Below are 62,929 nucleotides of genomic sequence, written 5' to 3' on the forward strand. Positions count from 1 at the left end.
TTAATTGACAAAAAACCAACAGTTAAAAAAAAAAAATATAAAATGTAATAATTAATAATGCTATAAAAATCTTGGGAAAAGGGAAATATTTTTTTCAATCAAAGTTCAGATTTACTTAAGTACAATGTTATGGTTCTCTAAAATCATAATGGAAAAATATTTATTTTTTTAAATATTGACAAAGTTTTTTTAGTTAGTTAGTTTTAATACACGATAACTTTCTAACTTGACAGCTATAGAATAATTATTATACTACTTACATAATAATGCATGGATGGTAACAACGGCTTTACCGTGTAGATATAATTGGTAATCGGAAATATAAACACCGTACCAACTAAATACATTATTCGTTATTTTATTATGGTTTACATAATTAAATAAAATCATTACATTTATCTATGTACACTTCTTTTTTCTTTTACATATTTAAAAGTATAGCTGCAATCTGCATTTGACTTTGTCGATAATTATCATTTGTCATTTGTACCTACATAATTCAAAAAATGTTTAAGATACAACTTTAAAATAATTATCCAGTGTTTGGAAGCCGCCTTAGAGTTGGTTGAGTGAAAATTGTTTCACTGGAAATTAGGTCAGAAGTAATAATTAGGTGTCCAAAGATTGGATTATTATTTATATTTGAACAAACAAGTTTTTAAACTATAACTTGTATCTTTATCATGGTAATTTTCTTGTAATATAATAAACAATTTAAATTAATAAAACTTTATAAAATAATTATACAATAAATGGTAACATATTTATATTGTATCTTAGTTAAAAAACGAACACTCAAATGCATTTAAAATTTAAAAGTATATACGATACGGCGTATTATCAATAAAGATAGAGATAGACACACCTAAAGTATTCGCTATCTCTTTCTAAAAGACCCGCTCGGTTTCATTTACATTAGTCATAACAGACACTAGTGGTCATAATGATGGGCTGTGAGCGTTCCAGTTATCATATAGTTCAATGGTTCTATGATATTATGTTATTGTGATAAGTGATAAGTATTATCAGTATAATTAAAATCACGTGGTTGAGTATAAATGAATATGTCATAAGAGTATATTTTGTGTTCGTTGCTGTGTTAATTTGTAATTATTAGTTATTTTAAACTTTGATTATTACTACTATATTAATATTTTTATTTTTATTAGCACAGAAACAAATTGCTATGACGTTTCTATGATTTTTAGTTTATATTTTATCTGACCTCACATAAAATTATTCTCTCAAAATGACAAATGTAGATTTCATTGCGACATTCCAAAAGTTAACTGTGAATCCATTAGACTATCTGGAGTAAGATTGATTAATTAACTGTTTTATATTTTTAATTCATGACACTATTTTATCAGAATTAAATGTCTGTTATATATTTTGTTTCAGTGTGCAATCCAATGTTGCCGAAGAGACGACCAATTTGTTGAAACAATTATATGATACTACTAAGAGTATCGAAACAATAATTGACAATGCCAATGATGACGCTCTGCCTGAGCTAATAGTCAAAGATTTTGACGAAGAACAAATATGGCAAGAACTGGAACTACAAAACTCGGCACGATTAAAACTATTAGCAAATACTATTCAGGGATTCACAAAAAATGATTTAATTTACCTTGATGAGTCTAATAGTAAGCATATATTTATTATATATTTTTAATTAATCTTGAGTTTTAAGTTAAACATTGATTTTTTTTTTATTAATTTGTGTATATAAAATAAATAAGATGTACAAAATATCAAATAGTACAAATTTGTTTTGCACCTGGTTAAATTAAAAAAAAATTATAATTTGTTTATTATTTAGAATAAATAAATAAATAAATAAATATATTTACAAAATATAGATCTATTATTTTTAAAACAATTGTTTATATTTTTTCACAGCATTATGTTATGTTTTGTATTTCCATTGTCACCACAATTTAACTATTTTCATACATATAATTTTATTATTTCTGTACTGAATCTAAAATTTTTATTCCAGGTACACAAACAAAAAAAAATCTAAAAGTGACAAAGTTAATTAATGATAAAACTAAAATAAACAGTAAGTATTTTGTATTTACCAGTACTTAGTATTTAAATATAAATACTATTTATTATAATCATGATTGATTGTCCAAAACTTATTTTTTAACCCTATATTCAGGGAATATTGCTAAAAAAATGGTTTTATATTTTTTACTTCTATTTCTTGTTTTAATTACCATATTCTTCAAAATAATTGTTATAATCTATAAGTGAACTTAAATTTATATTTAAAAATTTGTATGATAAAATTTGTTTATGGAATGTATTAAATTTAATAAAAAAACTAATTTTATTTTAATGAAATAAAGATTTTTTTAGTTTAATTGTACTATGTTTAATATTTTATTTTTGAATTAAGTAAAATTAGATAAATTTGAAAGTATTTAATTATAAAATAACATAGTATAGTACTTATATTATATTTCTTAGTTAAACATTATGAGGACGTTGTACCCTAAGCGGCCTAAGAAAGTTATGATCAATTTAAAAAAAGTTATAATCTACTTAAAAATAATATCAAAAGCCTATGTGGGGCCCAAGATAATAGTCTTACCTTTAAATTTTTTAACAGGTTAATTCACACTAATATCAAAACAAATAAATTAAATAATTAAATTAGTTTCTTTTGAATATATTATAATCGTAGCTCGAGATTGTGAAGGGTATTTAGGATTTTATATTAAAAATAAGTGTAGGTTGGTCTAATAATTGTCAATAGATAAAAGTTTATTACTAACAAACACAATTAACCCAAATATAGGGTTGTCTCAGAGTTCTGGTAAGCGTGATAGTAATTGCAGAGAACTGCTATTCTCTTAAATATTGGTATTTAGCCGTAGCATTACAATAATAAATGTGGGACAAAGCTGTGGGGACTTAAGATCTAGTCAGCATGTTGTACACCTTATGTTTATAAAATATAAACATTTTAACGATAGTTACAATTAAAAACCATAATTTAAAATCTATTTTTTATTGTTTTATTATAAATAATAACAATATTATTCTATGTATGGCATTATGATATACTTCACCTTTGTTTAATAATAATGTATTTTATTTAAGACTCTGAAGATTTGGAGAATGATGATGATGAAGACAATGAAGAGGATGAAGATGATGAAGATGATGAAGATGATGAAGATGATGATATAAATAGTGAAGATGAAGATGAAGATAATATTTCTGACATAGAAGAAGCAGAACCTTCAACTAATAAAAAAAGTAAGTATAAAAACAAAGACATTATTTATGTTTAATAATAATATGTTACTTACTAATATTGAAATAAGTTATTTAACTAATTATTTTAGTCAAATACTATAAATAAACTAAAAATATTGTTTTTAACTGTTTTATTACATATTTGACTATTTTTCATTATTTAAGTAGACCTTTTCATTGTTTAAACCATTATATCATTATTGCAAACTTTTATATTTTTTTAAACTTTTTTTTTTTCTTAAACTCATATTCCTATGAAAAAACTTAGCATGTTACAAATCATTGTTATAACTTTTAGGATTAATAGATATATTACCTATTAAGATATAATTATTTCAGTAATTCAACATTATATGAGTAATTTGATTGAAAATAAAAAAAAAAGGTCAATAACTTACAAAAAAAAAAAAATTAATACTAAAATTTGTTTTATTCCACTCTATGGAGATTTATTTTTAACTTTGTATTTATTCTTTAATTACTAGTATTTAAAAAGTCAGTAGTCGACGATGATTTTTTCAAATTGTCAGAAATGGAAAACTTTTTATTATCAGAGGAAAAATTAGAAACTACCAAAGATAAATCAAAACCTCTAGAAGACGATGTTGACTTGTTTCAAGACCTACAATCGGAAAATGAAGTAATGAATTAGTATTATGTTTATTTTACTTTTAAAATATTAACATATTTAATTTAAAATTATTTAGTTAAATGATGACTGTAATTTTATATTCTTATTAAATGTATTATAATCTTTAAGAAATGTTTTAGAAGTAATTCATATATTTATTGAATTAACAGGAAGAAGATAATTTTGGTCCTATGTATCAAGAATTTTTTGAGAAACAGACAAATATAACTAGGAAAACAACCAAATCGAAAAAAAGTGTAAGATTTGAAATGGATGAGGAAAAAAGTGAAGATAATGAAGAAGACACAAATGAACTTAATGAAAACAATAACGAACATTTGTCAACACTAGAAATGAGATCAGAACGAATTAATAAACGTATTGCAAAATTAGAAGAAGAAGCTATATCTGATAATAAACCTTGGGCTTTGAAGGGTGAAGTTGCAGCTAAAGACCGTCCTCAAAATTCTTTATTAGAAGAGGCTGTTGAATTTGATGTCTGTACTCGTCCAGGTAAGATATAATAAGAAATGAAATAAAATTAGTTGGTCACTTGGTAAATGTAATCTAAATAATGTATCAATTTAATATTTAGCACCAATTATTACTGAAGAAACAACAGTAAAATTGGAAGATATCATTCTACAAAGAATAAAGGACAAAGCATGGGATGATGTAGAGCGAAAAATAAAACAAACAAATACACCTCATCAATTTAAAAAACAATCGATTTTAAACCAAGAAAAGAGCAAAGAAAGCTTATCCCAAATTTACGAAAAAGTACAGTTTTTGTTGTTTATGTTATATAGTATTTGTTTATTAAACAAAGTATAAATATTTTTAGGAATTTATTAAACAAAGAGAAGCAGCCGATCCAGAAAATAAAAATAAACCTGAAGAAGAACCAAAAGAGCATAAAGAAATTGATTTATTAATTAAAGAATTATTTAGAAAATTAGACGCCCTTACCAACTATCATTATACTCCTAAACAGGTAACATTTTTCTTTAATTTATTAGATTTCATAGCAATTTGAAACCATAATGACAAAAATTGATTATTGATAGAATAGTTGAAATATCATCAAATTATTTTGATTATTCTCTTATTACTACTATATACAATGAATATATTTATAAATTTTAACAAAATGTATACAATTAAATTACTCGTGATTTTTTATTAGGCAATTCCTGATTTAAAAATTGTCAATAATTTACCAGCTATATCAATGGAAGAAGTAGCTCCAGTTGCCACAACTGATGCATCATTATTAGCACCAGAAGAAATACAAAGTTTGTATATTATATTTTAATTAATTCATAAAAGAAACAAAATATAGTTAGTTACTTGACATTTTCATATTAATTATTCTGTTCTTTATAATAAATCTTAGGAAAGTTCAAAGCACCAGTTCTTGGCAAAGAGGAACGTACTAGTACAGATAAAAAACGTGAACGTCGAAAGAAAAAACATTTACAGCACAAGAAGCGGATTACAAAAGAATCTAATCTCAAGGAAATGGAAAAAAACGGGTTTAAACCTAAGCATAACAAAGATAGTGCTCAAATAGAACTGAAACGATTAACCAGTAGTGGACATCAAATTAAAGAAGTAAGCATAAAATATTAATTCAAAGTTACTAGTATCTTGTATTAAAATACATCAATGATTGATTTCAGTTAAAATCTGTGGATGACAAAAGTATGAAATCATCTAAAGATTTCTTTTCCAGACTTCAGGATCAGGCGAGAAATGAAATTGATGGAAAGAAAAGAATTATGAAGCAAAGTAATAAAAATAATACTAAAAAATTTAAAAAATAAACACTTAATTTTTTTGTAATATTTTAATATCATATTCCAATCATTATATATTTTACTTTTTAAAACTTGTAATATTTTATTAATGATAGGAAGTTTCATGAAAAATAAATTGAATTTGACAAAAAAAATATATATACATATATATATTACATTTTTTATTATTTTAAAGAAAGTGCTGATGGTTTGAATTTTTGTCAATGTCAGGTGATATATAATTTGTATTGGAACAAGTGGGTACATAATTATATTTATAGTATATACATTTAAAAAAAAGTTACAGGTAAGTGTATCACTTTTTAATATCAATTAGTCTTAATCACGAAAATACACTTTAGAAAGTTTTGTTTTAATCTAGTGAGGTTTTCATGGGACCATGATTAAATTTTGACTAAGCTTTGCCAATTTTTTGTTTTTCTTTCTCTAAAGTTTTTGCTTTAGCTCTTTCGTACAATGGTACCAACTTTCCATCTTTAGCTAACAGTTTCAAAATTTCCACAATTAATGGCAAATAATTATGTTTACGCCGAGCATTTTCAATTTTGTATCGTTTCATTTTGTCTTCTTCATCAGCAATTTTCATACGGATGTTAGTTTCTTCAGAAATTTTGGTTGCTTCATCCTAAGTTATAATTTTTAAAACATGCATTAATACTAATTCAGTAGATTAATATATCTTTAATCATACCAATTCTTCTGTTTTTAAACTCAATAGTCGTTGTTCCAAAATTAATTTCCTATCGGATACTACTGCCATTAAATTGAAATGAACTTCTCCTTCCTTATATCTAAAATGAAAACAAACATAAAAAAGTATAAATGGATTTTTAAAGGTCTAGACCATACTTACTTATTTATTCTTTTTTCAATAAATGGTTTTGCTGCTTCAACCCAATCTGTATTGGGTTTTATTAATCCTAAATCAATTGGACCTTCTTTCAATCCATCCAACTCATAAAGTCGACCATCAATAGGCACAATAGCAACAAAATGATAAGCCTCATCATCTTTAGATTTTGGCTTAGCAGTATCATCAAATTCAAAAATAGAATTGCTTCTAATACAAGATATCAATAAATATTTTATTATTAAATAAACTATTTTTTATATTACCTTCCAAAAGAATTATGCACAGAGCGAATTTTTTGTGAATTACTTAAGGCCAAACCTTTCATATTAGCATCAAACTTTTGAGAAAACTCTTTAAATTCACTTAAAGTAGTGCCAAGCTCAATATCTGGATGACGACAGTTGAATAATACACTTAATATAGCTTGTGTAGCACAAGCATTATTAATAACCTAAATATAAAAATAATCCCATTACATTATTACACAAATATATAATTAAATATTTTATTTTGTATTAATCTTAACACTAAATTGTTTTATACTGGAAATGTTAGTTTAAAATATTTAAAACATTAAAGATATTTAAACTATCACTTCCATCCTTCAGCTATTAGATATTAACTGAATTGGAAATATAAAATAATTGTATACAAGTAAACTTAAACTTCACTAAAAGAATAAAAATTGTGGTGTTCTACTAACCTGTTTAGCAAAGAATAACCTTTCAATTCTTGAATCCCTGACAATTTGTCCATCAGGTTGGTCTTCTCCTATCCACCGGAAGAGAAATATTAAACCGTGAACAGGCCTAAATAATAACAATAATAGAAAATAATACATGGTATCAACTTTTGACATATTTTCATTGGATTTAAAAAAATAAATAAGCTCACTTGATTGCTTCAAACAAACTACTGTCCAATGTCCATAATTCTTCAACTTGAGCACCGGTCACACCTAAAAAATAATACGTACCAGAAGCGTACAAATGAATGAACATGATGAAAAAAAGATACTGATAACATAAGGTATTAAAACTAGTACCAGACATTAGATTTTCAAAGTCGTCCTGTGGATTGAAATATTTTGGTAGGATTGAAGGATTAAATTTGTAAATACGAGTACTGGGTTAAATTGATGAAGCTGAATTTGTAGATTAAAAATTAATTTAATAAAATAATTAATATCCGCCGCGAATTCCCATCACCCAATTATACTTATATAATAATCGAATAAGTATTTGGATATATTATAACTTTGATTGATAATTAAAATCTGAATTAAATACACTATTACGTTTGATTTAATATGAACAAAATCTTTCCAAAATTTATGTCCAGCACTAGTAGAGCTATCGCTTTTAAGGTTCGCTTACCAAGTTCACGAATTAGTTCCGTAAACACGCCGGGATCGCTTTCGATTAAGCACCAACCAACTGAATCTGACATTGTGGCAGTTGACAAATAAGTCGTCTGCTCGTGAATGTTATGCGGTGGAACTTAATTAAAGAGCTGAAAAAATATATCATAATAGATCTCAGTAAAGATCGACAATGTATTAGAATCAACATTTTAGCGACAGCGTCACATGAAGTACATACAAATCAACTGACGCAGTACGCATAACTATTACGCGACGATTATTCAATGAAAACAAAATAATAATAATAAAAATACAAGCGAAACGTACCGAGCAACTGATCCAGATTTAAATAATATTAATTACTACTTAAAAAATCCAATGGCGAAAAATTGAAAAAAATACTTAGACTCCCGGTTGAATCTAAGCAATAATAACAGAATTAACAATAATTGCTTTAATTGCTTAAAAAGGTGTAAATAATGCTTACCAGCTACCAGTTAGAAGTTAGTAACGAGAAACTGGTGAACTACCACGGATTACGAAATACGGATTGTATCCACTGCCACAGTAGTGCCGTACTGCCGTGTACATTATTTTTAATATTTTATTATTGAGTAAAATAAAAAAGAAATAACACCTGGAGCGCTAGGAGTAATATCCAAGATAGATAAAAATTACTTGTTTTTCATTTAAAAACATTCTTAATTCTTATTTTCTCTTTAACTATATTTCTTGGAGAAGTCGTAAACTCGTAAGCACTAAACAGTAGTCTTTTATCTATGGTCGTAAACTTACTAAACAAAAATATGTATAACAAAATTATTAACATAATTCAAGAGTCAAGATACTAGTATCTATATCCGTGATCAAGACACTAATACAATTAACAATATTGACACTTTGACTGATAAGCCCACGATGTAGAGAAGATCTTCCCAGATAAACCTAACCTAACAGAAAATTCCCATAAGCTATAACTTTAAAAGTAAGTTCGCGTCCCAAAGTCTGATATCACCTTCATTTGTTGGTAAAAATATGACTAAGTACCCTTAAAAAATGGCCAATAAAGGGGTCTTCCATAAAGTAGAAATGTTAGTTTAGGTATAAAAGGTACATAATAACATTACTTTGTTAATTATTTATTTTCTTAATGTGATTTTTTTGTTAAATACTTGATGCTAATTCGTTGATATTTAGTTTACTAAAATATTTTAATTTTTCACGTGCCACGGATTTACCATCCCTGCTATAGGTACAGGTCATAAGACATATAATAGGTTGATTGTTGAACCATAGCTGAAAGTCAAGATAATTAACAAATAAAAAAATTAATTGTTCTTAATTACTATTAATTATATTTATTAAAATACATTGACAAAAAAATGAATTTAAATATTAAACTAAATTAAACTCTACAGCCCAATGAGTCCTCCCAGTCAGGGCCGCGTTAACCTAGGTGCAAAAGGAGCATTTGCTCCAAGTGGCAAATTTTGAGGAACGGCAAAACATTTAAACTATACCTATCTGAAAAATAAAATGTTACGTTGGTTTTTATAAATAATTTATAAATTTAAATCATTTCAATATTCACTTTGCATTTTTTATTAAAACTCTACTTGTATTATTGTAAATTATCTAATTCCTACGATAAGTAGGTATTGGACAATTGTACAATACGCATAATTACACGAATCACACGATATTAGTAGTGTAGTGTTGCATGAGTAGTTAACGAGTACTCTAGTATTCTACTGTAGTACTCTAGTACGCAGTGTTGAAACTTTATAAGTTGTAATTATTGATTTTTATATATTGTAAACTATTATAATAAATTATTTACATTTGTAATAGTTAGATCGCCGTAAAAATGAAAAGAAAAAGTTATAGCGCATACAATACAATTGGACAAATTTTTTAAAAAGCTAGTTTTTTGAAATATTATATAATTATCTAATAGGTAATAAAAATATCTTTTATACACAGTAGGAAACCGTCTTCTATTATCTATACATAATTATATAAAATAATAAAGTAGGATTTTTGTGCATACTTTGACGTTATGTATAAAACATCGAAGATTTCGAGGAAGAATTAATACAATTTAAAAGCATTGAAAAAGATTTTCCATCAGAAGGAAAATTATCATTTGCTTCATTACATATATTAATTATTACATCGACTTTAAAAAAATCGTTTCCAAATATACAAATAATATTAAGAATTATTTGTACTCTACCTTCTTCAAATGCAAGTGGTGAAGGATCGTTTTCTGTAATAAAACATGTAAAAAAAATATTTGCAATCATCTTTAATCCATGAAAAAATATCAAATTTGAAATTTGTCAATATCATATATTGAATCTGAGATATGAAGTGAGAAGAATTAATATATTAATTTGTTACAACGAAGTCCAGAAAAAAAGATAGGTATTTAAATAGCTATGAAATAATTTGATTTTTTTTCAATTTTAACGATTTTGAATATATTATTGTAAATCTACATTATCATAATTATTTAACTTATTAATGTTACTTGTGTACTTATGTTATATTTTCAATTAGAGTTAAATCTTTTTAAAAATTGTTTATATATGTGTATTTTATATTTATGGATAGGTACATAAATTATACTAATAAAAATTTTTTTCTGGTTATAATGAGGGGGGAAACGGCAAAAATTGTCCCACGGCTGTATTGAACCTTAGTACAGCTCTGCTCCCAGTCCAATTTATACGACTATTATTAGCAATCCGTCTGGCGTCTATAATAGTATCTTTGGATATTATGATTTATGACGACAGGCGTCTGGCTTCTTATTGGCGAGTCAATTATTAATACATCATAATTATCATAGTTTTATATTTTAAAGAAGGAAAACATTAAAATACACATTTTCAAATAAATGTCAACTTTGTAACCCTTTCAATATGCACATGCGCGATACAACTTACTTTTTTTTTTTAAATGGAAACACAATTTTTTTTTATAGATTCGGATAATGATAAAGTATTTTTTCTAATTACAAAATTGGCAAAGTTATAGTCTATTAAATTTTTATTATTTACGAACAATCTATTTTTGAAGAAATTTCAAGTATGTTAAACTTACACTCAAAAATCAAAATAATATTTTTATAACTTTTTGTTTTTATAATTTACTGTTCTTTTTTTTCTTTTTATAGGATTTACATCTGAAATACGATAGCTAAATATGAAGCCATGAAGGTAATGAAAATTGGTAATTATAAAAATGTACATACTACACGAATGTAAAATTAGTATTTATTTACTTGCAATTTGTTACTTACACAGTGGCGTATCCAGATTTTTTTTTTAGGGGAGTGGGAGTACACACTGTCTAAAATTTTACCATATACACTACCTACTACCAAAAAGAAAAAGAAAATAAACCAAATATTTAATGTTTTTAATGAAAATACTTTATTTATATTTTGAGACAACCATTAAGTTAATATAATATATAATATACATAACAATAAATAGTAATTAAATAATAAAAATGGATGTTTTAGTTCAAACAAAATTATTAATTTATAAGTGTATAAAAACAACAGTAACAATTGAGTACAATTATTTTAACTAATCTGTGAGTTGGATTTTTCTTGGTGACCCTTTTGCAAAATCCTTAATGATTTCAGTTTCTGGTAAAAGACATATTAATGTAGTATGCGTTTATGTATACGAATAAATATAAATCTTTAGAACAAAAAATAGTAAATACTGTCAACGAGGAGGCCCCTGTGCCCCCCCTTGGATACGCCACTGACTTTACATAGTTGTATCTAATTATATAGTTGTTCAAAATGTTTAGCTTGTGGATAATCTGAACATGGTTCTAAACGGTTTTAAAATTATATTGATGTGTCATGTATGGCAGCTTGTAATCGGTTTTTAAATCTTTGACGTTTAAAATTGTAGTGTGTAGATTTTTGAGTGTATAAATACTTAAAATTTCTTCAAAAATAGATTGTTCGTAAATAATAAAAATTCAACAGACTATAACTTTGCCTATTTTGTAATTAGAAAAAAAATTTTGTGTAAAAACTGTTTAGAAAAAAATACGCTATCCGAATCTGTAAAAAGAATTTGTGTTGCCATTTAAAAAAAAAGTAATGGGAACGAAAGGGTTAAAAATTTGACATTTATCTGAGAAAAATGTGTATTTAAGTGTTCTTTTTCATTCAACGTAAACCCCGATTCTATACAAGATCATCCAACAACATTTAGTGGTACCTTTTAGCGTGAACACACTGTTTACAAAAATAACAAATAATAATGATATTTGTTTTTAATAACAACACATATGTAAAAATTTATTCCGGTACCGGGAATCGAACCCGAGCCTCCTGGGTGAGAGCCAGGTATCCTAGCCACTAGACCATACCGGATAGCTGATAACACAGGGAAATTCTTATTTATTTAACTAATTTTGTAGCATTTATTTTGCTTTGAATATTAATTTTGTATTTTATATTTTTATGTATTAAAAAAAAAAAAGTCATTCATTGATATTATAACCTATAAGTCATCAAGTTTTAAAAGATTGTCAAAATGGTTCGTACAATAAAATGTTTGGAAACTTCTGATTTATGGTACTCAGGTTTGGTTAGGGTTTATTGATTATAATAAGGCCAATAAGGGGCGATTGCATAGGCGTGCGCACGGTGGGTTCCGGGTGTGCCTGGGCACCCCCCGACATGTAATTGGGGTCCTAAAATTTTAGTCCTATAGCATAAATATGGATCCGTATTTTAACTAATGTTACTAGAATAAAAATTATATTTTTTCTAAAATATGTTGTAAAAAATTATGTTTTGGGATAAAAAAAATAATACAACTTAAAATATTTTAAATTTGGGTGGTAAATTATGATTATAACAGTTAGATGTTATTGATTATAAAAGTAAAAATAATAAATAAAATTTATTGCAATTATCTTGAAAATAGATTTTAGATCCAACTATCTAATGAAATATTGTATAAATTGGTACTAGTAATACTACTGATTAATATGTGATATAATTTAAATAATGTTCATTCAGGCATTATAATTTATAAAAATATGTACATGACTTGTTAAGAGAGGGCCGAAATTAAGAAAAGGGCCCGAAAAAATTGTAAGCACCCCCCGAAATTCAGGTCTGCGCACGCCTATGGACGATTGTAAACTCCGTCAGTTTTTTTTTCATGTAAACTCCGCTGAATCAAAAAAATTTGAAATAAAAAAAAAAATGACAGGGTTTCAGGATACTATAAATAGGTACACTAATGGAGTAATACAACACTTAGAATATTTACAAATTGTATGGTTATATCACATCATTTTAGTTTACAATGCTTGCATAAATAACATAAGTACATAACTACATATTTTTGAATTGTTAGGTATAACGATTATTTATTATGATTTTTTTGAAATGACTATAAAAAAATTAGCTTTCTAAAAATCTTTAAAATTTAATACAAGGTTTATTATAAGTTGTACTTATTGTAGTAAAATAAAAATCAAAACTCGATAGGCATAATTTTTGTTTATAAGCATTTAAAGTTCAAATGTTTACAAAATATGTATATCAAAATCGCATAAATTTGCATGGAATTTTGAAGTTGAAAATTCATAAAATTTTTGTGATTTATACCTAAGGTTAAAAAACCTAATAAAAGGTTATCCATAAGTTTTCCTTAAGTAACTGTAAAAAAAAATTAATTAATAAAAAGACAATTAATTAAACAAAATCATACAAAATATAAATAATTAATAATAAGTACTATTTAAAAAAAAATATATTGGTAATAATACCAGAATCCAATTTTAGGAGACTTTAATTTTAATATTTGTTAAATATAATTGCGGGCCGCATTAAAATTCTTAGTATACATATAATAACACATACAATCAGCGGTGAATTTAGCATCAGGCAAAGTAGGCAGTTGCCTTGGGCAGCAAATTTATTCAAAAAAATGGTGATAGATTATACATAATATTATAATAAATATTGTATATGGTATAAAATTTTCTTGTTAATTTATAGACATATTCAATAATTATTGTTTAGTATCAGTCTTTATAATTTATTTTTTAGTAGTTATGTTAAATAAGTACTTAAAAATACGTTTTCTCGTTGATAAGTTTAATGGGGTGGCAATTATATAAATCCGTCTCTGCCAGTGGCGTGTCCGAAATTTTTTTTGTGAATGGGTCACAAAAGTTCAGAATGGTTTTACCCCTTCCTCATATTATAACTTAATCTATTTCAGTTTTTATATTTTTATAATAAATGGTAACTTACCTTTTATTACAACATAAAATCTTTAAATATTCAAATCTTACATTTTTATTAAAATATCTAACCTACTCAAAACAATTTTTTTTCTAACTATAAATTATATTTTCATCGAACATCGGACTTATACTGTCTAATCTAGTACTTATATAAAAATATAAGTGGGCACTTGCCTACTAGGTCCACCCCCTAAACGGCCTAAACACACCACTGATCTCTGCATACAATGTTGTAGTATATGTTATTTATTCTTTGTCTGTACCCATAGGCATGCGTAGACTTTACTTTCCGGTCGAGCCTGGAAGAATTAGTGCTCCAATACTTGAACACTGCGCCTAATTTTTTTTGACACATTAACATACTAGGTATATACATTCTAATTGTAATAATTGTAAATTAAAAATTGTATAATATGTATACAAATAGAATCAAACTGTATGTGCAATATGTATACAACATTAATGTGCTAGACATAGGTACTTGTATATTTTTGAAGTTAAAAATAAAATTACATATTAATTAATATATACCTAATGCATGTTTTTACATGTAACTATATATAATATAAACTTATTTGGTAATATAAAAATGTGTAATTATGTAATAATTGATAAATGCATTTTCCTATTTCCCATAGGCTATAGCCACGTCATTGTCTATATTATAAAGTATAGACTCTTTAGTACTTCTTTAGTCATACTATAGGTACATATTTTGACATTTTGTGCACAATGTTTTAGTCAGATAAATAAATCAATTAAAAATATGTGGTAGTACACTAATATTTTTATTTTATTTCACTATTACCACAAATACAATTTTTATGATCTACACGAATATAATGATAAAGTTAAATATAATATACACAAATTTGAAATTTTACTATGCCCCTAAAAAGATTCAAGCCGAGCCGGGCGCATGCCCATAGGCGCAATTCGGGCTAAATTTATGTTGACCAAAGTGACCTGTGGCCCGTGGGGGGCTTTGCCCCCAAACCCACTTTACAACGCCATTCATGCATTCATCTTATTAACTTATTATCTATAATTATTAGTAGTTTATAATAAAATAACACAAAAAAAAAAAAAAAACGATTGCCAAATCAGAGCATGTAAACTTTCTTGATTTTCAATTTTTAGAAATTTATTAATTGTATGTTTAATGTATTTCAATTTCATTTTCATTTAGTGAGACAAATCACTGAAACCGGATAGCGAATTCTGTTGTTTGGGGTCTTTTTAGATTCACATTGGCTAAGAAAAATGCAGTGAAGATTTTCAGAATTATTTAAGTATTATATTAAGGATATACGTCTTTGAGACATAACAAAATGATTTACTATTTTATCTTTATCAATTTTATTGCTTAGATCTCTCTCAATATTAATATCTGATAAATCTGTCAAAAATTCGATTATTCTATTGAAAATTTGGGGATGCTAAGCACCCCAAGCACCCTCCAAAATTGCGCCTATGCGCATGCCTATGTGCTCTGTAGACCGATTAGGTTAGGTTATAGCAGTGATGCCCCAAGGTTTATAATCTATAAACCTTGGTAATGCCCTACCTTTTTTGTTCGACGTGCCACTTTGGTAAACAATCATCTCTGAACGGGCCAACAAATATAAAAGTACAATGATCAGTATATCAACATATGAAAAAAAACTGATTTATAAATTTGTGACGGGCCGCGGGTTGGGCACCACTAGGTTATAGGCTTATAGCCTTATAATCTTATAAGGTCTATGATACTAATATAAGTTATTCGAGATCCTATGTACTATAGAGTAACGACCACGGACTAAGATATAATGGACTGGCATCGAATAGGCTGGGGGAGTAGGAGGGACCGAGCATCAAATGTTATAAAAAATAAAATCCCAATGATTCCAACACCATCTACAATTTTTTTTTTTATATATATTATTTTAGTGTATAAAAGTATATAAATTATATAGAGAGCGCTAAAATCATTCGGTTTTTTTAACCCCCTGCACTCCTCGCTCACGTAACATTTTCGGCTCACAGATATTACACTCGATGCCAGTCCATTATATCTTAGTCCGTGATATAGACCTATTATTATAAATTAAAGGTTAATAATTATTAGTAAGTTATTATAATATTATAATATGTACGTAAATGCGAGTGGTAATGGTTACAGGGTTAGCTCTATCTAGTGGCGTTTTAACTGCGTTTGATAGTTTAATCGTTATATTCCGAATAAATGATATTAACTCTCGCATGTGACGTTAAAATTAACATTGAATCATATATATAGAGTGTTTATTCCCATTTCTAGTGTACTTGCTTCGGCAGTACATATACTAAAATTGGAACGATACAGAGAAGATTAGCATGGCCCCTGCGCAAGGATGACACGCAAAATCGTGAAGCGTTCCACATTTTTTTGTCAAAAAACCATCAGATTGATTAAAATTTTATAAATTGAATAAAAACACGATTTTTTGATTTTTTTCTTCCCAAAATATATGTTTTAAAGCACTAAATACAAAAGTCTAATTCAAAAATTCTCGCAAATCATTATTTTAGAAGTTATATCTTTCCAAACGTATATTTGTATATACTTTACTTTCCTACGTTTTCGTAGTGGATTGTCGCCTCTTGGCTCTAATTCATTTTTTTCTTGTTATTATATTATTATCTAAAGTAGTTTTGATGAAAAATTTAGATCATTTTTAGATTATTATATTAAACGACTTTCAAAAGGCAATAAAACTGATAAATAATAATGTTTTATTTTCGTGAATAAATCCTTCATAATAATAAAACAAATTAACACAATATCACAACTCGATATCACAATTATATCGGATATCCCTAGGCAGTGACTAGGGGTGTATCAGCACTCGTCGCTCCGCTCCGCAAATCGAAAATATCCCTCGACTTGTTATGCAAAACCACTTCATGTAGGTCACAGGGTAAAAAATAAAATACTTATTAATAATCATTAATATTAATATGAAAACGTAGGAAAGCAAAGTATATAGTACATTGTTGGCGCATGCATACGTAAATGCGTAAAATCGTAAACTTTGGAAACATATAATTTCCAAAATAATGATTTGCGAGAATTTTTGAATTAGTCTTTTGTATTCAGTGCTTTAAAAAATACATTTTAGGAAGAAAAAAAATTGAAAAAATCGTGTGGGAACTAAACTGTATTTATACCAGCTAGCTGTTTATTTACCGCTAGGTACTAGCATTGATCATTTATAATATATTATTATTTATTTATAGTATTTATGTTTTATAATCTATGCCTTTAAGGTACTACAGGTACTAATATTTTATAGTAAAACCATTGTTTTTTTCCTAATTATATTTTATAATTATAAGTAAATGGTAATTACCCTTTAGGATACCTCGTACAGGTCCCTTTTTTATTGTTTTTAAAAATGGCATTATGTAGGTAGGGCACAAAATGTTAGTAACGCATTACCTTTAAAATATTTTAAAGCATTTATATTTTTATTTAATATGACAAAATAAATGATGATATGGTAAAGTGGAAACTATGAATATTTATACCTAATCCACTGCAAAAATCGTTGCATGCGCTAATTAAAGTGTAGCGATGGCAGTGAATTATATTTTAAATTCAAACAATAACGTTTCCTAATTCATATTTACCACGGACTAAGATATAATATTATATCTGTGCTTATCAGTTATCCCTGCTTTTTACCATGAACATTCTTTAATGTTCATGTTTTTTACTTAGCCATTTAGAATTTAAGTCATTCTAAGTTCATTTTTTATGAAAACCCGGCTTTAGCAAGATTCATTTATTTTAGTTGGCTACACTGTTGATATTAAAATATTATATCTTATCTTTTTTTGTATTCAGTTTTTGTTTATCTTTATGTTAGTATTGTTGTGAAAATATGAAATGTGAATCACATTTGTGAATTGTGATAGTATTACTACTAATTAATTACGACCAGAGAATAATATCAACACTATTTTTTGCTATTTTTCAAATTGTATGATATAATTTATATTATATAATAAAATAATAATTTTAGATTTTTGATTTTGTATTGTACATATTAAAAAATAAAAATGGCTCTTGCTAGCATGCAAAGGAAAACCAATGTAAGTAAAATTAATTGCATTGTTTTAAGTTTTAAAATATTGTTTGCTTATTATTATATAGAACTTTTGTTTAATGATTTGTTTTAATTATTTGTTTCAGGTACGATTGCCTCCAGAAATTAATAGGGTTCTTTACATTAGAAATTTACCTTATAAAATAACAGCTGAAGAAATGTATGATATTTTTGGAAAATATGGTGCCATTCGTCAAATTAGAGTGTATGTCTTCTATAACTATCATTTTATAAATCTGGGTAAAATAAGAATTTAAAGGATTACAAGGAAAACCATTAATAGTCAATATTCCTAAAATGTTTAGTATTGCAGTTTTAAAGTTTTAGAACTAAAAACAACCAAGGAATCAAGATGAAATAATTTAAAAAAAATTTATTGTAGTCATACAATTTATTTTAGATAAGTAAAATGAATATAAAAAAAAATATTACATTTACATTTTAGATTTTATGAGAGAAAAAATAATTGGATAAAAAAATTTCTTTTGACTATTATTGTTTTTCCCCGTAGCCCTTAATTTGTTTGGATTTGTTAGGAATGATGTATCACCTTTAAAATTTAAAGCTTCAATAACCCAACATTTGTTTTGTTCTATATTACTTATAGCGGCATATGCAGGATCTTTTGCCACCTCTTCCTTAAAGTTACAGTTACAATTTTGGCTAATAAAAAAACATTGCTAAACTTTTACAATAATTGTTTTTATTACGACTTAAAGATAACTTCAGTTAAATAGTCTAACAATTATATACTAAATTTAAGATTAACTTTATAATTTATTGTAACCAATTATTTTAATATATAATATACCTAAGTACTTTTTTAATTACAAAATCGTTGTTTGAAATTTTTAAAACTATAATCTATCAAATTGTATGTATGACTTATGAATTATTACTTTTATAATGCTATTTTTAAGAGATACAAAAATAAGAATTTAGAATAATTTTTAAATTTTAAACTTGGTACTTTTCTATTTTGTTAAAAAATAAATTGCATATTTATACATTGCAAAATGATCATATATTATATTATTGTTTATAATACACTGTTAATGCAATTATTGCAAATTTTGCAATGCAATTCATTCATATTAAGTTTTGAAAAGTTTAATTGATGATATTAATTTTATTTTTCGCTAAATTTTAGTTCATAATTATTTTTATATTTTAGAGGTAACACTCCAGATACAAGAGGAACAGCATTTGTAGTATATGAAGATATATTTGATGCAAAGAATGCCTGTGATCACTTGTCTGGATTCAATGTGTGCAACCGATACTTAGTGGTCTTATATTATCAAGTATAGTTTTCATTTGAATTATTTAAAAAATTATTGTATTAATATCCTCTGTTTTATATTGTTTAGTCTACCAAAGCATTTAAAAAATTGGATACAGACAAGAAGAAAGCAGAATTAGAAAAGGTTAAAATGAAATATGGCCTCAGTGAAGAAAATTAGAACTTAGCTAATTAATATTATCTAAAGACACTGACTAAAGACATATAATGTATATGGTATTGATTAACTATAACAGAATATGTATATAAATTAAAATTAAGTATAACAATTATTTAAATTTGTAATTATAATTTTGATTTATTTTATTTTTAATGTATTCAACTATAGTCTATCATAGACTATAGTATTTATAGTTGACTGGACTGTATGTTATCATTAGGTTATAAGAGTTAAGACAAAATTTATTTTTCAATGTCTTAATACCTAAACATATATACCGATAAATACTTGATTAAAATTACGAATATACACAATTAAAATTATTAGTGTTTTCAAATTATTATCTAAATTTTTTATTTGTAATGATTAGTAACAACTAATGATTCAAGTTAGCATACATAGATTTAAATTTTGGGATGTACCTTGATTCATAAGTTCTTATGCTAAGTTTGAAAGACTTAAATACTTCAATCTGAGGATAATTAACTTTATTAGCTACTATTAGAAACTAGAGAAATGTTCTTGACTTATCAGTCATTAAAAAAGATCAATGTGACATACATTTTAAATTAAATTTGACTGTTAAGCAGGCAAGTAGATATACCATTTAGCATTGACATAAGTAATAGTGAAATTGTGAAAAAACTGCAATCTTTTTTGATATTTAATATTTAAATCTTTTTGATTTAGTAAAGAAATTAGGACAGGTTTTTGAAATACCAGAGTCAAGAAAGTAAAAAAAATATAGGCAATCTGTACCTATTGGAAAACAAACTACTAATATCCTAACCTATAAATTATGACCAACATAGTTTAGATACATCAAGTGGTGACTTTTAAATTCTGGGTCAATATTAAAATATAGACAGATTGTGTTGATATATTCTAAACAAATATTATTATTACTACGAATAATTTTAGAAACACTTTATGGCCATAAATCTGATTGTTAATACTTATCACATAGGCATCAGACAGTGGTAAAAAGGTTAGGTACACTAATAACTATAAATTATAATAAATGTGTATTCATGTGTACCCCCCAGATCTTTGCTCTGGATCCGTGCCTGGTTGGAACAATCACAAATAACGAATATTTTAATAAAAAATATTTCGAACTGGACCGGATAGGGCTCTTTTTTATTAAACAATATTTTGGACCGGACATTAAAAACATCCTTGGGCCGGAACGGGCTTTTTAAGAGCTTAGGATGATTTTCGGGCCGGGCTTGGTCTTTTATTACATAATTTCTTGGTCCGGGCTTTAGAAAAAAATTGTAGGACCGAGCTAGGCCATAAATTTCTAACCCTTGCATCCTTTGCAGGTCTATAATATTACGCATACACGTTACATGCATATACAATATGCGTAATATATTATATTTGAGTATTAAAATTTTGTAATAAATACGACCCAATGGATATATTATTTTCAATATAGATATATTGTTGTAAATAATATATGTGGTGAACCAGAAGAAGCCGGACGACTAGAGTAGTGCATCTACAACTACACAGTACCTATACACTATAGTTATACAGTACGGGCTTGTCGTGACCGTCAGCCCCACCACACACGGCTCACTCACATATTAATAATTATGGGCGTAGATACCAGGATAACTACCTACACTTATAATAATATTGTATATACATTATATATCTACTTCTTTTATATGTACATGTCATGTTCAGGTTACATCACATCACAACATGTTGGCGGAACCGCGCGGGCTTCTATCGTCGAAGAAACCCGTCGCAAGCCGCAGCTCAGTGTCTGTCGGCGATCCGTGCGACATCACAGTTTGCTCGCTTTTTTTTGTTAAAATCGTTAGTCACAATAAATAATCGTGTGCCTGCGGACAATATAATATTTAAACATCGTAATAGCTATCGATTTCACGCGTTATAAATCGGCTGGTGTGTCTATATATACTATATACATAATAATATAATATTATATTAGATATTCATATTTGCGTATCGGCTGTACCAAAAGACAACCGATAGATATTATACATTTTTTATATCCGAGAGCTGAAGTTTAGATGGTTCATCTGCGTGGAAGAAAAAAACAAATAATATAATATGGTTCATATTTTATTATAATGTGTATTTCAGGTACATAATTAATTATATATTTATACATAGTAAATTAAGTATTACCTATCACCTATGTATGTAATATTGTAATAATAGTTACATAGGTACTTCTTATATAGTTCTACATGATAATATATTATTAAATCGCATGAGAGATAAAAACTATATTTCTATACGTCGTTCAAATCAGTGGAAAATCCAGACGAACGAGACTCGAGGATTTCACCGTATACTTAAGTACTTACATAATTCCACATTTTTTAAGAAATATTTTATTTTTATTTATAAACTTAAATACCTAATTAAACGAATAAAAAAAAATTATACTTGTATTGCAAATCTTGGATCCTAGACATTTTTAATAAATACAGTATTTATTAATTATTTTTAGATGTTATATATTTTATATTTGTCATAATATTTTATTAACTATAAATTTACCTTTAACTATTTCATATTTGTGTATTACTATTTTTATATACAAAAATAAAATAAATTTAAAATTATGGCAATGCTTAAACTTATTTATTTTTTTGTTTGTTTATAATATAATATTAAAATTAGATGCCGGGTTTACATATAATTATCTTAATATTCTTTTAAAATATCAGATATATGATGTTTTGTGTCCTAAAAACGTAAAAAATTCTTTTAATATTCTGTAAAATAAAAAAATTATTAAAATTATTCAGTTAAATTTTTTTTTATATATACAATAAAAAAATTTTGGTGCATAAATAATATGTAATATAATTATTAATTATTTCTTTTGGAAAAATATTTACAAAATAAAAATATTATTTTTATTCTCAACTATTTTCTAATGTACTAAATAATAATCTCTAACCCCTAAAATATATTTTTTTTTATGAATTATATGTTTCGTAATTCGTAAATATATCTTACTCTCATTTAATTATACTTCTACAAATCCAAGTTAGGTTGAGACAAAAATGGGATGAGGATTATATATTCTTCTAATGTTCTTAATGTTCTTACGCGATCGCCGATATTTTTGTCATACAAATGTAGGTACAACATTCAAAAGACTCTGCAGATATACCTAAACGATTATACAAAAATACGCTCAAATGATAGATTTGATATTTATATAATGTTACTATCTAACTTACATTGATTATAAATACTTTTAGACACTAGTAGGTATATTTATAATCAATGCTACTTACTTTTAAATAAATGCCCTCCGCGGTTTTTCGCTCTAAATTTGTTCCTAGTTCGAATATGTAGGTTGATATATTTAATTTACATTGATTATAATCGTTAACCACAGTTAGGTTCGATACGAATCGATAATAATACGCGATGATGGATCGGTGCGAGAACTGCGGCGATGAATACGAACGGTTGCTGAGCGAAGAGGATGACCGTTCGTCGGCGGCTGAGGATCAACGCAACGAACACACGCTGCATTATCGGCAGCGGACCGTGGATACTGGTCGGCGCGTCACCTACGGCTTCGGACACGTGTTCAACGACATCACCGCGGCCATTTGGTTCTCTTACACCATGGTGTTCATGCAAAACGTCGTTGGTGTACCCGCGACCACCGCTGGATTTTTACTGTTTTTTGGCTAGTATTACACGATACATAATAGTAATAAATAAACATACATTCATACAAATATATTTTATACCTATACCTATTACCATAGGCGCAACTTAGAGAGGGCTTCATTATACCTACATTATGTACTTATATTCAAATAATTGAAACACTTATCATTTAGTAATAAATCAAAAATATTAATTTATAACATAAATAGTAAAAGAAAGTCAAACCATCATTTATCTGTTCACAACGATGAGTTTATTGATGAAGACCGTTAACCAAGATGTTCATCAAATATCTATACAATCTAACAAAATAAAACGCGATAATAATATTACAAATGTATGTTAAGAACGAAATTAAATAAGTGTAAGATAGTTTTGTCTTAGTATAAAATACAGCTCTAATATAGTAATATTTAATTTTTTTTTAATAACTATTTTATTTTTTGTAACCAATTACAACTGTGTGTGACAAAATAATAATTATTTTTTATGAATGTAGCGAGCTTAAAATTTGTTTAACCTACATACATAAAAATATAAAAAATGTTGAGCAGTTCTAAAAATTCCTTAGTGCAAGTTCTGCTATACCTATTTAGTTTAGGTTTTACGCATGACTAAGTTGATTCTCTGTCAATTATAAGTTCATGATAAAACCACTTATATTTAAATATATATTGGTAGATTATAATTGACAACTATACGTGTAGGTACTATAGCTAGGTACACGCATAGGCGCAATTTCAATAAAAAAACTGAGGGTGCTTATTTTTTTCATTTTCCGGGCATAGTGTTGAATAGTTACTGATTGTAATAGTATAAAAAAAATATTTTAGAGTGCTACTTTTAAAATTGGGGGTGCTAATACCCCCTAAGCGCCCCCCCCTATTTGCGCTTATGGATACACGTATAAGATAGTTTTAAAATTGTAGTATAGAATAATTAAAAAGTATGCCTATTTATTATTTATAATTTATAATAATACTAATTGTAAGAAAAAAATGCTTCACCACGTTAATGGTACCAGTTTTTTCATCAAAATTAGACTTATGTTTATTGGGCCGTATATCATTTGCGCATTGTCTGTTTACCTGTATCAAAATATCATACATCAAATGCGCATCAACATGCTGATTAATAGAATTGTATAAAAAATAGTTTTTAACTGAAAATGTAATGATTTTCATAAATCATATGTAATAAATAGAACCAAATAATTAAAATAAATTGAATTGTAGTCATAATAATTATACAAATACACATATTGAAATGAATAATTTTGTTGGCACATTACAGTCTTAGTTAAAATATAAATATAATTTGATTAGAAATAAATTGAAAATAAATTGTATGAATAAAAATAAATAAATTAAGTTTTAAAATAAATAATATTATAAATCAATACTGGGTATATTATAATATTATAATATATATACTTTATTATTACTCTATTATATGCGTCGTCAAAAGATGGCTCTTCTTCTATATTTTTGATCTATATTTATTTTGTTAACTAAAATTTCTTTTATTATTTGTTCATCACAATATTATTTATCATAATATTATTGTATATTTCAAAACAGAAATATCTATACAATATTTGAAAGTTAATGTATAAATGTTATATTAACTTTTGGGTATACACCTATTTTTTAAATTATATTGTTAAATATTATTGATATGCAAATGATGTAAGATCTTTTAAACAGCTGATGCGCAAATGATATATAACCCAAAAATCGAACAATGCGAAACTGTCTTACAAAAAAGGTCAAAATTAACAATAGCGATGCGCAAATGAGAACCGGTGATTCGTGTGTACCCACTGTACCCGAATGAAACGAGTAGATGTGGAATAGAACAAAACAACTTAAAGTGCGAGAGGGTGTTTTAAAATTAATTTGGAATTATAACATGAGAAATACGATTTTGCTATTAAATAGATTTTTTTATGAAAGTTAAATTACTAATTAGCCGCACGCATACGGGTTAGTTAAAGAAGCTAACCACAGGTGTGCCAATACTGGAGTGAAAATACGAGGGGACAATCTATTTCGTAAACAAATAGATGATAAACTTTAATAACTTGCGTTGAACTCTTTCGAGTTGATAAGATGTAGCCGCAGAAGGATAACAGAGGCTGAGAGGCCATAAACCGTACTGTATATACGCACTGTATAAAGCGTTTAGTGAGATAGACAATTTGAACTCTTGTTCTAGGTACTTGATTGATAAAACCTAAGATTTTTAGTATCTTACAACAACATTACAACAAATATTATCAATATGAAGATTGATGCTAAATGTGGCAGTAGGAATAAAGCCTATATATCAGAAACTGAGCCATTAAATGACAAAATAGGATTATTCCGATTATTTTTAATGGTGAACGTAAATTTAAATACGGTCTCTGACGTGTGTAAAAGTTATGGTATGACATTTAGAAACATTGAACTATATCTATATAGACCTAAGGCAGTAATATTCATAAAGGACTAAGGGTTCTATAGTCTGTTTATTATTTTGAAGTAAATATTATAATATTATTATAAATTATAATTATTATTATTATTATTATTATTATATTATTATATTGTACATATATGAAATTAATCTGCGGAAGCTTAAAATAAAATATCAGGAATGAAAGAAATACACAAGAGTAATAACAATAACCCGTAAATAAATTTTTATATTACGTTAAGATTTAAGCATACTTCATATGGTCTATTATCATAACAATATAAATAGGTATATTTTAACTCATTTTTCATTTTTTTATGTATCTATACAAAGTAGTAACATTGTGTATAATATTTATACTATTTTTTAAATACAGGTCAAACTGTAGACGCAATAACAACACCATTTGTGGGTATCATAGTTGACAAATTTGGAAAAAAGAAAAATTGGGTGCTATTAGGTAAATACGACTTTACTTAATATATTCAAGTATAATATAAATGTATTTTTATAATATAATATTATTACATAAGTAAGAACTAATTAAATATTCACACAATTTCTAGGAACTGTGATGGAAGCCATAAGCTTTCCATTAATATATTACGTTTGGAATTTATCGATTTTCGTAACTACCTTGATTTATATCTGCGCGATATTAATATTCCAAATGGCCTGGGCTCTTGTTCAAATTTCTCATTTGTCGTTGATACCAGAGCTAACTGATTTGTCTTTAGAGAGAGGCAAATTAACTTCAATAAGGTGCGTTTGATATAGTTTATTATATAATTACTTGTTAGGTATGTATGATAATTAACATGAATAGTATGAACGACCGTTGTACATATTATAGAACAGTAAATATTGAATTCATCAACCAATAAGCGAAAAAAATAATATTATTTTCATTATTTGTGTACAATTTTTATAGGACTATCTACATAAATTATAGGTACCTATATAATTTGTTGGTATCATTATAGTACCTACTACCTACATCATATATAATTGAAATTATTTTGTTTTTAGATACGTATTCACAGTGTCCACGAATATTTTAATGTTCATAATCGCTTGGTTAGTGTTCAGAGGTGTAAAGAATAACGGAAATGTGGGTAGTCTCATTGGCCCTAATGACTCAGAAAAATTTCAAGTTAGTTTTAAAATATATCGAAGGTCTATAGAATACTGTTCCTACACCTATGTCCTATATTATAATTATACTTACTCATAATTTATAAATTATAATTAATATATATTATATAATTACTATTACTTTAGGTGTGTATTCATTTGTCTACGTATTTAATTGTTATTTATGATGTCATATATAGATGTTAGCGTTAATTGCTACTACGATCGGAGTTTTCTCTGCGTTTATTTTCCACGGACTATTGAAAAGCCCACGAAATATCAATAAGAAATCGATGTACAGGCAGAATCGACAGATAAATTTCAATAAAATACTAAAATTTTGTAAAAATGTTCAACTGTATCAAGTGGCTATTGTGTTTACAACTTGTAAGCTGCTGATAAATATTGCTCTGATATATATACCACTTTTTATAAACGAATCGGCTATTGACGAATCTAGTACCATAGCTAGCATACCGTTGGTGGCATATGTTTCTTCTTTGATCACATCTATTGGCGTGGAATACGTTAAACCGTGTTTAAAATCTGATAAAGTAAGTTTAAATAGAATTTTTATACTACCACGAAAATGTAATATTATTATAATAATTTGCAAGCTATATATAATATGGACAATATGGTAATACGTATATACGTAATACAAAGCTAATAATAAATAGGTATTATATTGAATATTACAAACCGTACTTAAAAATAGAAAAGATGAAGTAAGGTTCATTATTAGTCAATATCCGCTGCTTTTTTACTCCCAATTCACTTAAAAATAATAGAAAAACTAAACTTCCCAAGCTTCAAATTTAGTTACCTTCCAAAGAGAGCATTCTATATTTAAAATAAATGGGGGGATAATCTAAACTGTGTAGTTTCACCGCTAACCCTTGTTCAAAAAACTCTAATCAAATATAAATTGTCATATAATATTAATATATTATTATTATTCGTCACAATATTGAATATTATTATCCATGATGATAATATTGATTAATTATATTATGGTTCATACTAATAAAAACAGAGAACTCCGCATCATGAGTGTATATGAGTCATACTTGACTACTTGAGAATTGAGAGTAGAGTTTAGTAATCACAAAGCTTGTAAAAATAAAAGCTGAAAATAATCATAGATTAACTCCCTTCCCTTCGTTATTAAAAATAAATACCTAATATTAAATATTTTATAACTGTGTACACTTATATACGTATAAATGTATAATATTAAGATCGATAATCTTATCAGACAATTCTCTTTTTATATTTATTATAGGTAGAACACTGACTCTGTTTTGGGTCACATTCGATCTGATACATATTTTGATTGTCTATAACTATAAAATAAACATACACTTGTACAAGGTACATAAAAAATATTAATATATTGCATAAGTACATATATTATAATTGTTAAATTTTTTACATATTGAATCCATGGCATTTTTTTATCTAATGATTCGGTTTTAACTGCAAGATTCAAAAGTAAAAACATATAGAGAGGTTATAAACTTTAAGGTAGATATTGGGAACCAAGATAAATAGTAATTAGTAGGTCGAACTTGAACTAATTGTTGACAATATCTTTGTATAGGTACCTAAATAGTGTACATTTTATTATTAATTATTATGATACTTACTAATTAGTAATTATTACTATATCATATAAAATATACGTTTGTATAATATTGTTATTAACTTATAAATCAAAAGTTTATACTAGTTTATATAGTAATACCGATGTATGCCTAGAAACAAGCACATAAAATACCTACCTTTAAAATGGTTGATTTGTGTACTTAGGTTCTTAGTAAAAATAGCTTAAAATTAGTCTAAATATTTTTTAAATATCATTGTGCATAATCATCATAATGTACCTAAGTAATGACAAAAAGTCATATGTCTTTACAAAATATCAAAAATCTTTGAGAAGAAATACTCATTTTACGGGCGATTATGTAAAGTTAGATATATTTTGAAAGGCATTGGGATTATTTTATCTTTGATTCAATTTGCTACGATAAATGATTCCCAAAATTGAATTATACCATTTTTTATACGAATTCACAAAAATAAAACAAACTTTATTGTAAAACTAATATGCAATATAATATGCATCCACCACTTTGCTCTGAATCTAAAAATAACATAAATATATATTTTATTTTTTTGATAAATATTTAGTACCTAAGTAGTAGGTATATCTATATAGTTTATCATTTATTCTAGTGAATACACAGTAAGCAAAATTCTCTGTCCACTTGATTTTATTATAAAGTATGTAGTAGTACAGAATAAGATAAGAAACTCTCTAATAATAAGGGTTCTTGTAGTATTTTCTTAACATAAGTATTGTAATCTAGAAAAATCACTTACCTACTTACGTCTTACCCAATATCACAACTGTTTCTATTCCTCAGGACATCCAAGGTTATGTTAGGTAAGATTGTGCTTTTTTTTTAAAAAAAAAAAGTGTATCAATCCAATACCAGTTTTAATTCAATGCATTTAATTAAACAATATTCAAAAAAAAATTTATTATATGCAAAATATATATTACCTAGTAATTAATAATTAGTACCTTCATTACTAATATAAGAAAATATTTCAAATGTTTTAACAAAAAAAATTAAATGTTGAAACTCTTAAGAAATTATATATCAATTGTTGTATAAATTAACCATGTAAGGTAATATTTTGTTTATGTTTTTAGGTGATCTTTACAATTGGTAGTGTAATATCAATTTTTGGATCATTATTAGTATTCTTCAATCCTAATAATGAATTCACTTATCACTACTTATGTTTAGCTGCTGTATGCTTTGGTAATACATTTTTAATTATTTAACAATAAAACTAAGTGATTAAATTAAGTAAATATTAAAATATTTTATACTTATTTGACTATAGAATACATTTATACAAATGTCTGTAATAATGGGCAAAATATAATAATATATGCATTGTGCAGTGTTTGTTAGGTACCTGCTATTTACTTTTTTTTAATATTATGTTTAAAGTACATTTAACCACTTCTCCTTATTAGTCATGACTGCATAGGTGTGCGTAGATTTTAATTACCGGCCGAGCCTGGAAGAATTAGTACCCCTAATTTTTTTTTAACACATTAACATACATTCTAATTGTAAATTTAAAACTGTATAATATTTATATACATATATAGAATTAAGTTGTATGTGCACACAACATTAATGTGCTAGACATAGCCACATAGGTACTATATATATTTTTAAAGTTAAAAATAAAATTATATATTAATACATACCTAATGCATATTATATATAACTATACATATAAACTTAGTAATATATAAATGTATGTAATTATGTAATAATTTTAATTAAAGAATTATAATTTAATTTTCCTATTTCCCATAGGCGATAGACCATAGTCTATACTATAGTACTTCTATAGTCATAGTCTATATTTTGTACACAATATTTTTAGTCAGATGAATAAATCAATACAAATTATGTAATGGTACACAAATATTTTTAATTTTATTTCACTATTATGACAAATACAATTTTCATGATCTCTATACGAATACATTGATATTGATTGAGTTAAATATAATATAGGTACACAAATTTGAAATTTTATTATACCCATAAAAAGATTTTGGTTGAGCACATTTCTATGGTCATGAGGAAGTCTGTACGAGTTTCAAATAAATGTACAATGCACATACTATTTTATTTTAAGCTGTGAAGGTTAAATAGTTTTACCTAATCACTTTATAATTGTTGTTTAAATACAGTAAGTTAGTAAATAATATGTTTTCATATTAGCAGGTCCAACCTTTTTCTAAATTATAAGTAAAATTTAAATAGTGAATTGTGAATATTATGTTTATATGATATTATTTCAAGAACCATAATAATTATGCATATTATTTGTATTTATAATATTTAAATAATAAAATATTTATGAAAAAATTTAAAATTATCTTCAATTTATCATTATGACTAAAGTTACAAAAATAAAAACTATTAATTCATTTTATTTGCAATTTATTTCTCAGGTTCAGGAAGTGCAATAACTTCAGTGTTGAGCCTTAGTGTCACCGCAAACCTTATTGGAAATGATACAGAATGTGGAGCTTCCATATACAGTTCAGTTACATTTTCTGATAAATTAATTAATGGTTTAGTTATCATTGGAATAGAATTTATGTAAGAAGTTAAACAAATTGTCATAAATAAATGAAAATCTAATGATTATATTTTTTTTTTAGGAAATGCACAAATTTGGAAAAATGTTCACATTATTACAGAGATGTGTTGGCATTTAGCAGTGGATCACTTGCACTCATTGGTTTATTGGTGTTTTTAACAATACCAAAAATACTTATAAAAGCATCAAAGAGTTCATCATCTCATATAGTTATTTAAATTTAATTGTACAAATAAAATATGTTCCTTTGTTATTTTTAGGCAGTAAACATATTTTGACTAAATTCGTAGATAAAAATAAATAATAACATATAATTTTAATATTATATATTTACGAAGTGTTCATTCTATATTTCTTACAACACTTATTACAACTGTTTTACACTAAGATATGGGAGTTTTTCTAGTATATAGAAATTCTTCTCTATCGTGGTAAGGTTCATATGGATCATCTGGATAAAACCTCCTTTTCTTCCAATATTTTGTTGTCATTTTATCTAAAAGGGTAGACTGTTTGGCGTTACAAAACACATGTTGTCTCAGTCTTCGTTTTCTAGCGGCTGGTTTTTTCCACATCTTCTTTTGTCGTCCACATTTTGTTCGAATCCATATACCCCTAAAAAATGTATACAATACAATAATATTAAACAAAAATATTATGTCAAAATAAATAAATTTACATATTTTTGAATAAATTAGTGATAAAATATAATTTAAATACATATTAAATCAATAGATTTCAAAAAAAAAAAAAAAATACTAAAAATTAAATAGATATACAATAACATAATAATTTAAATTCAAAATTAAGTAAAAAGATTAAATTTGTTAAATATTTAAAGAATTACCATCCTAAACGATAAAATCGATCAACAACTGTTCTTACAGTTTTCCTTTTCCCCTTTTGTAGTGAAAATTTTGTTAGGTTCCTGTTTTGTTGAAGATTGAAATCAACCCTAAAATAAGATACATTTTTTAATAAAAGTTCAATAAAAATAAAGTAACTTTAAATTATTATTATAAATTTAATTGAAAGATAGATATTCATCCAACTTGATTAGATCACATCTCTAGATTAAATTGATTTTCGTTATCAGGTCTTGGTTTTGATGAACAGTTAAGGTTGAAAAATTGCTTTACTAATAAAAATGCAAATTAAGTTGTTAATGGAATAATGAAGTGATGGTTCTAAAAACGTGACACTCTGAGCACATTCCACACCCATTACTACCATAGAAGCTGGCTGCCTGAGATTACTCTCATATGAGAGAAAGTATACTAATTTAGATGTAAGTATAAAATATTTTGTTATACAGTGTGAGCTTATGTGAAAGCATTATATTATAAAATATTTATAATACAAATTGTTTTAATACATAAAAGACATTAAGTTAAATGGAATCATCAAAGGTTTTAAATCAGATCATAGTTTTAAGTTTTGATAAAAATAAATTCTTATATTACTTCACAATTAATTAATAATTGAATTATCAAATATTAACATAAATATCCATTTACTAATTTGGCTGGATATTCTATTATATAAATGATTTATAGTACTTACATTAAATTAGTATGAGCAATAGATGTATTCTTGTTCAAAATTCCTTCTGTTGATTTAAAATTGGAGGATAAAATGGACGAATAAAACCTATTTGTTTCAAAATTGGTAAAGCTCTTATTTATAGAACTAAATAGATTAGATCCTGTAGATTTACTTGGAACATTCTCTATTTGTAGCCGCATAACGCGAACACCTCCTGAAAATAAAAAATATTATTAACCGTGTTTTAACACCAACTATATTTCGCTTATTTTGGCGATTTCAATCCTATAAATTAGCATATTTACATACAGCAAAACTGATTTTTTTTACTAGCTTCAATATTAAAGTGAACTGTATTATTATCAAAGTAAAAGGTAAGAACATTATATTCTATGCTTAAGCATTGACTTTTTTCAATATTTTAGTTTTTAACTAGTAATATTTACAACATTTATATCTGCTTAAAAATTTTAATATCTATAAAAGCCAATACCTAAGCATAGATGTTTTACCTTTAACTTTTAATAAAAGGTCAATTCATTCTAATATTAAATATAACAAGACATAATTGGTTCGACTGAAAGTAAATTTTCAATTTGGTTTTCAAATGTTTGTAAGACAATGATATAACATGAGGGTAAAAGGTCTTTTTAATAGGTTTCTACCTTGTTAAAACTTATTTTACATTTAAAGCATAAAATATCTATAGAAATTTCCTCGCATAAAACATTAAAAACTATTTTAGTATAATTTAGTTGTGATCAGTTAATGATGTATTTTCAGTAACTAAATACATGTAAATAATAAGTTTATGTAAGTTCTTAAGCAAACATTTGATTTATTATGTCTAAAAAATTTTCTAAAGTATTAATATATTATGGTACTAACCGGATATAATAGAATTACAGGCTCGTCTAAACATGGTTTTGACGGATATTGTAATTGACAATCTTTACTAGTAAATTAATAATTATATTATTTACTTAAAGTAATGGTTAATTATAAAATTGACCATAGTTGATAATAATTAATAAGTAATAACTCATAAATAAATGCGATCACAATTTAAGATATTTCTTTGAAAAAATTCCACTTTTCGTTTATCACTCATCAGTGTATCAGTTCTTGATAAGGGAGTAACCGCAATATTGCAAATGGAATTGCCTATGTATAACATATAAGGAGTTTATAAATATATTTATTTTTGAGATTCGAGTCTTAGAATTAGATAGATAATAAGTTATTATCTGTTATTATCAGGGGTGGCTCCAGGGATGGCCCCCCGGTCTATATTTAAAAAAAATTGTTTATTTTTGATAAAAATTATAAGCTAAAAACATATAATACCATCGACTATCACAGACACGTACAAATATGTACATTTGACAGTATGTACGTGCTATCTATATTATGTATATTATGAAAAACCTATAATCATAAGAAAAATTAAAACTAAGCCCCCCCCCCTAACCAAGTCTCTGGAGCTGTACCTAGTTAATATTAATAACAATTATAACAAGCATCGTATTTATTTTATTTTAGATTCTGAACAGAGTGATGAATGTATTGATTTTACAATGATGTGTATTTTTTTTCATTTTTGTGTCTGTCATCACGTTTTGTAGTAGTAATAATGCTTTGATTTTTATTTATTTACTTCAGTCCCTCTTTGTAAAGGAAATTGAATCTAGTTGGTACTTTGGGGGGTCAATAGTAAAAAATTTCCAGTTGTTTTCAAATGCGTCAAAATGGAAAAAAGGGATTTTTATGCATAACCACTTTTCGGCAAAATCAATTTTTTTGATTTTGCTATAACCATTGATTTAATAATATTCTAAAATCAATGCTGTAACTAAAAAACGAATCATTGTACATACTTGAATTTTTTACCAAATGTTTATATTAATTTTATCTATTTACGATTAAATTTTCAAAATATTTAGAATTTTGTTTAACTATATACAAACCGTTAAAATTTTTGATTTTTCTAAATTTTTTTTCTTGAAATACCGATAAAAAAAATTTGGGTTGCTAAAAAATCATTAAAATTTAGTACAAAGTTTATTATAAGTTGTTCTTATTGTAGTAAAAAAAAAAATCAAAAACCGTTAATCACAATTTTTGTATACAAGCATTTAAAATTCAAATGTTTGAAAAATATATCAAAATCGCGAAAATTTGCAAGGAATTTTGAAGTTGAAAATTCATAAAATTGTTGTAATTTATATCTAAAGCTAAAAAACCCAACACCAGATTCTCCACAACTTTTTATTCAAATGACTGTAAAAAAAAACTTCAGCTTTGTGTCAATTTGAGACATGAGTTAATAGGCTCATACTTATATTAACTATTATTTTCTTTAGCGACGAGTGTAAAAAATTTAAAAACATATTAAGATATTATTAAATAAATTCAGAACTTGTCTTATGACTTAAATCATTGTTTTAATATTATTAAGTTACATAATGTACTTAAGAAATTAATTTACGAATTAAAATCACTTTTTTTTATCTATTTTTGGTAGTCACTATACATGTTCCATATATATAAGTACCTATATCTACTTTATAATTATCGTTATTTATTATTCAATAATCAAACCTAGTTTCGTGTAGTTTTGACATATTGAATATGTGAACATCATGTGTGTAACAAATTTCACTAATATTTCTCATATATTTTTTGCTATATATACTTGTATTGAATACATGATAATGTGAACTTTAAATTTAAGTTATCAGTGTAGAGACTATACTATATATCAAGAACCTAATGAGAACCAAACAGTTTTATAAATTATCGGTAACAGTTGATCTTTTATTGAACTGTAATAAGTTAATACATTTAATTTTACACTTTGAATGCGCTAAATGATCTCCCGAACATATTGTGATTCAAATTATTTCAATATATATCATGGATAGAGATTTTAAACAGTTTAAACCGATAATAAAAATAATATTTTCAAAAACATAATTTGTTGCGATGGGTTAGCAAATATTATTAATATTAGATCATTTTTTTGGGCAGTAAAAATGCTTTTTTGAAAAAGAACAACTTTTAAACAACATTGTGTGTGGTTTCTGGTAGCAAATTGGATCTAGTTGGTACTTTGGGACGTCAAAATAAAAAAAAATCTCAGTATTTTTCAAAACAACTGTGAAAAAAATACTCAAGGAAAAATGTCTACGCAAAACCAGTAATTGACAAAGTAAATTATTTTTGGTTTAACTTAAGAATGAATAGCCCTAGATATTAAAAATATATTTTCAAAATATTTATCATATAAGTCTATATACATAATATTATTAAAATTAATACTATTCATAACATTTTTTTTTAGCTCTTAGCTACGATCAAATAAATTATATAGTATATAATTAAAAACTAAGACCATTTTTAGAGTTTATATAATATCTGAATCTGAAATTAAATAACGATATGCGAAAATTTGAGATCTTCATTTTTAAGTTTAGTCATTAAAAGAATACTTTAAACTTTAAAGTATAACTCTCCAACTGCTTCCGCATGGTTGCTAATGCTAAAGCACATCACAAATAATGTACTGCATAATGAGTAATAACTTCCAAATACCCACCTAAGGCTAACAACTATCACGTATTACATATGCCTATATACACTCCAAATAGGAATTATGAAACACCATTAAATCACTCTCATCGTTATCGCTAAACTTCATTCCAATACTCTTCTAGACAATCCAGCCAGATGTCTGAAATGCGAATGGCTCAGAGCTTTTTTCAATACTTACCATATACCAAAATTACCATTATCATTCACGTCTAAGAATCTTCAATGTGAAACCTAACAACTAATTACTAATAAGTCACGCTATACCTAGTTTATGTGTTATGTCACACTCACAGTTACTATTATTTATACGATTATACGTTACATATAAATTATTACTTTGCACGTGTGTACCTACTTATGTATAAAAAAATACATTAAAAATATTTTACAAAAATGAGTTCAATCCTAAAGGCTAAAATTAATAAAAATGTATTAAGAATAAGTTCAATGAATAACTTAAGTTTAAAAACAAAATTAGCACACTAATATAATTATTAATTCATTGAGAGGACGTTACATCCGCATGTGTTATCTCTATCCTACTAATGTAGATCATAGCAAATTTGCGTTCAGCAGATTCAATGTTATGCTGTTAGCTTTAATATTTTAACATTTTAATTTTTAAGCGAATTACGAGCATTTTAAAGTTTTAATATTTTACATAACTATAACTCACTTAAAAATTAAAATATCAATAAAATCCGTATGAGATGCCCTAGATGATATTATTACCTTTAAATTTGATAATAGGTAAATTTACTCTAATATTAAAGCTAACATCACTAAATCTGTCTGCTGAACGCAAATAGAACTACATTAGTAAGATAGAGATAACACATGCGGGTATAACGTTCTCTAAAAGCACGTAGATTATGATAGCCATGGCCTAAAAAATAAGTTATTTAATCGTCGATATTTTCGAGTACTTACCTACCTAAGTGACTAATTGAAATTTACATTAAATATTCAATCTGGAATTCTCAATTAAACTTACATGGTTGCGCCCGTCGCCCACAGATAAACCACGTTTATATAAAAATAAGTAATAATTAATTTGTGAACAAAAATTAATACATTTTTTTAATTTGCTCATACGTTACATCCTTATAGGACCAAATGGCAAAGATACTAAAACAGTACAAAACTGTAGTGCGTAGTGTGCGTACTCTTGTAGATACTACAAATTTGGTCGTTTACTCTGTTTTATAACGCGACTGCCGCTGGAATTCGGTGTTATTTCACTAATTGTTTATAGTTAGAACCAGACAACCAATCCTTATTTTTTGTAAATTTTTCTACTACACACTACGATTTTTTTTTTAGCATATCTAGACAAATATCTTTTAAGGGTTTTAACTACTAACTAGTAAACATAAACTTTTTTTCGTCTATTTCATATTTGCCATTTGCTACAGTACACTGTGTATGCTAGTTGCTACTACACATGAAAATAGGTACTGACCATGACAAAATATAAACAAGGTGTACTGACTACTGTACTGGTGTCTGGTTAGAACTACGGTTATTATTTATCAATTTACCATCTTTAATTATGGTTCGAACCACGAGGTTGGAACAAGTAAACTGTGCAACAAAGGCAGACATTAAGTCTTGGACTTTATTTAGTTAGGTGGTGACGTTTCTACTTCGTTTATGATAAAATACTATGTGATAAGTACTGATAACCGAACAGTGTATTAATTAATAAATGATAATTTATTTGTCAAACAATATTTTAAAATTATATTGAAAGTTATCTAGTTATTCCTTCTCTCTATGGTTTTAATTATTTGTTAATTTTACATTTATATTTCAAGTTTTTAATAGTTAATATACCAAACATTTGAATATTATTTTGTGTAACTATTATGAGTAAAAACGTGATTTGAGCAAAAAAATATAATATTTAACTTTTAAGGTAATTTAAATACGATATAGTTACCTATTTAAAAAATTTTTTAGTTATATTATTAATGTAGAGCAGTATTTATCCAAAAACTAAAATCATAAAAAGAATTTAAGGATTAATCTAATATAGATAGCTATAACAGTAATATAACAGTTAACGTTACTAAAAAGTTATGATTCAATGACATCATAACTAAGCTATGAATTTTTATATAGAATATTATTTGTTTTACTTGTATTATAATAAACATAATATTTTCTTAGTCTTAATAACTAAGCATACCAATTAGTTCTATACTCAAAAATTGTATCATGAACAGCTTTTATTACAAAAATTATAAAAATTACAAATTGTTGATTATGTATAGTAAAAAAAAAAAATAGAATTATTTTTCATAGATTTAGAAATTTAGAATACAGAACCATAGGTTAAAGATGTAAATATGTAGTTAAATTATATATAAATATATTAATACACACAAATGTCTATATTTTTGTTATATATTCTTGAAAAATATTTAATGATGATTGATGTAATAATATATAAGATTATTCACCAAACATCATCAGAACTTACACTTAAGAATCTAATCATTTAAATTTATATAAAGATACACTAATCTGCTTAATAATTTATAATAAAGAGAGGATTTGTAATTTGAAGTAGACATTTGTAACATAACACAAAACTCCTTAAATAATAAATAGTATAAAACAGTTTCCTAATCTATTGGCAATTGCTCATAACGCGAAATCGCCAATAGGTTGTAATCCAATTTTTCAGATGAGTCACAATCCATATTCTAAGACACCAATGTCCAACCTTTTGTAAAGACTGACCCACATATATTTTAATAATAATATATAACAATTGAATGTATAATTAATTGATGATTTTGAAATTGAATCGCATTAATATCTACTATGGGTTGGACATCTCTGTTTTAAGATTAAATTATATAAATATACAGGATACTAGGCTGTGATTTTTATTCTAAATTATTTTAATATATTCAAAACTTGAAAATTTTAATCGAAATATTATTTATGATGAAGTGACATTTTTAAAAGGTAAATTTAGTTTATTTGTAATTCATTCATGATAACTTTTTTAATATTTATAAATATATAGTTTTAACATTCCAAACATTTTTCTTTCTTAATATATTTAGTATAAAAAGATATGAAATACTTTAACTAATCAAAATATACTAAATATCTATAATTGTGTTATTAAAAAATAATATATTTCATACAATATATGAGTAGAACTTGTATGGCTTAAAAACCAGTTTGATAGATTGTATATGATATTACAGCAAGAAATAATAAAAGTATAACAATAATATTAAACACTTATTTTTTATTGATGTCTTACAGAATACAGAAAAAGGGCTAATAGTGGGCTATAACATAAACAAAATTGGAAAACATTGGTATAAAATATCAAAGTTTAAAATTGTAATTTGATTTTAAGCAGTGGTAGCTCAAATCTTCAAAACTAGGAGCAAGCTTCATAAGCTACCAGTGGTAACGCCAGGATTTTTTTCTAGATAGGGGCCAATGGGAGGTCAACAATTATAAGGAAGGGCCACAAAAAATTAAAAATAAGCTTATTATAATATCTAAGGTTAGGCTAGTGGTAGGGTCAGGCATTTTTAAGTAGGGCCATGGCCCTTCCTTGCCCGTTCCTGGCGCCGCCACTGTAAGCTACCCACCTACCCACCAATTAAATTTACTAGGATCAATGTAATATTTTTAGTACTCCTAACATTTTTCATGTACTTTTACAATTAATTATAGATAAATTTATTTTAACTTAAATGAGAAATCTTCTGTTATGATTAAATCTAACCAACTCTTTAGAAAAAATGAATAATATTGATTAATTAATATTTTATACTTTATAATATGTCATAAATCATAATTTAAAACATGTGAGAAAATGGGTACCACTATGTTATAACATATATTTAGATTAATTTTCACATTGGTTCAGCATACCATCCATACTAGATACACACCCATCCATTTTCAGGTCAGGAGCTCCTAGCATTTTTATAACAAGTCAATTCTGATTTTAAGTATAGGTATCAACAAATTCTAAAAAACCATAATTCAAATGAAAACATTATTTAAGGATAATAGAATATTTGGTGAATTATCTCGTTTAATATTATAATGTATACTATTTTTCTATGTGTAAATGCCATTCTAATAATAATCTTAAAATAATTTATCATATTTCATAGAATGGTTCTGCCTGTTAATTCCATGTCAGATTCATTAGACGATACCAGTGAAGGTGTTGGACTGGGTTGCTGTTTAGTATTGTTTACAGAATGGAAACAAATTCTTGACTTTATTGATGAACTACCAGAAATCTATTCAAATGAGAGTCAAAGTGAAAATTCATATGAAAAATTCAAATATATACTTACACAGTACACAGAGCAACCTCATCTAATTGATCCATATTTGTGTGAAATATTGGGAAAAATATTATCCATTGTACGTGATACTTTAAAACCATCACTGCTAAAGCATAAGGCATTTCGTTATTTGTTCTTAGTAGTTAGTGTCAGAGGTTATAAAGTTGTTTTGCAAAATTTACCACATGAGGTAAGTTTACAAGCATTGAAGAACAATATATCGTATAAAAATATTAGTAATTTTGATATGTTTTAGGTTTCCGATTTAGAAAAAGTTTTAAAAATGTTAGAAGAACAAAATGAATCTGATCATGATTCTTGGGAAACTCGTTATTGTCTTTTGTTATGGCTATCCATTATTGTTATTATACCATTTGACATGCGTAAACTAGATGGAACTTTGCATATGGAGCGTAAAACTACCTTACAAAGGTTTTTAAAAATATATATTTAGAATTACTAAATACTCTGTTTAATATAAATAATTTTGGTGGCCTGTCTTATAGTGGGTTTAATTTAAATTGCCAATATTTCTTCTTATAATATAAATAATTTTATATATTAATCCAAACTTATTTTCAAAATATAGATTAGTCGATGTGGTCATGACATATTTAAGTTCTGGTGATGCTTGTAGAGATATGGCTACAGTTTTAGCAACTCGTCTATTTACTCGATCAGATGTTAAGGAATCCCATCTTCCAATTTTTTTGGATTGGGTTAAACTGGTAATTGTTTAAAAACCATTTAATTAAAATATGTTCCTAGTATATCTATTAAAATGTGTATATATTTAGAAAATATCAGATGAAAAAGCAACTCGATGGGAAAGGCTTGGTGCAATGAGTAGCATTGCTGCTATTTTTAAAACTGCTAGACGAGAAGATGCTAAAAAATTTGTAGAAGAAATTTTTGAATGCCTAAAACTATCAAAATGTAAAAGTGATACTTTAAGATTGACAAGAAAATATTATATGAAAATTGTACAAAGAGCTGGTTGGTGTTTTATTATTTTTACACTTGATAAAATGTATAAAATTATCAACTGATTTTTTAAAGGTTTAACATTATTAAAAGTACGAATCGCAGCATGGCGTTACGATCGTGGTACTAGGTCATTAGAACAGAATTTATTAAGTACAGAACCACATCACATTGAAACCAAATATGTTCAAATTGCTGAAGAAGATGATGATGAAATTCCTTTACTCTTAGAAGACATTATCCAAGAATTAATAGAAGGATTGAAAGATACTGATATTATTGTTAGGTAAGCTTAATCATTGCTAATTTAATAATTTTAAAATTTGTATTAAAAAGTATATATATATTTTTTTTGTTTAGATACTCAGCTGCTAAAGGAGTAGGTCGAATTACTGGCCGTTTATCAAAGACATATGGAAATGAAGTAGTAAATGCTGTGTTAAGTATGTTGAGTCCTGAAGAAAATGATAATGCATGGCATGGAGGATGTTTAGCGCTTGCTGAATTGGGTATGTTTAAACATAACATTATTAATTATAAAAATATAATTGTTTAATTATTTTTAAGGTCGGCGTGGTTTACTTCTCAGTGAAAATTTACCTCTCGTTGTACCTGCTGTTATTAAAGCTTTGGTGTATGATGAACCTAAGGGTTATACATCAGTTGGATCACATATTAGAGATGCTGCATGTTATGTTTGTTGGTCTTTTGCAAGAGCATTTAGTACCAATGACATTCAGCCATATGTTGAAGAAATCGCTGGCGCATTATTAGCAGTTGCTTGCTATGACAGGGAGGTAATGTAAAATATATTAATGATTTATTATTGTATATTGTATAATATATAATGGTTGTTGATAACTATTTATAACTGTTTATTTATAATTTAGTTGACTTGTCGTAGAGCAGCTTCAGCAGCATTTCAAGAGAATGTTGGCCGTCAAGGTAAATTTCCACATGGAATTGATATTGTAACAGCAGCTGATTATTTTTCAGTCGGTATGCGTAATAATGCTTATTTAGAAGTAAGCATTTTTATTGCTCAGTACAAAGAGTATGATAAACTATTGATCAAACATCTATTAGAAAAGAAAATTGTACATTGGGACACATCAATTCGTGAATTGGCTGCAATGGTATGTATGAAGTATTTTTTTCAACACAAAATGGTATAAAATACATATGTGTATTCTTAGGCTTTAGGAAGACTTGTAGAATTGAAACCATCAACAGCTAAAGAATCAATTTTCCCAGAATTGCTGTTATTAACAGAAACATCAAACATTAACAAGCGACATGGAGGTGTTATGGCTATTGGAGAAGTATTGAATGGAATATCTAAGACCCTTGATCCTAATGTTGAATTAGGAGAAGAACTGTTAGAGAAAATAATTAATCTTGTTCTCAATTTAAAAAATCATGGAAAATTGAAAGGCATCAGTAGTGAATTAGTAAAAATGGCATGTTGTCACCTTATTAAACTCATATCTACAAGTAACATAATTGTTAAAGACAAACAAATCATAGGTATGGTTCATTTAAATAGTTGTCAGTTAAAATAGACATAGCTTAGCTATTAAAGAATTAATATTATTAATCCCTTATATGTTATTTTAGATGAATGGAGATTATTGTTGGAAGATTGTTTGTCAAATGAAATGTTAGATTTACGAAACAAGGCTGCACAAGCTATTTGCCCTTTATTTGAAAAATATTACACCCCTGATTCATTTGATACTGGTATTATAATCAATGCATATGTACAAAAATTGTCTTCAAATCATATGATGGAACGTATTGGTTATAGCCTAGCATTGGGTTCATTACCTTCTTCATTTATGAATAATTATATCGCATTGATACTGAAAAGTCTCATAGACTGTACTAAAATAACTCGACTAACAACCAAATGGGCTGAATCTCGAAAAGATGCTGTAATTGCTATAACAAAAATTTGGTCCAAACTGATTTCGATACCTAGTGAGTTCCAATCAATTTTTTATTTTTATGATAATAAATTCAATATTTTTATAGTTTTGTGTACTTTACAGGCTATGTGAATAATTGTATAAAACATTCAAGTGCAGTGTTACGTTGTTTATTAGACTGTGCTTTAGAGTATACTATGGATCATCGAGGTGATGTTGGTGTTTGGGTAAGAGAAGCCGCGATCAATAGTTTAGAGGTACTAGCATTTACTATTTTATATTTTATTTAAAGTATGTATTACAATGTTGTTACTTATTAATTTACAATTATTTACATAAGGTAGTAGTATTGGATTTGAGTGATATTCAGCCAAACATACTAGATGAAAATACAATGAATCAAATTATGTGTGCTCTAATAAGACAAGGTGTTGATCGAATAGATAAAATTCGAGGACTTTCATGCATGGTCATAACAAAGTTACTGCATAGGTTAGAAAGAAAATATTTATAATTATATTATTAAATTAAACATAACTCCAAATGTTTTATAGGAAAAAAAATATTGTTCCAAATATTGCTCATCGAAACGAACTTGAAAAATTATTTAGAAAAAAAGATTCATTCAATTGGTTCACAGAATCTGACTCTTTTTCTGTAATGGTGAAATTTTTAAGTATGCCTGAATACAAGTACCCTGTGTTGGTTGGTCTATTAGTTTGTATTGGCGGTGTTTCAGAAAGCCTAGTAAATGTTTTATATTTTTCATATCACATTTTCATCTCATTAATACATTGTATGTTTATTTATTAAGGTGAAAGAAGCTTGTCTCAATTTCTCTAAGCACATGAAATCTATTACTGATGACGAATTTGAAAATTTATGCAATGACATTATTGCTGTATGGGGTGGTAAAGTGGCTGAAGTTGATGCTGATGAACGAATTCATCAGTGTATATTAATGTCTATTGAACGACTGGCTACAGCTGGAGCATTTAAAGATCAATTTGAACGTAATGAATCTGAATTTGCTGCTAATATATTAACACTTGTAAAAAAAGAAGCTATTTCATCTAAAGGAGGCTCTACAAAATTAACATCATGTGTTGAATTGCTTTGTCATATAGTACAGGTAATAAGTATTTCATATTCCTTATTGACAATTGGTTAAATACTTATTTATTTTAGGTTCCTGGACAAGTTGGAATTCGCTCAATGACCCAACTATCAATATTTTTAGCACATAGATTTGCCTGGTTACGAAAAGTGGTAGCAGCTCGGCTAGTAGAAGTTTTAATTGTGTATTCAGATAGGTTTGGTGTATCAGATGAAAATATAAACAAAGTTGTAGAATTACTTGAAGAATTTGATTGGCAAGATTCTAGCGTAGAAAAAGTAAGAACAGAGCGTAATAAAATTTGCGGTCTTCTAAATGTACCCATTCCAAAGGTTGTTGTAAAAACTAATAATTTGCACTGATAGTTCTATGTATGAATTTATTTTTTTATTATTTATACTAACTAAATTAACTTCTGTGATGTAATACTTTATTTTTTGTATTTTTTTAATTTTTGTTATCCACCTTTAACTGATAATATTTTTCACTATGTTAGAATATAAATAAGTGCTTACATTATATTTTAAAGTAATTACTACTATATTATAATTGTTAATCATTACTATTATTAAATATTAATATTAGATTGGTTCATTTTATTAATCAAAACAGTATCTTCCAGTGATTCAGTCTGTATAGAATTACTGATGTCTCTAGTTATTGAATTCTGATTAATGACATCTGGTTTTTGCTGTGTAATTAGCAAACCTTTACTTTCAAGGTAACATTTGGCTTTATCAATAGCCTCCTGGGTAAACTTATCCTTATTTTCAATCATATAATTATATGTCCATAGGTCTAACTCAACAATTATAAAAACTGATCCTCTTACATGTAATTCTGCACCTAAAAACAGATATGATTATAATTTATGATCATAATAGTTTTAATTTTACATTGTTCATAAAAACTATTTTCACATTTAAATAAATTAATAATAATTATATACATGTTATATAATAATATTATGCAAATATAAATATAATGCAGCTCATTTAATAAATATAATTATAAAATATTTACCAATAGCAAAATCTTTAGTTCCATAAAACTGATCTTCATCTATATTAGTGCCTGGTTTCCGTAACCTTGTAGATGACATGAATCGTCCTTTAATGAATCCACTATTCTTACTAGCCAATTCAACTACAGTCATTTTATGATTGCCAAGGCAATATTCCATGATGAAATCACGAAGATTATCTACTTCATACACTGGTACCATCTTCAATTTATACCTAAGTTTTTTACTAGCATTTAGTACATAAGTAACAAAATCCAATGTTTTAGGGGCTTTAGGTATCAGTGATAAACAATTCTGCCGTGTATCATCTGGATCACCAATTCCTGTGTGAGGTGGTATTACCTATCAATTCATATAGATCAAAATATATTACTAAGATAGTAAAATACTTTGTGTAATTTTTAGTATAATTACCAATTTAGATACAGTTGGAAAGTTATCTTTTGGGTTAAAGACTTCTATAGAATGAGGTTGAATGATTTGCAAAATGTCTTTATAGTAGTTTCTAGTAAATGGATCACAGTCGTAAAGTAAAAATCTATAATTAGGTTTAAATTGTTTAAATTTGAGATTTTGAACATAGTTCAATAGTCATTGACATGTATACCTACGACCCATCACAAAAATAGTATTTCCTATGATAAAATCTTTTGGTTGATAATATTCTTCACATTCTTTGTTTCCAGGTTCCAAATAAATTGATGGAAAATTTGCTAAATATTAAAATAAAATTATTAAAAATTCTAATTATTAAATATAATAATTAAAATAATCTTGCAATCAAATACCTATTACAAATTATTATTATAAGTAACTTAATAATACATTTTACTTTTACTTTAATAAGAACCTGCATTTATTACATATTCAACTGTTTTTATTTATATAATTTTTGCGTGAAATTATTCTACTATATACTTCACAGCTTCACTAAAGATTTGATTAAAAAATATAAAGAAACAAAATAAATTTAAAGTGAGGAATACATAGGTACTTAATTTTATTTAATTATTAGATAAAATTTTTATAAGAGTATAGTTTTTATCATAAAGTATAATTCGTTCAGAAAAGTTTTATTTATTATTATAAAAGTATACGGTAGCGGTGTTGTATGCTATCTATGCAATAAATACTACTAAGTATACCTAATTTTGATTATAATTCGAGAAAAGATCAGTATAGTATACTTACGCGGTAAGTTTGACCAATCCTTTGGTAATCTAATTTTGCCTAAGAACAAAGGGAAAGAGTTTTGTCCACATGTATTTCCCGTTTTTCTTGATTCGTAGATTTCTACACGGTCATAAGCCATAAAATACAAAAGTACAAAGAACTTCCATTCTGCAGGTTCAGATCCTTCATCGAGCCACGCCGTGTAAAATCTTTTAAGTATAGAATATACATTTAGTTAATATATTAGATATGTAAATAACATAGGTATCTATACACTAAACATATGTAGAATTCATTTATATTATATTGTAAAAATATTTATCAATTTTTCTCAAGATAATTTCTTTGACACGTCATTTTTGGGGGATGGGTGTATGATTTGCATTCACGTCTATTTTTATAACCACTTGAGGTCAAATACCTACCTAAAATAAAAACGTTGATATGACCATGTGAGTTTTAAATCTGATACTGAATTATAGTTTTTCGAATTTTTTTTACTAATACATTTTTGTTGTCCAACGATTAACCAACTTTCAAAATTTTGTTTTTAAATATTTCATGTACTTAAGTACTTAATAGGTACGGATTTATGTGATTTCAACGCATAAATTTGTACACCTCATTCTATTAGTAAAATTTGTTTATTTTAAAATATTGGAAATATATAATATATATTTATTATTTTTCAACTAGGCATTTAATACTTATAGGTTTAAGTTACAAAATTACAAGTGAACAACTTATGTATAAATAAAATAGGTACCTTTCGTCTAAAAACAAAACACCGATTATTACACATGATTGTATAACAAAAGGTACCTGTACCCATAGACCTTATACTACTTAGTATACCTGTACCCAAGGTAGGTATTTGGCTTATAGTCATAGTGCCACTTATCAAAAAAATCTTAAAATATGCTCTGATATAAATAAATATTTATATATGCAAATTTCGTGTACGACGGTTAGGTATACGTCCGCGATGTACTTCAAAACTACTCAACAGATTTTGATGAAATTATGATCAATATGTGTGATTTGGTCTCCATCATAAGATAGGATAGTTTTTATCTCAATTAATGACCTCAATTTTTTTTTTTTTACAAATTAAATATTTATTATATTTTAAGGGCTATACAATTATTTTTAATGAATGAAATATAATCTATATTATCCAAAATACAAATAATCGACTTGCTGAGTTTTTTTTAATCGGTTATTATCTTTATTAGGTATTAAAACAAAAAAATAAACAATCTTAAATATGAAAATGGTTGATTGTTTCTTTACCATAAAAAAATGCTAAAATGCTGATGTTAAATCTTAAATGGTTAAAAACATACAACATTGGGCAGGATAGTTAAGTAAAGTTGATATGTCGAAAATATCATGTATACACCATGTCACCAAATAAGAAAACCAAAAACATTATTTATCCTCACGCTAATTGTTAGCATTAAGCAACCAAAATTAACACGGATGAATTTTGTACGGGTTTAGCTAATACATATATAATATATGTACCTATTTAATAGATGAAGAGTATATCGTAAACATCTTTTGGAGTAAACGAATGTGTCTTCCGTTTGATATAAAATATTACCGTGCACAGGATTCAGAACTGGAGAGTAAAGGTCATTTGAATTTTAAAATTATAATTTTTGCTTTACACAATTTACTTGTGCAATTTGACCGTGATATTATTTTATGCATCTACACTATACATATAACCGTATGCCCATATTTTTAAATACTATTAGACATTAGTAAGTAATAAATACTAAATAATAAGTAATACAGATAATATACCAACCTGAGTACCTTGCCGTCATTCTCCAAAAACTGTTTAAGCTTATCGTCTTCGATCGATCGACTGCCAAACCCAAACTTTAAAGCCAATGCTGTAGACTGTTGTTTCTTCTGCTGAAGTAAATGTTTCCGTCTGGCACTTATGTAAGGGTCGTCGGGCACTGGTCTGTCGACATCGACTTCCACACCCTGGCTCGACAAGAATTGTCTGGTGAATGAGTCACAACTGCACAATTTATACACGACTCCGTAGAAACTAAGTTCCACGCCGTTGTTCAAATCAGACCAATGCCAAGTCCTGTTCTTACGGTGTGGATTCGGTATCTGGCCACGTTTCAACAGACATCCTTGGACATAACCTGCGTTCTAACGGTAATATATAAAATGCGTATATATTAACATCATTAAAAACCTGCAAAGAGAATAATAAGAAAAATTTAAACCTCTACAATGGGTTCCACGACACTTATAGAGTCATCGACCAAAAAATATGTAATTTTAACACGGCGAACTCTATACGACGTATCCACAGCAGATTCAGTTATAGGCTGTTGAGTAAATCCATTAAAGGAGAGACATTTTCCATCAAACATTATGAAATGTGGTTGAACAATTGGTTTCGGCGGATCTTTCGCTTTTCCATAAGTCAATGTTGGATTATATCTGTATATTAAATTATTTAAATAAAATAATTACAACCCAATTTATAGTTATTATATTAATAATTGACTGTAGTGCATAATATCAATAATTATAGCCTATAAGTACTATAATACTACTATCGATGTATAATACTAATACCTATAATAATATAGGCTATTATAGTATTACACTGTCCAACTGTCTAATTGTAAGATGTTATAACTGTAGGTCGTAGGTAAATAAGTACCTATAAATAGTATAATAGACTGTATTCGACCTACTACAGTAGGTTTTTAGAGTTTAACTAACGTAGCCACGTAGCCTGTAGGTATAAGTATACAGATACTAAGGTATCTAATACAAAAGGTCCAAATATAATTTTTTTCAAATAAAAATTCAAGTCTAACCCAACTATAAATATTAACAATATTTACAATTCGCTCAAACTTGTGTTATACTTATAATAGATACCTAACTAAAATAATATCTCCTATATGTTATTGGTTATTTTTCAATTTTACAAAAAAATTATTTTGATAATAACTCATGTATAAACCTATTTAGACCTATAACAATACGGCCTATGTAAATAATTTTCTGTTTTTTGAAACAAAAATTAAAACCTTTAACTTATAACTTTTATAACATTTTAAAATACATGGTTGTATTTGTAGCAATAACCTATTTTTTTTTCAATTAAATAATTGCTATTAAAGAATTTGTTTTAACAACATAACTCTTATATGTTTTAGTCTCTACTCAACAATATACAAATAATAGATAATATATATTCAAGTATATTAAGTTCTATTTTTAAATTAGGCATTACTTTATCAAGTCAGTAGTTACATATATTTAGATTCTGAGCAGAGCGTTGAATGTATTGATTTTACAATGATTTGTGTTTTTTCATGTTTCATCGCTTTTTTGAGCAATACAAATAATTAGATTTTTAAAATTGATGATGGTATTACTGGTATTAGTATTAGTATTATATTATATTATATAGCCCGTGATACTCGCTTCCGGTGAAACTCGGTGTAAGTGAATACCCTAGGACGGAAACACGATTTGGGAGAAATTCTAGTAATCACAGATTAAGTTTTGTGTTAAGGTGGGTCATAATGGTGTTTGCGAAGTTGGTTCCACTGATGTGATAGCTCTCGTTTTGAACGCGAAAAAGTTGAGTTTGAATGTTTAGTCGTTGATCATCAGCCAGTGTCAATCGATACTTGACAATGCAATCCGCCTACAGCCGATTTTCCTACCTCCTAACATCAGAAGTCTGTTGCTGTTTTGTAAATGAAAAGGTTAAAGTGGAATCATTGATATGAGTGTCTATAGTCGTTGGTTATCAACCGGTGTAAATCGATATCCAACAATGCAATCCGCTTACGGCGGATTGTCCTACCTCCTGACGTCGTTAGGCGAACTCTGATTTGTTCGTAAAATATTTAAAGTTGAATCGCGTTTTTGAATGTTAAATACATTATCAAATATCAATAGTAAAAATAAATTTACACGCAACTATACCTACCAGGTAGGCAATCCGACTTCGTCGGATCGCAGATTACATGGGCGCGATTAGTGAAATAAGAACTTTTCTCACAACGCCATTTCGAAATATGTATTATACAAATATATTATATAAATTTTGTCATATTCCCTCAGAAGTCAATAGTCGGGTGTTATTTTGTTCGTAAAAAAGTCAAAGTAAAATCACGTGTTTAAACTTTTAGCAGTCAGCAATCAACGGTGAAAATCAATTTCGATACGCAACTAAACTTATAAAGTAAGTTATCCGACTGCGTCGGATCGTGGACAATGTGGGCACATAGGTGAAATTGCATATGTATTGAATATACAATATTACTAAAAATTGTAACACCGGGAGTATTATTAAAAACAATTTGTAATTTATTTTATTAATTTACAGAAAAAGAAACTATAAACACGGAAGTAACTTTAATTGTGTATTTATCGTATTATATACAATGATAATGTATTTTAATTTGTCTCCAAATGCTTATATCAGCATACATTTACTATGCACATAGTATTATAATTATCAAAATATTTTAACCCTTTCTAAGTTATTAATAGACATTTGGTATTTTTGATTTATTTTAGTTTTGATAAACATTTTTAAGTTCGGTTAATAAAGTCTTTGATATTCTTTTCATTTTCTGGTTATAGTGTCTAAGTACTAAGAAGTGAATACACTATATATATTCAGGACTCAGCTACACTGCTAAAATATATAAAACATGAGTATCGAGTACTAGTACTATATAATGCAATTAATAGGTACTAGAGTAGGTAACTATCTAATAAGTAATGTATAAATATAAATATATATATAAATATTTACTATATTTGTGTAGAGATAACTATACTTTATTATAGGTATATAAGTATATTGTATACAATTCCTATAAATACTAACCCTATGGTACCTAATGTTTTACTGTATAGCATGAAGTCCACGTCTAAAGGGGCTTTTCCAATGCCCAATGACTTGTCTTTTGGAATAGCATATCCGTTTTTCCATCGAAACTGAGAACTTAAATGGTGATCTTTTTTCTGCATAAAATATAACAATAATATAATAATTAGCCAATGGGTAAATAGGAATATATAGATAGGCATTGCGGGTTTCCATCAATTTGTGCATTATTGTTTATAGCCTTATAGGTACTATATACTACTATTTATTAAAATAATAATAATACTTAGAATTAACATTTTATCTGTATAGAATATTATACTTACTGTTATGTCTGTAAAACGAAATCCTGGTATAAAAGGTAGACCGTCCATTTTCTTGATTTTACATAAATGTAATGTACAAGTAATTGCGTGTTCATAGTTCAAGATTTAATCAATAGCGAACTTGGTTACCAAGCGGGGTAAATTGTTAGATATTATAAGCTATAAAAAACAGGTGCAAGTGTAAATAGTATTCTAAAAACAGTAAAAACGCATCATTATATTGATGGTTGGCCGTGGGTCCTAGCACTCCCGCCCCCACCATCGTCAGAGTCGATAAAGAATAATAAATTATGATTATTCTTTTAATTTGGGGGTTTCCGTTTTCCGCCAAAATGACCCACGTCATTAACTTAAAAGCGTTTTGTTGTCATCACGTTTTTGGTATAATTATAAAAGATATAATTTCATCAAATATTTTTTTCATACCATTTTCATCTATATTTAAATAATACCTAATATAAATATTAAGTTTTCACTACTGTTTTTTTAAAATAAAATTATTAGTAATAAATAAGAAAAAACAACATGCGTACAACACACATACGAAATGTCAATTATACGATACTGCATTGTCTACATGTCTACAAAGTACAAGTTACATCACAGACTTATGCGATTCTTATACTTCATTTATACAATTAATTATATAAGTTTTTCTGATGATAAGATAAAGCCTAACACTGGACTTGATTATCGAATATATAAACTTGTACCTTTACTTTTACCTTTACTTACTCTTTAAGTAATGGATGTCTTGCGCGAAAACTTATTTATAGACATTAGAAACCTACTTATTAAGATAAAAATGTGCTGCATAAAAAACAAAAATGTATTATAGTCAAATTTTTTAGTATTATATTATTATACACAACATTTACCAATTTGTAAATATCAAAAATGTCCATTTTTTATACATGTTTACGACAATCACTATAACCGGTTAATTACGTCATTTACAGTAACATATATATATTACGTGTGCTAAGTGTTAACCATGCAAAAATGTATTATCTTTTTTATCTGTTTGGCCAGAAAAGCAGTAATAATTGTTTTATATTACTTTCTTGATTTTTAATCAAGTATAAGTATGGTAATTGAAATGAAAAAAGTCTGAATTTTTACAACTTTAAGAATTTTTGTTAAATAAGAAACTGATAAAATGTAACTCAGTTGTAATGAGTAGGTGGATAATTAAGCTAGCTTTAACATAAAATATTATTGAGAGAGATCCGATATCACACCTAAGTGGTATAACGATTTGAATCCACAAAAACGTCGGCGTAAACAGTCCAAAATTTCTATTTTTTAACTTTTCTCCAAAACAATTATAGCTAAAAAGTTGGTTAATAGCTTATTAAAAATGAATTATCAAGTAGATACAAAATATGAGATTGAAAAATTTCAAAAAAATGATTTAATTTTTCACAGTTAAAATATTTATTCTTAGCTAAATTCTCATTTAACGTGGTAGATTACCGAAACTGGAGAACGGATTTTGTTATTTGGGGTCTTGTTCAGGGACGTACACAAGGGGGTGTTTTGGGTGTTCAAACACCCCCCGAAATATTTGGTTTTTACATGGTTATTTTCTTATTCTATCTTAAGGGGATTCGATACCGTGATTTTCTGTTTTTGTCTAATGCACGCACGACATAGGATTTTAGACGGATCCTTTGCCAATCATACCAATTGATCCAACGAAGCGATAAGAATTCTGAAAACAGATTTGAATTTGTCCTCAAGTCTATTTGAAATCGACTTTCTCACAGCTTTAATATTTTCCTCCAAATTCCTAAAAAAAATATGTTAAAAAAGAGTAATTAAAAATTGCGTATTTCAATCTTTGGGAAAGTTAAAATCAAAAAGTCAAAAATCTGGGAAAGTCAATTTCAAGTAGACTCAACGACAAATTCATATCTGTTTTTAGAATTCTTATCGCTTCGTTGGATCAATTGGTATGATTGGCAAAGAATCCGTCTAAAATCCTGTCACGCGTGCGTTAGACAAAAACAGAAAATCATGGTATCGAATCCCCTCAATGTTAATTGTCATTATTATTATTATACTTTGACAGACAGGTATGATATTACAGGGGCTAGGTAAATTGAGTCCCGGATTTTAAAAGGTATAAGGTAAACTAAGTCCCTAGTTATAATAGGTTTAGTTACCAAAACAGCACATTTTCTTTTTCACTTTTACAGGCTTAGTACTATTTGTTAAGTTAAAAATGTGCTTTTTTTGCTTTTAATATCTAATTTTACTCACAACGTTGTACATAAAAATCACAATTAATTATGTATATAACTGGCGTGGTTAAAAATGTGCTTTCACTAATTGTAAATGATGACGATTTCTAGTTATTGAATCGAATACTGATTTTTTTCAAATTACCTAGTTTCATTGGAAAAATATGTCTGTAGGCTTAAATTGAAAGAAGAACAATTAAATATAAAAAAGATCTCCTCTTAAAAGTATAAAACGAGTACAAAATAATACAAATCCTCGTCAAAATATTAAAATTTTATATTCCATTTACCGTAGGTACTACGTTTTATACATAATATTAATCGTCTATAGAAAATAAAAAAGGCGTTAATTCCTAATATTTACTGGCCGTTAAGAATAATGAACATCACAGTATCATACTATAGCTGGCTAGTAATAAAAAAAAACGTTGCACTCGTCGTCTGGAAGGCATCGGACGAAACCAGAATTTAGTTCATTTGCAATTCAGAGTTCAAACGTCAAACACCACACAAGAGTAAATGGCTGCAGTCTACGAATTAGCCAACATCAATGAAATCGAATACACCAACTCACTGTTGTTATTGATGAAATCATCGGTAATCGTATATTATCATTATCGCAATACAATGATTTTGCGCATTGAAGATACAGCAGTTGACGAACCGTCGACGTACGTAAAAAATTGCAGTTCTTAGTTGAAGCCGTCGGATAGGACGACAGAGAGTAGGTACCCCCGAGAAAGAGGAGGCACGGAGTCTAGCGATGAGTCACCAACGCGCGTTTTCCGGCATCCCGTGATGTGACGAATCACGGGTGTCGCATGCTCGGTTATGGACGTGTTAGACCCTCTGTGCATGGCAGCCAGCCGAACGGCACTCGTCTTTTACAATCGCGCGGTCCGACGGCGATACGGTGGCTGTATCATAATAGCGGTACCGGAGTGGACAACGATGCTACCTTATTAACGGCACCAATAACAGTTATGGCAATCGTTACTAATTTACGAGAGATCGACAATTAATCGTTACGTAACAATGTGACCGACTGCTTGATGGACACGAAACTTATATAACGGCGCTACGTGCTCTGATGTCCTATACCAATAATGTAATACACAATAAAGGATACTACGACGTAGGCTTAAGTACTAGGATAACAATTACCCATATATTATAATAACATGACGCGCAATAAGAATATTACGACGTAGAAATAAACATCTATATGTAATGGGGAGTATCTACACACCTGAGTGGTCGGTAATATGTTAGGCCTAATCGATATGAAGAATAATAATAGGAGAATTAAAAACATCTATTACTTTAACCTTCGGAAATCGAAGATGAACGAACTCAACGATACATTGTAAGCCTATAATCGAAAATATGATTTTGAATTAATCTCGAGTTCTGAGAATCCCGAGCGAGGCTGACCACAGGCGGATGGGCAAGCATCACCGGATATCATATATAAATTAACGTCATATATAGAACGCACGTGCGTTCTGAAATGCGTAATAGCGTGAGAACAAATGACGCACTTAGGATTAGGTCTGAGGATACATGGGTAGTAGATCGGGGGACACTGACTATATAAGGGGGCCCCGGAGAGGACTCCTGCAGACGTGATTTACCAGAGTTAGTCAGTCTACACCAGAAATCTGTCATTTGGACTTACAATATTTTCAATTAATTTAATAAACGACATTTAGAAATATTTCGACACGACCTGTACTTTCGACGACCAGTTGCTGGCCCACTACAACGGTATAGTTAGAGCGAGAATGTACTGCATCGTGCGTATAAAGGTATAACGACAAACAGTATAAAAGTTGGCGGGCGGCGACGGAACAGCCGGCGAAGAAACCGGACAACGATAAAAACATTAAAATCGTATTAAAGTGTTTAACGTCGAGTAAGTTGCCACGAAGTGGGGGCAACTTACACTAGGACGCACGTCAAAATACATTTGTCCCGGTTAGGTTAAAGGTAAACTATAAAGCTGAAAAGATTTGAGAGATGGTGGGGGTAAATTTATTCACAATTCAAAATTACTGGGCCCTTTATATAATATGCCGCTAGTGCTTTTTTCCTTAAATCCGCCACTGTCGGCGACCCTGTTCACCTCCTGTTGAGTCGTTGGCTGTTACATAATTATTTACACATACGAATTATACAGTTCGGTCGGGGATGTACTGATACGTGTATTGACGCAAAAAGTACTTAGCTATTAGCATTGATTATATAGGTACCTATTTATCATGAGTCTGGAGTCATGACAAAATATTTTGTAGTGTCATACATTGTTACCAATGTTGAACCGGAACATGTTGATAATAGGCACCGTCTATTACATGACTGACTATTAATGTGTCAAAGACATAATGGTTAGAACTAAAACTTCATTTTTTGGTTAAAGAATGAAACCAAAAACATAGTGTTACAATTTTGACTAGTGTTATGTATTAAAACAGAATATAGGCCATTAAAACTAAATGCTCTGTATTCCAATTTTTTTCTTGTGCAAATATCAAGCATGTATACATTTGTACATTTCCACCCATAATAATAATAATAATTTTAATTCATGCCCATTTTTATCTACAATAAAGTTTTGTGAAATCATAAATCAATAACCAATTTAAAAAAAAGTATTTTAACTTAATTTTCCAGTAAATTATGGCCATAGTCAACATTAATGGTAACATAATTGTAATTATTATATGCAAAGATTTATCATAAAATTTAAATTTAAAATATCCAACTATTTTAGTGACCTACTAAATGATACTCAAAATCTAGTATACAGTATAACAAATTTATAAACATATTACCATGCATTTAAAAAAAAAATCGGGGCTTGTAATATATTGCACAATAATTATTGAATAGTACATGATTAAATGAATTTTTCATAAAATCATAATAATAAATAAGTAAAATAGTTATAATAACTTTAATTTAATATCAAACAGTTTTTATATTTTTATTTTTAAAAATTCGAACAGTATTATCAGCTCCACCTGACAAAATTAATTTTTGATTTGACCAATCACTGCACATCACTTTCTCTTCATGGCCAGTCAATTCAAATAATGGTACTTTAGGGCTAAAACAAAATTTTTTTTTATGAAAATACTACATATTGCATTATATAATATCATATGTCAAATATATATTGATTAAATTATAACCTTCTAGTATCCCACAATTTCATTTGATTGTCATATCCACCAGAAACAAACTGATATTCTTCTGTTTTAGACCATCTGACAGTGGTCACCCACTGTGTATGTGATGAGTAAGTACCTTTAACTAATGATCCCTCTAAAAATAATCATATGTTAAAAGCCAGTAAATTTTAAATTTAAAAAACATAAATAACAAAAATATTTTACCTTTTGATCTTAGATCATATAATCTAATGTGTCTATCAGATGAACACGTGATTACAGAGCCATTCAAATCTGAGTAATCATGGTTGAAAAATGATTTATTACCAACAATTTCTGTTTTGATTCCACCTATCTCTCCATCCCAATGTTTTATAGTATGATCCCAAGAAGCTGTTATTAGATCAGAGTTATTAATAAACTGAACAGATGATATATTTTCTTTGTGGCCTTTTAATGTCATGATTGGAGGCTGTTAAAATATGTTAAATATATAGGTAATATACACAATATAAATAAATACAAAATATTAAAAAGATACTTACCATAATTTTTGTTTCAGATTTAAGTTTCTTAGCAGGTTTATCAGCAGGCTCATAATTTGGATCTAAATAAGTTATACAAATTCTTAAATTAATAAGAATAATGTTACTATACAATATTTAATGAAACAATTTTAATGTAATAAATATTATATTCTTAACCAAAATCAAACATTTAATTATATAATTATTTATATATTTAAGTTTTTAATTAATACCAATTTGATATATTTTTACTCAAAATCAAATGATCAAGCTCATTAAAAAAATATAAGTTATATTTTTGTTCAAAATTTCACTTAATACTTTATTATATTTTTATGTAAATTAAATATAAACATTTTAAATCTGATTTTACCTGATGACCAAATTTTCAACATAGTGTCCCATCCACCAGTAGCAAATCTAGTCGAATCTGGACTTACACTAATACATTCCACAGATCTTTCATGTCCACGGCCGATTTGTAAACAATTAGTTGTTCCTTTCTTTATATCCCAATCCCAAACTCTAATTGACTGATCCTGAGAACCACTAAAAATAATAAGATACTTAATTAAATAAATTATTAAAATGATCATTATGTATTTAATATCAAATATTCACACAAAAATAATTGCATAGTTGTTAAAGAAATAATAATTATTTACTTTAATTTAGAATAACAATTTTATTGTTTACCTAACAAATGTGGCAGAATCATCTGAAACAGAAATCCATTGTACTGCTTTGACGGGCCCAGTATGTCCTGAGATACCTGTCTTATGTTTTCCTTTGTTTGTCCATATATGAATTGAATTATCATAACATCCTGTTATGATCCTGAAAGAGTTATATACAAATAATTATAAATTTAAAAAAATGATACACTTATGCGTGTTTAAAAATACTTATATAACATACCAAGATCCATTAGAATGTATAGCGGATACCCAATCATCATGTATAAGACAATCCATTGGTTCGGGTGATGGAGTAGCTTCCATGTATTCAACAACCACATTGCTTTCACTAGATACATTTTTGTTTGTCAAATGAATGTCTAAAGGAGTACGCAATAATTCACCATTGACCAAAAAATCAAAATCAACCTTTTTCACGACTCCATTATCATCAGATAATTTATCTAAATAAACCGATCAATCAAATACAATAGAGTGAACCAATTCAAAAACAAAAATCAAATTAAAAAATCTTAAAATAAATGCATTAAACCTTTTAATAATTCGTTAACTAGTTTATTCAAATCTGCACATTGTATTTTTGAATCGACTGCAAAAGGAAATTCTGGTACAGCATAACTGTAAAAGATTATAATTTATATTAATTATGTTTCATAATTATAAATAAATACAAGGTCTTCCGGGGGGGAAGTGACCGGCCGACGTCTAATGAAAGTATACCTAAAATTATGAAGAAATGTCTTTTAAAGAGGGGGTTTAAATCTACAATTATGCAAGATATGAAAACCAAACTTGTAAGGTATTCTAGGTATTATTCACTAAATTAAAACAAAAAAAAAAATACCCACACTAAAAATTGAATTATTTGGAGTAATACAAAATTTATTTTTAAAAATTCCAACTTTTAATAAAAAAATGTTTACATTTTCAAGTTAATAATTATAATTTGCACAATTCTGATTTAATTGCGTATGTTAGTTGATAGAATAATTAAATAGCTTTAAATTAAAAAAAGAATTATGTCAAAATGTTGAAAAATTTTGGAGAAACATAAAAAAATATGTGGTAGGTTTGGTTTTATTTAAAAAAAGTTGATTAGCCCATAACTTAAAAAATAAAAATGTTAGACCCCCTCTTTAAAGGGCATTTCTTCATCATTTTAGGTATACTTTCCTATGACGTCGGCAGATCACTCCCCCTGGAACACATTGTATAAGTAAATATCACAAAACTACGATAATCTATCAAAATAAACTTTACTAATTAGGTAACTACTACTACTTATTTCCTTATTATGAGTTACATTAGAATAATAATTTAAGTAGTAAAAACTTACATTTCTTGTTTTGTAATGAATTTTATTTGAATTTGAGATCCTAAATCGACCTTCTTTTTTGAGCGGTCCATGACTATGAAAGCACTTTCGAAATTTAACTTAATAAAATGTTGAAAGTTGAAAGCAGATACTCCACTTTCTTCCAAATATCGAGTCGTCCAGTAATCGACTAAAATTTTTCGAAAATGATAAACAAAACACGTGCTAATCATTCAAACAATCGGGGCAATCGGGCTGTGCTCAGTGTTATCCTGCAACCAATAACCATGATTACCAACAATGGAAAACTAAAATTTACAGATACATAAAACAAGTTATGATTCTATATACAGATTTCTATAATAATTTCTATAATTTAATTATTATACATATCTGTGATTCTATATGGCATCTATTTTGCTGTTACCTTAACTCAAGATCTATCTAGATCTTTATAGATCTGTGCTTATATACAACTATCACAGAATAGAACATATTTATGCTATATAGAACCTTGAATGCTTGAATGCTGCAGGGTTGATGCGTAAGTCATGTGTTCATAGGTAATTCATATTTCATAAGATATCTACCAACTCTTGAATAGTTGAATAGTGTCTGGGTTTGGTCATTTGGTGGACGACAACAATGACCTATTTTTTTGTACACGCTATACACAATATGCTTGTGATAGGAGAAATGTATAATTCTTTGCTCCGCTTATCGGGATTCAGTTGAACACTAATTAACGAAATTAGGTGAAAAATAATACATAATTTTAAGATTTGAATATTTGAATAAGTATAAAGTTACATAATTCTTTATTTAAACAAATATTTCATTGTTTTATTTTTATTTCTTATTAAGTTTAACATTGACCCCGCACTTGTGGTATTCGGAAAAAAAGAAGCCCTGGAAAAAAGCCCCAGAAAAAAAGCCTTGTACCAACTAAATACATTAATCATAAATGAAAAAGATATTTTTTACTGTAGTTTCCTGTTACTTTTTGAAAAATTTACCACAAGGACGTATTTGAAGGTGGTGAAGGGGGCATTCGCCCTCCCATCACTCGTATTTTTTTCTATATAATACATTATTTAATAATTTATTTAAAAAATTTTCCGTTTGATAAAGATCATAAATCGTAATGATATCATACTAAACAGTAAACATAATAAGGATTTTATGCTTATTTATTAAGTAATCAACTGTAAATTATTTTTTGTTTGTATAGAAGAAAAATGTATTTCCCCCCCCTCTGGTCTCAACACAAATACACCCTTGAATTATATCGAACAATTGACTATGTTTTTTTAACTGATTAATAAAAAATATTTGTAAATAGAAGTTTATAGAGCGTTACACTATGCACTAGTCAGGCCCATTATTGAGTATGGTTCTGTAGTATGGAATCCTCACTCAATGATAAACTGCCAACAAATTGAATGTGTCCACTGTCCAGCGTACATTTCTCAGCTTCACTGGTTTCAAATTAAATATCATCCATCCGCCTCACGATCATAAGACGCAGCGCTCCTAAACTTGAATCTCCTCTCTAGCCGATTACTGTCATGCTCGCGACTACGTGACTTAAGGCCTTAACTTTCCTTCAAAATTGTATCTATAGTAAAACTGGTTCTCCTGTTTTCTTTCAACACGTTAGCTTCAGAGTTCCTGCGCGCCTTACCCGTAACGTTGCTCCGTTTACTCTAACCCTGCATGTGTTGTACATTACCAAAATAATGAACCTTTCATTCGCGACTCGCTGTATAAGGCAGGCTAATCTAGACACCGCATTTTATCCTATTTTAATTGATTATGTTATTATAATTTTTAAAAAATTTTTTTATCCTATATAGTGTATATAAGTCCAATATAGTTGTAAGTTCAAAATTAATTAAGAATTATCTATATTCTATAGCTGTGGTAGCTGTGTCAATGAATACCGAATGGTACAAATACTACAAATCTGTAGTCATGGCCCATGGGTGTGCGCAGACTTTGTTCGCAGGGGGGCATTTAAAAAGATGTGAACTAAAGATTCTTGTACTAATGACTACCATCTAGTATAATTACCTTTATTACATTTATTCATAGATATCTATGCTATGAGATTAAAACTGGCTTCACTTTTTTCATGTAAAATGTAAAAATGTTCGCTATCTAGTATAGTAGGTACAGATATCTATGCATTTATTAAAGAAAAAGCTAGAGCCCAGAGGCCGCAGCCTATGTCTATACTCTATAGTATCACAAAACTGTTTAATACATTCGTAATAAGTTGATACTACACGAGTGGTTTCTTACGAGTTACGAGCTACTTCAAGCGTAAATTAGTGAGATCAAACATTATTCTTAATCTCAAGCTAAATATTATGATTTATGATCATGTCAAGACAGTAAAATGTACCGATTTTTACTCAGCGTCCTGCTTTCTTATAATTTTCATTTTATTAATTTTTGTCAATCGTAAATTAATTTTCAAAATGTTTAGGTATGTTTTGTTAATAATAATTATTAATTTGTAGTTTTTTTAAATGTTCTAAATTGTTATTTTAAAATGTGCAAAATAAAACCTTCATGTATATTTTATAATAAACTATTAAAAAACACTTGGATTGTTTAACAAATGCAAACTATCAAAAACACCTTTAGTACCTACCTTTAGCATAGAACACAAGAGTTGTAAACTACCTATACCTATTGAAAATCATTTAAA

General features: G+C 27.3%; 8 protein-coding genes and 2 non-coding genes across 13 annotated transcripts; 5 read left to right on the forward strand and 5 right to left on the reverse strand.

The window, feature by feature from the left end:
- Nucleotides 1-1,065: 1,065 nt before the first annotated feature.
- LOC113551113 (U3 small nucleolar ribonucleoprotein protein MPP10-like) lies at nucleotides 1,066-5,768 on the forward strand. Its single transcript, XM_026953152.1, has 11 exons — nucleotides 1,066-1,314; nucleotides 1,402-1,649; nucleotides 2,006-2,068; nucleotides 3,118-3,276; nucleotides 3,762-3,916; nucleotides 4,078-4,420; nucleotides 4,503-4,687; nucleotides 4,752-4,901; nucleotides 5,094-5,202; nucleotides 5,304-5,521; nucleotides 5,590-5,768. Exons 1-11 carry the CDS (start codon nucleotides 1,250-1,252, stop codon nucleotides 5,731-5,733), a joined length of 1,839 nt encoding a protein of 612 aa, XP_026808953.1. The 5' UTR covers nucleotides 1,066-1,249; the 3' UTR covers nucleotides 5,734-5,768.
- A 239-nt stretch (nucleotides 5,769-6,007) lies between these two features.
- Nucleotides 6,008-8,424, reverse strand: LOC113553975 (ubiquitin carboxyl-terminal hydrolase isozyme L5). 3 transcript variants are annotated; one of them, XM_026957590.1, is made up of 8 exons: nucleotides 8,271-8,424; nucleotides 7,957-8,092; nucleotides 7,475-7,538; nucleotides 7,284-7,389; nucleotides 6,844-7,031; nucleotides 6,581-6,784; nucleotides 6,419-6,518; nucleotides 6,008-6,352 (listed from the first exon to the last, which is right to left on the reverse strand). In XM_026957590.1, the coding sequence occupies exons 2-8, from the start codon at nucleotides 8,027-8,029 to the stop codon at nucleotides 6,122-6,124; spliced, it is 966 nt and encodes a 321-aa protein (XP_026813391.1). In that variant the 5' UTR covers nucleotides 8,030-8,092; nucleotides 8,271-8,424; the 3' UTR covers nucleotides 6,008-6,121. The 3 variants fall into 3 exon arrangements, with proteins under 3 accessions (XP_026813391.1, XP_026813389.1, XP_026813390.1); XM_026957588.1 differs by having other exon boundaries at nucleotides 6,581-6,787; XM_026957589.1 differs by having other exon boundaries at nucleotides 6,581-6,787; nucleotides 8,182-8,339.
- A 3,855-nt stretch (nucleotides 8,425-12,279) lies between these two features.
- Trnae-cuc lies at nucleotides 12,280-12,351 on the reverse strand. The gene has a single exon. It is a non-coding gene; the product is annotated as a tRNA-Glu (tRNA).
- Nucleotides 12,352-16,549: 4,198 nt separating this feature from the next.
- Nucleotides 16,550-16,656, forward strand: LOC113555339. Its single transcript, XR_003405363.1, has one exon. It is a non-coding gene; the product is annotated as a U6 spliceosomal RNA (small nuclear RNA).
- A 1,511-nt stretch (nucleotides 16,657-18,167) lies between these two features.
- LOC113553956 (splicing factor 3B subunit 6) lies at nucleotides 18,168-19,967 on the forward strand. Its single transcript, XM_026957563.1, has 4 exons — nucleotides 18,168-18,365; nucleotides 18,466-18,584; nucleotides 19,554-19,683; nucleotides 19,750-19,967. Exons 1-4 carry the CDS (start codon nucleotides 18,333-18,335, stop codon nucleotides 19,840-19,842), a joined length of 375 nt encoding a protein of 124 aa, XP_026813364.1. The 5' UTR covers nucleotides 18,168-18,332; the 3' UTR covers nucleotides 19,843-19,967.
- Nucleotides 19,968-21,600: 1,633 nt separating this feature from the next.
- On the forward strand, nucleotides 21,601-31,687 carry LOC113553294 (major facilitator superfamily domain-containing protein 12-like). The gene is made up of 9 exons (XM_026956557.1): nucleotides 21,601-21,963; nucleotides 23,240-23,539; nucleotides 26,360-26,443; nucleotides 26,550-26,745; nucleotides 27,013-27,136; nucleotides 27,318-27,671; nucleotides 29,840-29,951; nucleotides 31,172-31,322; nucleotides 31,385-31,687. The coding sequence occupies exons 2-9, from the start codon at nucleotides 23,272-23,274 to the stop codon at nucleotides 31,539-31,541; spliced, it is 1,446 nt and encodes a 481-aa protein (XP_026812358.1). The 5' UTR covers nucleotides 21,601-21,963; nucleotides 23,240-23,271; the 3' UTR covers nucleotides 31,542-31,687.
- Nucleotides 31,635-33,956, reverse strand: LOC113553295 (39S ribosomal protein L35, mitochondrial). Its single transcript, XM_026956558.1, has 4 exons — nucleotides 33,757-33,956; nucleotides 32,887-33,082; nucleotides 32,171-32,278; nucleotides 31,635-31,938 (listed from the first exon to the last, which is right to left on the reverse strand). The coding sequence occupies exons 1-4, from the start codon at nucleotides 33,788-33,790 to the stop codon at nucleotides 31,707-31,709; spliced, it is 570 nt and encodes a 189-aa protein (XP_026812359.1). The 5' UTR covers nucleotides 33,791-33,956; the 3' UTR covers nucleotides 31,635-31,706.
- A 4,252-nt stretch (nucleotides 33,957-38,208) lies between these two features.
- Nucleotides 38,209-45,290, forward strand: LOC113551927 (tubulin-specific chaperone D). The gene is made up of 16 exons (XM_026954507.1): nucleotides 38,209-38,380; nucleotides 40,623-40,992; nucleotides 41,059-41,234; nucleotides 41,392-41,530; nucleotides 41,600-41,798; nucleotides 41,862-42,072; nucleotides 42,147-42,295; nucleotides 42,354-42,583; nucleotides 42,677-42,922; nucleotides 42,983-43,313; nucleotides 43,404-43,766; nucleotides 43,838-43,971; nucleotides 44,055-44,206; nucleotides 44,269-44,461; nucleotides 44,529-44,846; nucleotides 44,903-45,290. The coding sequence occupies exons 2-16, from the start codon at nucleotides 40,624-40,626 to the stop codon at nucleotides 45,191-45,193; spliced, it is 3,501 nt and encodes a 1,166-aa protein (XP_026810308.1). The 5' UTR covers nucleotides 38,209-38,380; nucleotide 40,623; the 3' UTR covers nucleotides 45,194-45,290.
- Nucleotides 45,291-45,343: 53 nt separating this feature from the next.
- LOC113554067 (EF-hand domain-containing protein 1-like) lies at nucleotides 45,344-52,303 on the reverse strand. Of its 2 annotated transcripts, none has more exons than XM_026957744.1 (9): nucleotides 52,255-52,303; nucleotides 51,929-52,065; nucleotides 49,284-49,503; nucleotides 48,845-49,206; nucleotides 47,047-47,237; nucleotides 46,463-46,568; nucleotides 46,270-46,360; nucleotides 45,855-46,197; nucleotides 45,344-45,677 (listed from the first exon to the last, which is right to left on the reverse strand). In XM_026957744.1, the coding sequence occupies exons 1-9, from the start codon at nucleotides 52,300-52,302 to the stop codon at nucleotides 45,400-45,402; spliced, it is 1,776 nt and encodes a 591-aa protein (XP_026813545.1). In that variant the 5' UTR covers nucleotide 52,303; the 3' UTR covers nucleotides 45,344-45,399. The 2 variants fall into 2 exon arrangements, with proteins under 2 accessions (XP_026813545.1, XP_026813544.1); XM_026957743.1 differs by having other exon boundaries at nucleotides 46,270-46,393.
- Nucleotides 52,304-57,437: 5,134 nt separating this feature from the next.
- On the reverse strand, nucleotides 57,438-60,417 carry LOC113553531 (ribosome biogenesis protein WDR12 homolog). The gene is made up of 9 exons (XM_026956898.1): nucleotides 60,235-60,417; nucleotides 59,431-59,516; nucleotides 59,119-59,341; nucleotides 58,897-59,037; nucleotides 58,574-58,749; nucleotides 58,219-58,280; nucleotides 57,899-58,145; nucleotides 57,695-57,827; nucleotides 57,438-57,609 (listed from the first exon to the last, which is right to left on the reverse strand). The coding sequence occupies exons 1-9, from the start codon at nucleotides 60,303-60,305 to the stop codon at nucleotides 57,468-57,470; spliced, it is 1,281 nt and encodes a 426-aa protein (XP_026812699.1). The 5' UTR covers nucleotides 60,306-60,417; the 3' UTR covers nucleotides 57,438-57,467.
- Between the last annotated feature and the right edge of the window lie 2,512 nt (nucleotides 60,418-62,929).

Source organism: Rhopalosiphum maidis, chromosome 2 (assembly GCF_003676215.2).
Source record: "Rhopalosiphum maidis isolate BTI-1 chromosome 2, ASM367621v3, whole genome shotgun sequence".
Classification (NCBI taxonomy): domain Eukaryota; kingdom Metazoa; phylum Arthropoda; class Insecta; order Hemiptera; family Aphididae; genus Rhopalosiphum; species Rhopalosiphum maidis.

What these genes read in the sequence shown, in the direction of transcription:
- LOC113551113 (XM_026953152.1), top strand. Translation starts at nt 1,250, where the DNA reads ATGACAAATGTAGATTTCATTGCGACATTCCAAAAGTTAACTGTGAAT. An exon ending in TGATAAAACTAAAATAAACA is followed by an intron (nt 2,069 to 3,117) that starts GTAAGTATTTTG and finishes ATTTTATTTAAG; the next exon opens with ACTCTGAAGATTTGGAGAAT. An exon ending in ACCTACAATCGGAAAATGAA is followed by an intron (nt 3,917 to 4,077) that starts GTAATGAATTAG and finishes TTGAATTAACAG; the next exon opens with GAAGAAGATAATTTTGGTCC.
- LOC113553975 (XM_026957588.1), bottom strand. Translation starts at nt 8,029, where the DNA reads ATGTCAGATTCAGTTGGTTGGTGCTTAATCGAAAGCGATCCCGGCGTG. An exon ending in GGAACTAATTCGTGAACTTG is followed by an intron (nt 7,539 to 7,956) that starts GTAAGCGAACCT and finishes ATTATTTTTTAG; the next exon opens with GTGTGACCGGTGCTCAAGTT. An exon ending in ATTGAAAAAAGAATAAATAA is followed by an intron (nt 6,519 to 6,580) that starts GTAAGTATGGTC and finishes TTTTCATTTTAG; the next exon opens with ATATAAGGAAGGAGAAGTTC.
- LOC113553956 (XM_026957563.1), top strand. Translation starts at nt 18,333, where the DNA reads ATGGCTCTTGCTAGCATGCAAAGGAAAACCAAT. An exon ending in GCCATTCGTCAAATTAGAGT is followed by an intron (nt 18,585 to 19,553) that starts GTATGTCTTCTA and finishes TTTATATTTTAG; the next exon opens with AGGTAACACTCCAGATACAA. An exon ending in TAGTGGTCTTATATTATCAA is followed by an intron (nt 19,684 to 19,749) that starts GTATAGTTTTCA and finishes TATATTGTTTAG; the next exon opens with TCTACCAAAGCATTTAAAAA.
- LOC113553294 (XM_026956557.1), top strand. Translation starts at nt 23,272, where the DNA reads ATGATGGATCGGTGCGAGAACTGCGGCGATGAATACGAACGGTTGCTG. An exon ending in TGGATTTTTACTGTTTTTTG is followed by an intron (nt 23,540 to 26,359) that starts GCTAGTATTACA and finishes TTTTAAATACAG; the next exon opens with GTCAAACTGTAGACGCAATA. An exon ending in GAAAAATTGGGTGCTATTAG is followed by an intron (nt 26,444 to 26,549) that starts GTAAATACGACT and finishes CACAATTTCTAG; the next exon opens with GAACTGTGATGGAAGCCATA.
- LOC113553295 (XM_026956558.1), bottom strand. Translation starts at nt 33,790, where the DNA reads ATGTTTAGACGAGCCTGTAATTCTATTATATCCG. An exon ending in ATTGCTCATACTAATTTAAT is followed by an intron (nt 32,279 to 32,886) that starts GTAAGTACTATA and finishes ATCTTATTTTAG; the next exon opens with GGTTGATTTCAATCTTCAAC. An exon ending in CGATTTTATCGTTTAGGATG is followed by an intron (nt 31,939 to 32,170) that starts GTAATTCTTTAA and finishes TACATTTTTTAG; the next exon opens with GGGTATATGGATTCGAACAA.
- LOC113551927 (XM_026954507.1), top strand. Translation starts at nt 40,624, where the DNA reads ATGGTTCTGCCTGTTAATTCCATGTCAGATTCATTAGACGATACCAGT. An exon ending in GATACTGATATTATTGTTAG is followed by an intron (nt 42,073 to 42,146) that starts GTAAGCTTAATC and finishes TTTTTTGTTTAG; the next exon opens with ATACTCAGCTGCTAAAGGAG. An exon ending in TAAAGACAAACAAATCATAG is followed by an intron (nt 43,314 to 43,403) that starts GTATGGTTCATT and finishes ATGTTATTTTAG; the next exon opens with ATGAATGGAGATTATTGTTG.
- LOC113554067 (XM_026957743.1), bottom strand. Translation starts at nt 52,302, where the DNA reads ATGGACGGTCTACCTTTTATACCAGGATTTCGTTTTACAGACATAACA. An exon ending in TTCGTTTTACAGACATAACA is followed by an intron (nt 52,066 to 52,254) that starts GTAAGTATAATA and finishes TATTTTATGCAG; the next exon opens with AAAAAAGATCACCATTTAAG. An exon ending in GGATTGGTCAAACTTACCGC is followed by an intron (nt 46,569 to 47,046) that starts GTAAGTATACTA and finishes TTTAATATTTAG; the next exon opens with CAAATTTTCCATCAATTTAT.
- LOC113553531 (XM_026956898.1), bottom strand. Translation starts at nt 60,305, where the DNA reads ATGGACCGCTCAAAAAAGAAGGTCGATTTAGGATCTCAAATTCAAATA. An exon ending in ATATGATCTAAGATCAAAAG is followed by an intron (nt 57,828 to 57,898) that starts GTAAAATATTTT and finishes GATTATTTTTAG; the next exon opens with AGGGATCATTAGTTAAAGGT. An exon ending in AAATTGTGGGATACTAGAAG is followed by an intron (nt 57,610 to 57,694) that starts GTTATAATTTAA and finishes ATTTTGTTTTAG; the next exon opens with CCCTAAAGTACCATTATTTG.